Source organism: Malania oleifera, chromosome 11 (genome assembly GCF_029873635.1).
Source record: "Malania oleifera isolate guangnan ecotype guangnan chromosome 11, ASM2987363v1, whole genome shotgun sequence".
Lineage (NCBI taxonomy): Eukaryota > Viridiplantae > Streptophyta > Magnoliopsida > Santalales > Ximeniaceae > Malania > Malania oleifera.
The window spans coordinates 30,108,938-30,181,026 of NC_080427.1; the positions used below are offsets into that span (position 1 = coordinate 30,108,938).

At 34.2% G+C, this 72,089-nt stretch overlaps 1 protein-coding gene across 1 annotated transcript; it reads right to left on the bottom strand.

The window, feature by feature from the left end:
* Positions 1-31,885: 31,885 nt before the first annotated feature.
* LOC131143495 (nudix hydrolase 16, mitochondrial-like) lies at positions 31,886-39,204 on the bottom strand. The gene is made up of 4 exons (XM_058091844.1): positions 38,521-39,204; positions 36,916-37,030; positions 34,093-34,176; positions 31,886-32,504 (listed from the first exon to the last, which is right to left on the bottom strand). Exons 1-4 carry the CDS (start codon positions 38,589-38,591, stop codon positions 32,205-32,207), a joined length of 570 nt encoding a protein of 189 aa, XP_057947827.1. The 5' UTR covers positions 38,592-39,204; the 3' UTR covers positions 31,886-32,204.
* Between the last annotated feature and the right edge of the window lie 32,885 nt (positions 39,205-72,089).

The window sequence follows — 72,089 nt, forward strand, 5'->3', positions numbered from 1 at the left end:
CTACTCCGTTAGACTTGTAGAGAAACACTCCTAGATCATCGTGGACGCAAACTATTTCCTGAACATATATTTCTGCCAGTCTGTCCAAGGAATAGTTGACTTTAATAAGGATGAAATAGGTCTTTGTCAGACAATCATTGATCAACCAAATAATATTCAACCCTTGTCGCACTGGTGGTAGCTCAGTAACAAAATCCATAGAGATGTGATCCCATTTCCACTTTGGAATGAAGAGTGGTTGCAACTGCCCCACGGGTCTCTGGTGCTCAGCCTTTATCTGCTGGCATGTCAAACATTACTTTACAAATTCAGCAATATCCTTCTTCATATTGCTCCACCAAAAGGATTCCCGTAGATCCCGATACATTTTAATACTACTTGGATGTATGGTGTATAGGGATCTGTGAGTCTCCTCCAATATAGTTTTCTTGATCTCGACATCTACAGGAACACATAATCTACTACGGAACCGTAGGGCTCTATCATATGATATGCTAAAATCCTCCTTCTGTCCATCTTGTACTTTCTCTATCAACTTCGCTAACCCTAGGTCAAAATTTTGGCCGGCTTTAATCATTTCTTGCAACGTAGGTTGAATCACCAAGTTAGCAATGAATGACTGGTGATCATCCTCTATCAGCTCCATGCCTAATCTCTCCAAATCCATCAAAATAGAGTGCTGAATCTCTACTACTAATAATACTGCTCCCTCTGACTTTGGGCTCAATGCATCAGCCATCACATTTTCTTTCCCTCGATGGTAGCCAATAGTGCAGTTATAATCTTTAATAAGTTCCAGCCATCTTCTTTGCCTCATATTTAGCTCTTTTTGAGTGAAGAAATATTTTAAACTTTTGTAGTCCGTTAAGATTTCACATTTCCCTCCATACAGATAATGCCTCCAAATCTTGAGAGCGTACACCACTGCAGCTAGCTCCAAATCATGCACAGGATAGTTTTTCTCATATTCTTTAAGCTTCCTAGAAGCATATGCGATAACCCTGTCGTGTTGCATCAATACGCACCCAAGTCCCTTCAAGGACGCATCACTGTATATCACGAACCCGTCCTCTCCTGAAGGAATAGCTAACACTGGGGCAGTAACTAACATATGTTTCAATTCTTGAAAGCTCTGTTCACAGTCATCGGTCCATTCAAACCTCACATTTTCCTCGTGAGTCATGTCAGCAAACTTGATAATCTAGAGAAACTGTCAACAAAGTGTCGGTAGTAATATGCCAAACCTAGAAAACTTCTAAACTCTTGGACATTCACTAGCCTCACCAAACTCACCACTGCCTCTATCTTACTCGGGTCAACTGATATGCCAGTCCCAAAGATCACATGACCAAGAAAAGAACCCTACCTCAGCCAGAATTCACATTTCTTGAATTTTGCGTACAACTTTCTTTCTGTCAATGTATGCAACACCAGCCTCAAATAATGCTCGTGCTCCTTAAAACTTTTCAAGTAGACCAGTATATCATCTATAAAAATTACAACAAATTGGTCCAAGTACTGATAAAACACCTAATTCATTAAATCCATAAATACTGCTGGTGCGTTAGTCAACCCAAATGACATCACCAGAAACTCGTAATGCCCATATCTACTTCAGAATGCTGTCTTCGAAATGTCTTCTACCCTAACTTTCATCTGATGGTAACCTGACTGATGGTCAATTTTAGAATAGACTTGGGTCCCCTAGAGCTGATCAGACAAATCTTCAATCCTGGGAAAAGGATATTTATTCTTGACTGTTAGTTTATTTATTTCTCTATAATCTATACACATCCTCATGGTCTCATATTTCTTCTTCACAAATAGAACTGGTGCTCCCCAAGGCGACACACTGGGTCTGATAAATCTCTTATCTAGCAATTCTTGCAATTGATCTTTTAGTTCCCTCAACTCAACTGGAGCCATTCAGTAAGGTGCTTTAGATACCAGTGCTGACCTTGGTAGAAGATCCACGATAAATTCAACTTCACTATCTAGTGGTAAACCAGGTAATTCTTTTGGAAAAACATCAGAAAAATCTTTGACACAAAGAATATCTACTTGTTTCAGTTCTTCTTTTGGCAATTCTTGTATGTCGGAAAAAAAATCCCTGGCAACCATCTTGAATCAGTTTTCTCACCTGAATAGCTGACACAAGTTGTGGTGAAGCACGCACATGTGAACCAAGAAATCTGTATTCTTGCTCACCAGGGGGTCTGAAAATCACTTCTTTCAAATGACAATCAATATGATTAGCTGCCAACCAATCCATACCCAAAATATAACGACCTGCTTATCTTATCATATAATAAAATATAATAAATAAAATAGTCAACCCGAAACCCGTGGGTAACAGGGACACTTGTCATACACAGCAGAATCTGGGCAGCAGTAAATGTAAATCATCATTCTCATAACCACAAAATATATAATACCAGAATTAACTATAAACCATCACGTTCTGTATTTATATACAATCTCCAAAGTATCCAAAAATACCAAAAAGTATTTCCTAGGATCCTACAACAAAAACTGTTGATCCTAGTTCAACATTTACCCTCATAGCGGGGTAACACAAACCTAACTCAATGGTAGCCATGGTCCGCCGGTCTTCTGGGTTTCCTAAAAATCATTTATGTTCGAGGGTGAGACACTTCTCAGTAAGGAAAAATAAACTAAATAAAATCGTGTGGCAACATGAATATTTGATGTAATTATACATATACAGTACATTTCATAAACCTAAAAACATTCATCATAACATACTGAATAATCATATACTTTCATATTTTCTAATAACTCATACAGTTCATAAAATGTCTGATATCGCTGATAATACTGAAAATTCACCCAGGATATATAGCTAGTTGATGTCATATATTACCTCCCATGACGGGCTGTGCAGCCCAAAGGCGGGACACGACAATGGTTGGCCAATTTCTTTCATATCTGCGGCCTTGCGTCGAGCATTTCATATACACTAACTTGTGCCAAAATCATACGTATACATGATCTTGCCCCGGCTATCAATCACGACCTTGCGCCGAACATTTCATACATATCATTTTAAATAAATAATTCATTTATCATATACTTTAAAATCATAATGTACTGCATTCTTTCATAATCTCTAAAAAACATGCTTTATTCATAAAATTACCATATCATAATACTTTCCACGTAAAGTAATATTCATGCCACACATTGCTGTATAAAACCATATATTATATTCTAAAATCATAATTTCTGATATCTCATACACACACACACACACACATATATATATATATATATATATATATATGTGCATTTCAACATAATAGCAGTATTTTCCCAAATATGCATTTCCTCCATAATATATAAATATAATACATGCTTTTCTGAAAATTAATTTGCTGATAAATAATAATAATTTGTATGAAAAATAACTGTTTTAGTTTATTCCCTTACCTGATATTGAAAAGAACCCCCTAATTTCACTGGTCCTGCACCCGCAAGGTTCCCCATTCAACACTCTGAAAACGAAAACTTTCATAACTAAATTTCAGTATTTTTTTGTGAATATCATTTCCTATAACTATGGAAAGATCAAATTTGGCATAAAAAACTTTACCTTAACCTAGGGATGAATTTCAACTCTACCCCACCAATGATTTGCTCCAGCAGACTTGGAGAGAACTTTCCCATGAGCAACGTGGTGGCCTCAGATGGTCAATTCGGCAAATGTTGGAGGCAAAATTGAAGAGAGAGGAGAGAGAAACAGTAGGGAGGAGAGCGAGAGAGAGAGAGAGAGAGAGAGAGAGAGAGAGAGAGAGAGAGAGAGAGAGAGAGAGATTTCTCCTAATTTTTCTGCGTAAAATCCGAGGTTCACACTATTTATACCATGGGCTTCGTTGACAAGCCACGTCATTTCATCGATGAGGACAAGAGACAATTCGTCAACGAACTCTCCCCTTCGTCGATGAAATTCAGAGTCGCCCAAAACATCCTCTCGGTATCTTCTTATTGACGAGGCACAACTTTGTTGACGAGCCTATACTGCCTCCTTCTGTTCTATTTCCATTTTCCTCTCTCTTTAATATTTAAATTCCATTATTCTTCAGGTCATTACATTCTCCCCTCCTTATAAAATTTCATCCTCGAAATTTACTATTCATGTAACTTATCATCCCTTCAAGGTAAATCGGTCTACTTATTTTATTACTTACCCTCACTAATGGCGGAGGAATACCGTGGTTACATTTCAAGTCCTGGGAGATCACATATACAAAATAAAATTTCCCCAAAAACTAAAATACCACTTACTAATTAAATTATTATATATACCTGCAAAAGAAATATTATACATTCATTTACATTTTCTTGATCGAGACTGAACTTCTTGGAACAGCTGCGGGTATTTCTGTTTGATCTATTCCTTGAGCTCCCAAGAAACCTCTTCTATTGCATGATTCCTCCATAGAACCTTTACCAAAAGAATCTTCTTACTACGTAGTTCCTGTTCCTTTCTGTCCAGAATCTGCATTGGTACCTCCTCATAGACTAGCAAATCACTGAGCTCTAATTCACTATAACTAATTATATAAGAAGGGTTTGGGATGTATTTCCTCAGCATGGAAACATGGAATACGTCGTACATCCTGGATAATGTAGGTGGTAAAGCTAACCTATAGGCAACCAGTCCCACTTTCTCTAGAATCTTAAACGGACCGATAAACCTAGGGTTAAGTTTACCCTTTCTTCCAAATCTCATAACCCCTTTTAACGGAGCTATCTTCAGGAATACATGATCCCCAATGTCAAATTCTAACTTCATGTGGTGATTATCGGCATAACTCTAATGTTGGTTCTAAGCTGCACTGATTCTATCTCTGATGAGCTGAACCTTATCGTATGCCTGCTGCACTAGCTCTGGTCCCACAACTCGCCGCTCACACATCTTATCCCAATATAAAGGAGATCAACATTTCCTACTGTATAAAGCCTCAAATGGTGCCATACCAATGCTGGCCTGATAACTGTTATTATATACGAACTTCACCAGCGGCATAAACTGAGTCCAACTACCCCCAAAATCTAATACACATGCCTAAAGCATATCTTTTAGTATCTATATCGTCCTCTCAGTCTCACCATTTGAATGAGGATAGAATGTCGTGCTAAATGATAGCTGAGACCCTAAAGCTTCTTGCAAGCTTCTCCAAAATCGTGATGTGAACTGCGGGTCTCGGTCTGACACAATAGATACTAGCACTCCATGAGAACGAACAATCTCCTGAACATAAATCTCGGCCAAACGGTTAAGGGAACATGTGATCTTGATAGGGAGAAAATGGGCGGTCTTAGTCAACTGATCTACAATCACCCAAATTGCATTCTGGACATGCGATGTCGACGACAGCCCCGAAACAAAATCCATGGATATATGATCCCACTTCCACTCTGGGATAAATAGCGGCTGCAACTGACCTGCCGACCTCTGGTGCTTAGCTTTTACCTGCTGGCATGTCAGACATTGGGCTACATACTCGGCGATCTCTCTCTCCACCAATAAAACTCTCGCAGATCCTTGTACATTTTCGTACTATCGGGATGAACTGTATATAAAGATCTATGAGCCTCCTCTAAAATAGTCTTCCTGATGTCAGCATCAGTAGGAACACACAATCTGGAATCGAAAAGCCGTCATCTGAAATGCAGAATTCCTCTCCCTGACCAGTCTGCACTCTATCTATCACCCTTGCTAACTTTGGGTCTTCCTTTTGAGCAGTTTTAATTCTTTCCTGCAGAGTAGGTTGCACTACCAAACTGGCAATACATACCTGAGGGTCACTCTCAACCAATTCTATGATGAGTCTCTCCAAATCTATCATGATGGGATATTGGATCTCCATAGCTACCATCACTAGTCTCAAAAACTTACTGCTCAATGCATCAGCTACCACATTTGCTTTCTCTGGGTGATAACTGATAGTACAATTAAAATCCTTAACAAGCTCCAACCACCTTCTCTATCTTATATTTAGTTCCTTCTGAGTGAAGAAATACTTTAAACTCTTATGGTCGGAGAAAATTTCACACCGCTCGCCATACTAGTAATGCCTCCAAATCTTCAATGCATGTACCACTGCAGCCAATTCAAGGTCATGGGTAGGGTAGTTATTTTCATACACTTTCAATTGTCTAGATGCATATACCACCATCTTGCTATATTGCATCAATACACAACCAAGTCTTTTCAAGGACGCATCACTGTAAATAGTATAACCCTCACCCCCTGACAGGATGATCAGTACTAGTGCTGTGACTAGCCTTTACTTTAATTCCTAAAAACTTTACTCACAACTATCGTCTTATTTAAATCTAGCATTCTTCTTAGTCAATCGCGTAAGATGCCCTAATAAAGCTGAGAATCCATCGATGAAATGACAGTAATAACTAGCTAACCCCAAGAAACTCCTGATCTCCTGGACGCTCCTTGGCCTAACCCAATTCACTCCCGCCTCAATCTTATTGGGATCCACAGAAATTCCATCTCTTGTGATAACATGCCCCAAAAACACAACTTTATCGAGCCAGAAGTCGCATTTACTGAACTTGGGGTACAACTTCTTCTTCCTGAGCGTCTGCAAAACCTGCCTCAAATGTATCTCGTGCTCCTCATAGCTCTTAGAATAGACCAGTACATCATCAATAAAAACAACAACAAACTGATCTAAATAAGGATGAAAAATCCTATTAATCAAATTCATAAATATCGCAAAAGCATTCGTTAGACCAAATGACATAACAAGGAACTCGTAATACTTATATCTGGTTTTGAACGCCGTCTTCGATACATCTTCCGCTCTCACCTTTACCTGATGGTAGCCTGATCTGAGGTCGATCTTAGATTACACCCGTGTACCTTGGAGCTGGTCAAAAAAATCATCTATACGGGGTAGAGGATACTTGTTCTTGATGGTCACTTTATTAATTTCCCTATAATCTATGTACATCCTCATAGACCCGTTCTTCTTCTTCACGAACAGTACTGGAGCTCCCCATGGGGATACACTAGGTCGTATGAAACCTTTATCAAGTAAATCCTGCAATTGATCTTTCAATTCTGCCAACTCTATTGGCACCATTCAATACGGTGCTTTAAAGATCGGTGCCGTACCTGGAAGTAGATCAATAGGGAAATCTACCTCACGATTAGGTGGTAAACCTAGTAATTCATCTAGAAACACATCTATAAATTCTTTCACTATAGGCGTGTTAACAAGCTTCAATTCATTCTCTGACATTTCTTTCACAAAAGCTACGAATCCCTGACAACCACTTAGGAGCAGTCTCCTCGCCTAAACAGCTGAGACCATTTGAGGTAGAGATTGTACCCATGACCCTGCAAATATGAATTCTGGTTTCCCTGGAGGTGTGAATATCACTTCTCTCGCGCGGCAATCAATACTAGAAAAATTAGCTGCTAGCCAATCCATGCTGAATATGATATCAAACCCATACATGTCCAGCACCACAAAATTAGCAGATAAAATCCTTCCCTGAATATCAACTGGACAACCCCAGAGCATCCTACTACACCTCACTGCTGACTTAGTCGGTGTAGCCACTAGTAATTCAACATCTAGAAATTGTGTGTCTGCCCCACATAATTTAACACACCTCGAAGATGCGAACGAATGTGTGGGACCTGAATCAAATAGTATAATAACTTTAAATAAAAACATATTAACTGTACCTGTCACCACGTCGCCGACTGCCTCAGCATCACTTGGCGTGAAAGCAAAGACCCTAGTTGGAGCCATATTCCTTTGCTAGCCTCCACGTGGCGCCTGGTAGCCTCCTCGAGTAGGTCTAGGAACAGGAGCAACACTAATCTGAGCTTGACAATCCCTCATCATATGCCCTGGCTCCCTACACCGGTAGCAGATACCTCACTCGGCACGACACTCTCTCGGGTGTTTCTTCCCACACGTCGGGCAACCTAGAAGTGGCTGCATACCCTGGAAACCAAGAGTCCCTGACTTTTGCTTCTGGTATCTGTAGTAGCCACCTCTCTTCCATGAACCACGATTGCCTCCCTGCTGGGAACCAGAAGGTGCGAATTTCTTCTTCTGCCTCTGCTCCTCAGCCTTCAACCGCTCTCGAACCTCCACTATAGTGGCTCTATCAACTAGCTCAACAAAATCCAGCAACTTCAGCTTTAACTCATTTGAAATAATGTACGGGGCGAAGTGAGACAATTTGATGAACCTTGCTGCGTACTGGTGCATGGTCGGTTGTCCCTACTTCAGATTCATGAACTCCTCTATCTTAGCTTCCCTAGACGAGGCTGGAAAATACCTGTCAAAAAATGTCTCCTTAAACCGCTCCCACGTCATCTCCATAGGTACTGCTCTCTTGTAACGACCCGAAGAATAATGATATTTAAATAATAAAGAGGGAGGAAAATGGAAATAGTAACAGAAGGAGGCAGCCAACTTTGTCGATGACATTACATTTTGGAGGTGATAATTTTAAGAAATTTTCCAGGCCTCGTCGATGAACACAAGGGTTTTGTTGACGAGAGTTCTTTAGGATCTCATTGACGAAGTTTCGTATCGTCGATGAGAAGATATCGAGAAGGATTTTTGGAAGTCTAAAATTCATCGACGAGGGTGCTGGTTCATCGACGAACTTTTTACAGGACTCGTTGACGAGGTGACGTGGCTCGTCGACGAATCCTGCAGTATAAATAGTGCTTAAACTCAGTTTTTACGCAGAAATTTCAGCGAAGACTCTCTCTCTCCTCTCTCTATGGTTCCTCTCCCATTTTTCTTCGATTTTGGCTTTGTTATCCACCAGATCGATAATCTGAGGCCACCACGATGCTCCTGGGGAAGTTCTCTTTAAGTCTGCCTGAGCGGATCGTCGGTGGGACGGAGTTGGATTTCATCCCAGATTCAGGGTAAGACTTTTTTTTTTTTTTTAATTTGGCTTTCCAGAAGTTGTAGGAAATGTAGTAGACAGGGTGTTGAGTGGAGAACCTTGCAGGTGTAGGACCCGTCATAGTAGAGGATTTTTAGCAGAAAACAGGTAAAGGAAATATGCTATGCTAGGCAGTTTTAAAATAATTTTCAGCATAAAATGTATATTTTTACCAGATTGATATTCACAATAGAACTTTATACAGTTTATCAATTATGAATAATATGTTTTAAATTACTGTATGGCTTGAGGATATGGATATAGTACAGAAATATGCTTTACAGTATTTTTCAGAGATATGTTTTATCAAATATACAGACAGTGGATATGTTTTATAGCAATTACAAAATACCATGATTATATAGTTTACAGTACCATGACATATAGTTTTACAGTTCATTTCAAAAATACAGTTGATACAGATACAGTTTATCACAGCGTCATGGTTAATACAGTTATTACATAATCATGGTAAAAAAGATAGTTATATACATAAATGTATTATATAGTATCAGACTCTGTTGGACCATTACAGTTTACAGAGCACGGTACCGTTGCTACATACAATATATAGTGCAACCACCTATTGAGATAATACGTGGTATAACAGTCGATCATATAGAGCCCACAAGTGGATAGGCTCCCCATCAGATATGGGTTGAGGAGGGCTGATCAGACTGATGGAGTATAGTGGTTTATCCTGGTCGGCTAGCCAAGGTAAATCCCGCCTACAGGCCGCACAACCCTATCATGAGGGGTTAAATCATGACACACAGTTATCCATAGGGAAGTTTTCAGTTATTATATGTATATATAGTTTTACAGTAGCATTGGGTGTACTTATGTATAGTAGAAGTATTACAAATGGAAAACCTATAAAAGCAAATATGTTAAGCAACATGGGTACAGGTGGTAGCTTTATATGTTATTTGTACTTGTATTCTCATATTCATTTATACATGACTATATATATAGAAACAGATTTTCATGGTATTATAACTCATTTGCCACACACTAGCAATAACATATTTTGTCTTACTAAGCGTCATCTCATCTCGTTACTTTAACATTTTTCAGGTGATCCAGGTAGGCAAGCAGATCAGGCTCGCAGGTAGAGGGGCTTCAGTACTGTCGTGCCAGTAGAGTGAGTATTTTTTAGAGTATTTATGTATAGCCCTAGCCCAGTTGAGGGTATTTTTGGGAAGCAGTCATATATGTATATTTTGAGGAACCTTTAGCATTTTGGTATTGTATATTTTCTTGGTTATGTTTATATGAATTCCGCTTCTTACTGCTTCGGTTGACGGATTGGTTTGATTTAGTAGGTATTAGAGTATAATAAATTTTGCAGTATCTATATAAAACAAAAAAAAAAAACTTAAGTTAAATAGCAGGTCGTTACACCTCTGCTGCTCTAAGAGTTTTACTGTCAACCACCATCTCTCAGCCTCTCCAATCAATCTATAGGTAGCAAACAGTACCCTCTGTTCCTCTAAACACTGTAGCACTACGAATATTTTCTTTATCTCCTGCACCCAGTTTTCAGTGACTACAGGATTAGTTCCTCTTGAGAAAGCCAGAGGATTCATCTTAATAAATTTCTCTATCGAGCTACCATGGCCTGCCAACTGACCACCATGTTCCCTCAAACTCTTGGAAATTTCGGCCGTGACTTGCTGTGCCACGCTGCGTAAGACTACATCTAAATAACCGCCTGCAGTGCCTGAGGGTCCAACACCCTCATTCCCACTGGCATGGGCACTACTGCCACCAGGGTCCATCTTGAAAAACAAATAACTTAACTTAGAACCCCTATCACCATAACGTATCATCCAACTAATACAACATTCCCTAAATTTAATTTAACACTCCTGATCTTAATTCAAGGTTCAATCCTACAACTTAGATACCCAACCCGATGATAGTTTACCATGACTTTCCTGAAATCATCACCCCAAAAAAATCACAAAAACCACCACGGAAGTCCTACATCTAGACTACAAGACCAGACCTCAAATTCCTTTATCCTATACTCTGGTATCATTACTACTGCGTTCTAGAGTCTACAGAACCTAGTATCCTAGGTTCTGTTACCAAACTATAACGACCTGCTTATCTTATTATATAATAAAACATAATAAATAAAATAGTTAACCCGAAACTCGTGGGTAACGGAGACACCTATTATACACAACGGAACCTAGGCAGTAGTAAATATAAATCATCATTCTCATAACCACAAAATATATAATACCAGAATTAACTATAAACCATCACGTTCTATATTTATATACAATCTCCAAAATATCCAAAAATACCAAAAAGTATTTCCAAGGATCCTACAACAAAAACCATTGATCCTAGTTCAACACTTACCCTCCTAGTGGGGTAACACAAACCTAATTCAATGGCGGTTATGGTCCGCTGGTCTTTCTGGGTTTCTTGAAAATCATTTAAGTTTGGGGGTGAGACACTTCTCAGTAAGGGAAAATAAACTAAATACAGTTGTGTGGTAATATGAATATTTGAAGCAATTATACATATATAGTACATTTCATAAACTTGAAAACATTCATCATAACATACTGAATAATCATATACTTTCATATTTTCTAATAAATCATACAGTTCATAAAATGTCTAAAATTGCTGATAATACTGAAAATTCACCCAAGATGTATAGCTAGCTGATGTCATGTATTATCCCCCATAACGGGTTGTGCAGCCCGAAGGCGGGACCCGACAATGGCTGGCCGATCACTGCCAAGTCAAAATTGTCTAAAAGTACGATGGGCCCGCCACACCCTGGTCCGAACGGTCAGGTGGACGTCTACAACTCTACACTGAAAGCCACGTCGACTATCCATCTCGCACCCCCTTGTGGGGTGGTTAGCACAAGTCTGAACATAGATATCTGATCTGTATAGCAACGGTACCGTACTCCTGTAACTAAACTGAACTAACATTCGAGTTTTGATAACATATAATACATGATAATATGCTATTTAACGTAAATAAGATTGATAGCATTTTCTATAATAACATAAATACTTACATACGACCTTGTGCTGATTTCTTTCATATCTGCGGCCTTGTGCCGAACATTTCATATATACGACCTTGCTCCGAAATCATATGTTTACATGACCTTGCGCCGGCTATTAATCACGGCCTTGTGCCAAACATTTCATACATATCATTCTGAATAAATAATTCATTTATCATGTACTTTAAAATCATAATGTACCGCATTCTTTCATAATTTATGAAAAACATGTTTTATTCATAAAATTGTCATATCATAATACTTCCCACGTAAAGTAATATTCATGCGACACATTGCTGTATAAAACCATACATGATATTCCAAAATCATAATTTTTGGTATCTTATACATATATATATGCATTTCAACATAATAGTAGTATTTTCCCAAATATGCATTTCCTCCATAATATACAAATATAATACATGCTTTCCTATTAATTTGCTGATAAATAATAATAATTTGTATGAAAAATAACTACTTTAGTTTATTCCCTTACTTGATACTGAAAAGAAACCCCCTAATTTCACTAATCCTGCACCCGCAGGGTTCCCTATTCAACACCCTGAAAACAACAACTCTCACAACTAAACTTCAGTATTTTTCTGTGAATATCATTTCCTATAACTATGGAAAGATCAAATTTGACATAAAAAACCTTACCTTAACCCACGGATGAATTTCAACTCTTCCCCACCAACGATCCGCTTCGACAGACTTGGAAAGAACTTCCCCAAGAGCGTCATAGTGGCCTCAGATTGTCGATCCAACGAATGGCGGAGCCAAAATAGAAGAGAGAGGAGAGAGAAATGGTGGGGAGGAGAGAGAGAGAGAGAGAGAGAGAGAGAGATTTTTCCTGATTTTTCTCCGAGGTTCACACTATTTATACCATGGGCTTTGTTGATGGGCCACGTCATCTCGTCGATGAGGTCAATAGACAATTCGTCGACGAGCTCTCCCCTTCGTCGACGAAATTCTGAGTCACCCAAAATATCCTCTCCCCTTCTGTTCTATTTCCATTTTCCTCTCTCTTTAATATTTAAATACCTGTATTCTTCAGGTCATTACACAAAATTACACCAAACCCCTGCATATCTAATATCACAAGATCAATTGGCAGTACTTTTTCCTGAATGGCCACAGGAAAATCCTTAAGTACCTTCCTACACCTCACCATTGATCCAGTCGGCGTAGCTACAGCTAACTTGATATCTGACAATTGTGCCTCGTACCCAGTCAATTTAGCACACCCCGACAAAATAAAAGAATGGGTGGCACCCGTGTTAAATAAAATAATAGTTTTATACGAAAAAATAGTAAAAATATCTGTAACTACGTCTCCAGCTGCCTTAGCGTCACCTGGCGTCAATGCATAGACCCTCATTGGTGCAGTGTTCCTCTGCTAGCCTCCACAAGGCGCCTTATAACCACCCCGAAATGGTCTAGGAGCCGGTGCCTGGGGTGACAATCCCTGACATGACCAAGACCAGTGCCCAGGTCTCCCACAATGATAGCAGACGTCATCTCCCATCCTACATTCACTTGGAAGCCTCCGGCCACATTTGGGACAAATAGGAATAGTTCGTCCACCCTGAAGACCACTGCGCCCCATTATCCATCCCTGACTACCTCCATATCAGTCTCCCCTCCATGGCCCCCAGCTAGAACCCGCTTGGAAATCCAGAGGCGTGGATCTCTTCCTCTGACTCTGTGCTGCGGTACCCCTTTGCATGCCACTCTCGATAACAGCAGCTTTATCCACCACCTCTACGAATGTTTGAGCCCGAAAATCATTGCACTGCTTAAATAAATTCTGCTTTAGTCATTCCTCAAATTTCCTTGCTTTCTTCCCCTCGTCTGGTGCCAAATGTGGGACAAATTAAGACAACTCAATAAATCGTACTGCATACTGTGATATTGTCATATGCCCCTGAATTAAATACAGGAATTCTGTTGCCTTTGCACTCTAAAAGATAGCAGGGAAATATCGCTCGAAGAACAGCTCCTTGAACCGACTCCACATCACTGGCACAAGATCAGGCCTCTATTCCTAAATCAATCGCGCTTATCTCCACTAGCATTTTGCCTCTCCTGTCAGTTTAAATGTTGCAAATGACACCTTCTGTTCATCTGTACATGAAAGCACTGCCAATGTCTCTTCAACGTCCTGAAACCAATTTTCAGCCATAATCGGGTCAGCTCCTCTAGAAAAAGTTGGAGACTTCATCTACGTAAACTGCTTGATCATGCAGCCACGCTCCCTCATGCTCCTAGCCATCTTAACCATCTCCTGCTGGGTGACGCTGTGCAACACTGCATCTATATCCCCACCTCCCATACTGGAGGGTCTTGCTCTATCACCTCCAGCATTCGTACCACTGCTCCTTGGATCCATCCTGAAAATATAAAGAACACTATTTAAGGATCCTATCTTATGTACAGATCTAATTTATTTCATTCAACTAAAACCTCAAATTTACTATTAACTATTCCCCCCTGTTCCTAACTCCAAATCCAATCCTGCATCCTGGATACACGACTCGTCAATAGTTTACTATGGCTTTCCTGAAATCGTCACCCTATGAAAGACACAGAAACCACCACGAAAATCCTGTACCCAGACCACATAACAAAATCTCAAATCCTTTTCCTATATTCTGGTATTGTTTCCGCTGCATTCTAGGGTCTATAGAATCTAACAACTTAGGCTCTGATACCAAACTATAACGACCTGCTTTTTCATGCCATATATTTTTTTCCCTTAATATATATAAAATATATAGAAAATCTTTCTATATTATCTACTGAAAACATTTCAGGCCCCAAGGGAGCACTATGGAAACTCTGTTCACATTACATATTTAATATACTGATATAATACTGAAACTGTAAAATTGATAGTCTAGCATACTGTACAAATTACATTTATTATATTTTAAAATACAATTGTATATCTGACTTTTATAGTTACACATAATTTTAATAATATAATAAAACTGCTGCTGTACTAAAAATCTGTATATATATAGGAACAACTATGATAATACCCTGGGAACTGAATGTCATGACTTAACTCCTCATGACATGGTTATGCGGCCCGTAGGAGAGACTTAATCCTGGTTGCCCTACCAAGTAAGTCAATCTGAATCTCTACCAATCAACAATCTGGCCCACTGCAGTCTCTGGGCACGCTACTACTCTACCTCATCAAACCGGCCACCTCAACCCAACTTTCTAGGGAGACTGCAACCTTTCTTGCCCAGAAGTTCTTGATCCATTCTGAATTTTTTTTCATTTTAGTTTTTCAACCTACAAAAACATAAACTAGCTAATTTTGCATTTTTATAACATTTATGAGATAAATAAATAACAATAAATAATTTTCACACTATATGCTTATGGAAGTAATTTTATTTTTTAGTTGTTGAAAATAGTTTTTATTTCAAAATTTTCAAATTAATATATAAAATTTAGAAAGTATTTTTTAATTATTTTATAGATTTCTAACTGTTACATTGTGAATGGGATGAAGAAGTTTAGATTTTGGATTTCAATTATATTGATCATATGTAAAGTTTTTTCAAATACATAAATTCAAATCCAAATTCCAAAATAAATGATTTCAAAATTTTATTTTATATAATTTTTAAAAAATTGAAAACAAGTTATCTTTTTTGTAATTACATTGAAATCTATAAATAAAAAATTTTAAAAAAATATTCTACACGTTTAACCAAACTATTGATTTTCTAAATTTTTAATAAGAATATTTAAAAAAAATATTAAAAAACATTATTAGTGACGGTTTTCATAAACCATCACTAATAACAAAGCATTAGTGATGGTTTTTCTGAACTATTAATAATATAGTTAAATAAATTCCTTTTATATTTTTTTAAAATTAAAAACACTATTAGTGACAGTTTTCGTAAACCATCGCTAATAATAGACTATTAGTGAAGGTTTTCATAAACCGTCACTAATATAGTTGAATAAATTATTTTTATATTTTTTAAATAAAAAACACTATTAGTGACGGTTTAGAAAATTCATCACTAAGAATAGACTATTAGTGACGGTTTAAAAGAACTGTTACTAATAATGTATTATTAGTGACGGTTTCTATGAACTGCCACTAATATTGTTGACTTTGTCTACTAATACAATACTTATTAGTGACGGTTAACTAGCTGTTACTAATAAGTGTCTTTTAGTGACGACTTGAAATCATCACTAATATCCCAAAAAACGTCGCTGATATTTTTCCAGGATAGTTTTTGCCCGAAAAGTGATTCCCGCGATAGTTTGAGCAGGAAAACTAGTTTTTAGTGGCGAATGTATTAGTGATGATTTTAAATCGTCACTAATAGTGCTATATTAGTGACGGTTGTCAAAACCGTCACTAATACTTGCACCAGTAATTACAGTTTTTAAAAACCATCACTAATACAGCACTGTTAGTAATGATTTTAGAACTGTCACTAATACTTTCGTTACTAAAAACCAGTTTTTTTGTAGTATACCATATAACAACTAAGACTTTTAGTGACCAATCATTTTCATTACTAATAACAGAAAAATCATGACTAATATATTGGGATCATGGTTAGGGCAGGAAAACGTATGTTTAGTAACGAACTTATTAGTGACGCACCCGAAACCATCACTAATAATGTATTATTAGTGATGGATGTAAATTTATTCACTAATAGTTTGTGTATCAGTGACGAATTATTAGTGACGGTTTCTGGTGCGTCAATAATACTTTCGTCACTAAAAAGGACATTTTTTTGTAGTGTCCCTTGATGACTCATACACTAATTGATTTCTACCTAGTTATTTAGTTATACGATTTGCCATTTATCTAACTTCACATGATCTAAAACACTATCCTGTCATTGAGTAATTACTTTAATCGTCATGTGTTGGGCATGTATGCCTATTTTCTTATTTTTCATTCTTTGCATGGCTTGACAACCGAAGATTCATATGAGTAAACATAGATGGTAAAGTCTCATCCATAAAAGGATATTGGGCACAATGAAATTTCTTTCCCGATGAGGTCTTGTTCCTACCACCTCAAGAGCAATAAATTTAGATTTATAATGGAATAACTGAGTTATAACAATTTGAATGATAGATTTCTATAGAACCCAACATCCTTCTTAATTATGGTAATCACATTTAAATAAGAGATCTAGTGCACATCATCATAGCCTTCTAGCACAATGGAAAATTTATTATAAATGATACCATAATACGTGATGCCTCTAAAATGTCAAGCTTAGTAATCTTTTATTAAAGCATTCCAACTATCCTAATCGATTTTTGATTATATCTACTCAATCTACTAATAGCATTTGCTATATAAAGATAAGTGCATATAGTTTATTAAATACATTCAGCTGCTAATTTTAGCATACCAAATTGAGGTATATAGATATATATATATATATATATATAATTACTGTTAATTAAGGTGTAATCTCAAAAGGGGGGTGAATTGGGTATTTAAAAATATTTTAGTATTTCAACCCTTAATTGAAAACCCAACCATACATCCACATATTTGGATATACACTGATTTCGGTATTAAACAACTAAATTGATTTAATCAGTGGATATCTCAATTAATTCAGTATTACCCAATCATTCTCTCGTATTTTAGTTATTCTTATATAACAATATTTAAAACATGCACAGCAAATATAATATGAATATAAGTGCGGAAATATAAAAGAGATAGAGAGAGAGCGCAGACACTGGATTTTTAATGAGGTTCGGCCAAACTCGGCCTACGTCCTCGCCTTTGACTAAACCCCCAAGGATTTTACTAATCTACTCCTTAAACCTGGGCAGAGCTTCCTGTTACAAACTCGCTGCTTACAAGAGGAATAACTTCCTCCTATTCCACTGCTTATAAGAAGCATAACTTCCTCCTTCCCCGGTTCACAACTAAACCGTCAATATAATAGATTGATAAAATTTCTGAAAATTCAGATGCTTCTTATCAAGCTAACGAGTACAATAAAATTCCTAAAACACATTCATAGGATATAATTTGAAACTCAATGAGTGTATGTGATGTTTTTAATAATGTTTTTGCAATAATCAAATATATGATCTTTGTATATAAAAATACGCATGATGAGTGTTCTCAAAGATCTACACCCAATACAATATATCTCCAAAAATTTATTTTTCAAATAATATGTGTTGGAGATCTAGGGTTTTCTCAAATAACTTTTGGCACGAATTAAAAAATATTAAATCTTTGAATAAAAATAATATCAAGAATGCTTCAAAGATTTAAAATCTTAGAAAGAACTTCTCCCACAAGATTTTTCAAACAAAAATATGAAACTTAGGGTTCTTGCTCTCTTAATAAAATATTAAATAAAAATATGAGAGAAGAAAAACTTTTACAATGAAGATTAAATGCCCAAATATAAAACCTTGTATACCAAACCTCAATATCACAACATGCTTGTAAGATGTGTGCGTGAATGCTCTTCAACAACTGAGAGAATGCCCAAAAGATGTTTGAACTTGATAAAGTGTAGGCAAAGTTTGCAAAGATTTAGCAATCTTTTCAAAACTCTTAAGAGGTAGGCAAAAACTAATGCCCTAGGGTTTAGAGGTCATATTTTAAGGTGTTCTTGACCTTAGGTTAAGTTTTGGCCATTAGATCAATTTAATCAAGAATTTTATGTGCGTATCCGCGTTGAATCGCCGTCTGCGCTGCGACATTCATCAACAAGAGCACACCTTCGTCGATGAGTGTACAACACTCATTCGTTGACGCAAACGTGAGTTCGTCGACGAGAGACCTATCTAAAATTTTTGGGCTCTTAGTATTTTATCGTCGACGAGAATAGAACGTTCGTCGCCGAGTGGCCTTCATGCATTCATCGACAAGGCCTCTAAAATTTTCCTCTAAAAAATTAATTCAACCTATAACTAATGTAAATGAGTTTTTCATGAAATGCATGAGTCATAAGGTCAATCTAGGGTATATTTGAGCTTCCATGTATATCTTATGAAATATGTAAATACAAGTGAGACTAAAACACACATTAAAATTGAAAATCTGAGGTGTCCTCATCCTTTTGCTCTTTTAATTTCATGGAATATGCCAATTCGTATGCGCTTCAAGTTCCTCATGGCTTCCATAGCATTCGTATCATCCGTGTGTTCTAAATACTGATCGTGCTAAAAGGCTCAATGTACAAATGAGATAATTGTGTTTTGTCATTATCAAAATGAGATCGGACTCAAAAAGTCAACAATCTCTCCATTTTTTATGATGAAAGACACAAGAGTAAAATGCATAAATTTCAAAATAGACATTGTAATTCAAATATATCCAGATAGAAGACACTGAGATATTTCATGTTATGCATCTAGATATAGCAATAAAGCATATGCACATGAATCCTCTCTCCTTAAAAATCCCCTCTCCCTAAACACAAGGAGTATATCATTTTGCTCATTAATCCTCTCCCCCTTTTGGCATCAGCAAAAGGGTTAAGTTAAGTGTAAGAACAAAAATTCTTAGCTTTAAAAAGGATGACTTCCCCTTTTTGAAACAATTTTTATATTAACTTAGAAAAAAAAAATAACTCTCCCTTTTTTAAAAAAACTTTACTTTGTTTTTCATTTAAGCTCATACACATTGTAGATTATGCAAGTTTATAAAAAAATATTTCTCCCCCTTTTGATCTAAAAAAAATTTCTCTCCCCCTTTTTATCTAAATTTTTTTTTTCTTTTACATCAAAAAAAAAAAATTGCTCTAATACATTATGAAAAGAAATATAACCAGAAAGACTAACCATACAGATCTTAATTATATCAATGCATTTTAAAATAAGATCATATGGTTAACTTAAGGAACTTGTGGCAAAGTAATATATATATTTCATTTAGAGTATTTAATAAGATCATCATAATTAAGTACATGCCACAAAAAGTTCAATGCACATTTAAGAAAAAAATATTAATGAGCATAATAAGATAAGAAATAATTTCCAGATGCTCCCCCTATGAATTTGAATACTTGCGTAGATGGAATGAAATGTTATACTTATCAAAGATTAATTTCACTACTAGTTCAAAGTCATATAAGCAATCATTGTAAAATACGTTAGACCAACTATAGCGATACTACGATGCACATGAGTTCTTTATGTTTTTTCTCTAAGAATGGAGTTAAGCTCACCTAAATATTTTCAAGCATGCAAGAAATTTAGTTCAGTATAGTTTAAAAAAAATTCATGTGGTTAACAAGTTGCATCAAATATGCACAAAAGAATGTATACATACCATTCATGATTTGACACCAGATGTAAATACGAAATATGATACCAAATGTGATTATGCTTATTTTTCCAAGCCATAGTTTTTTCAAGTTAATGTGCTCCCCCTCAGTTATGCACTTATCATCGTCTTATGTCTTTTTCTTTTAATCATTCTTCACCAATTTAGCCGAGTGATCTAAGATTTTCAATTATTTATACTTGACTTTACCTGCTTTGGTTCAAAGGGCCAAAAAGTCATAAACAATTCTTCTTCAGGGTCATCAGCCTATATTACTTCTTTTCTTATGGATCTCAACGTATAGGTTTCCTAGTCATTTGCATTTTCATATAGATTGAACCTATTGCAAATAACTTAGTCATTTGACATATTCAAAAGCTTCTAATATATTTGATTTGAGATTTGAGAGCTTGTGAGGTGAGATTGGATAAGTACTCTTAACAATTAAATTATCATTAAGTTCAGAAGAATATTCATTATAAGTGGACAATATTCAAAATATTTCCTGGAAGCGAATATGTCCAACTACTTAGGCAAAAAGCAATTTGGGAGAATATTAATTTTTGAATACTGCTATTTGAGTATTTCTAATTATCCAATAATTGGGCGGTACCTTATAAGTATGTCTTCAATTTTAATCAAGGGTACGAGCCAAGAATAGATGATTCTTTACCGTATATGATCGTGGTATGGTAAAGATTTCTTGTGGAGAAAATGACTTAATCACAAATCAAAATTAGGGATTTTTACATTTTAAGCACAAAGGGAATATTTATTAAAATGTTTTGATAAACCATTTGGATCCCTTAGAGAATTCCACTGATTTGATTATAACAGGATATCTTTTAATGAGCACTTGATAGATATAGAATTTATGATTTATCAGTGTTTAATCCTAGAGTGATGACTTATTTTTTATTAAGGCTTTTTATAATCAGAGAATAGTTTAGGGATAAATGAAATATAACAAGATGAATATCCTAAAACTCGAATTTGTGCAATGGACAACTACGCTTAGGATTTTAATTATGGATTAAGCATTAAAAATTATTTACCAGACACAGTCACCTTGTCCATTTGAAAGTGAATTTCATAGAGCATGCTTCTGGGATTTTCTTGAAGATGTGATTTATGTTTTTCATTTTATAGAGTAAGGTTTCTGATATTTTAGATAGTTAATCTCTCAACCTTCACTTTGAATAAATCAAGGTTTGCATGCTATCTAATATTTTAACATTTTACCCAATCATTATGATATAAAAACATTAGGTAGTCAGATTGGATATATTGCTTAAAGGAATTCTTTTGACTTAACTTTATTGTAGGATTCTTAGTATAATACATATACTAAGATTTTACATTTTAAGCATATACTATTCCCCAAGGCTATTAGTCATCATGACCCCTTTTTGTTTATGTGGCTGACTCCACTAAATTCTCAATCCTAAAGTCTAAAGAGGAGTTAGCTTGGTACCCATTTTTATTTTACTCTCCAAACCTATTTGGGCTTCACACCTTTCCTTTTAAATGGACAATTAAATTTAATGTGCCCTTTATTTTTATATAGTACGCTGGTGGTGTGAGCATATGGACCAGAGGAAGTACTAGCATAGAATTTTGATGCTTTAACAAAGTACCTCATATATATGTTGTTTCTTCTCCTATTTTCAATTCCATTGTAACCTATACCTTCCTTATCTAAGGTCATCTTTTGAGAACCTAGAAGCTTGTATAAGTTTTCTTTGCCTTTGGTAAGTGTATGGATGATCTTAGCTTGGTCCTCAATTTTTCCTTTTAGGCCTTGAGTCTTTGAATCTTTTAAGCCCTTGCAAGCACCTTGTAGTTTTGTGAATTTTTTGGACATTGTGTTTGCTTTACACTCAAGTTCTGAAATAAGAAGATTCTTTTTATCATCACTCAAAATCTTGGATCTTAACTCTTTTAGCTCTTTTGCCATCATATCATTATGTTTTTCTAATTTCATGATTTTCAAATCCTTTTCTTTTTCTACACTAATTTTTTATTCTAATTCTTTCAGTGATGCCTCATTTTTGTTTAATAATCTTTTAATTTCTAATTCCTTTTCAACCTTTTCTTTTTCCCAAGAAGTAAGAGACTCTCTAATATCTTCTAACTATTTTGCTAAGTCTTTATTTTCATTTTCCAACATTGTTTTCTTTTTAGACATCTTTGTTAGAGACTTATGGGCCTTAAAAAATCTTTTTTGTAATTCCTTATAAGATGACATGTTATCATTATCTGATTCATTATAAGATTCACTATCAGAATTATCACAATATATATCACAAGATTTATCATAATCATTGCATAAATCATTTTGAGAATCATTACGAGAAGTAGAAGGAGTTGAGTATACCTCTTCGTTGATTAATGCAACTAGGCTACAATTTTTTATTACCTGATCATTTGAGCATGAATCTTCCCAAGTGGAGGACTTCTCTCTTTGGTCTCTCCAAATGTCTTATCAAGTTTGTCCCACATCTCCTTAACACTTTGACACGACTTAATTTCATGAAAAACATTAGCATCTAAAGCAAGAAATAGAATATTCATGACACTGAAATTTACTTGTATTAATTTCATGTCATTTTTATTAAACTCATTTTCCAATTTTGGAATTTCAACATTATTGACAATTTTCATAGGCACAAAATTTCCTTGAGCAATTACTCTCAAAGGCCTCCAATCCATTGATTTGATAAATACAATCATTCTTAGTTTTCAATCGACGAAATTTTCACCATAAAACATTGGAAGGCTTGTAGAGAATTTTCCCTCACAAAACAGGAATACGCCAAAATAAGCCATTGTAATCCTTTTACAAAAACATTTAAGTCTATGTAACGAGACTCTAATACCAATTGTTAATTAAGGTGTAATCCCAAGAGGGGAGTGAATTGGGTATTTAAAAATATTTTAGTATTTCAATCCTTAATTGAAAACCCAACCATACATCCACAAATTTGGATATACATTGATTTTCGTATTCTACAACTAAATTGATTTAATCAGTGGATATCTCAATTAATTCAATATTACCCAATAATTCTCACGTATTTTAGATATTCTTATATACCAATATTTAAAACATGCACAACAAATATAATATGAATATAAGTGCGGAAATACAAAAGAGATAGAGAAAGAGCGCAGACACTAGATTTTTAATGAGGTTCGGCCAAACCCGGCCTACGTCCTCGCCTTGGGCAAAACCCCTAAGGATTTTACTAATATGCTCCTTAAACCCAGGTAGAGTTTCCTATTACAAACCTACTACTTACAAGAGGCACAACTTCCTCCTACTCCGCTGCTTACAAGAGGCGTAGCTTCCTCCTTCCCCGGTTCACAACCAAATCGTCAATACAATAGATTGATAAAATTCCTGGACACTCAAATGCTTTTGATCAAGCTAATGAGTACAATAAAATTCCTAAAACACATTCATAGGATATAACTTGAAACTCAATAAGTGTATGTGATGTTTTCAATAATGCTTTTGCAATAATCAAATATATGATCTTTGTATATAAAAATATGTATGATGACTTCTCTCAAAGATCTACACCCAATCCAATATATCTCCAAAAATTTATTTTTAAAATAATATGTGTTGGAGATCTAGGGTTTTCTCAAATAACTTTTGACACGAATAAAAGAATATTAAATCTTTGAATAAAAATAATATCAAGAATGCTTCAAAGATTTAAAATCCTAGAAAGAACTTCTCCCACAAGATTTTTCAAACAAAAATATGAAACTTAGGGTTCTTGCTCTCTTAATAAAATTATTAAATAAAAATATGAGAGAAGAAAAACTTTTACAATGAAGATTAAATGCCCAAATATAAAACCTTTTATACCAAACCTCAATATCACAATGTGCTTGAAAAATGTGTGCGTGAATGCTTTTCAACAGTTGAGAGAATGCTCAAAAGATGTTTGAACTTGATGGAGTGTAGGCAAAGTATACAAAGGTTTAGCAATCTTTTCAAAACTCTCAAGAGGTAGGCAAAAACTAATGCCCTAGGGGTTTAGAGGTCATATTAAAAGGTGTTCTCGACCTTAGGTTAAGTTTGACCATTGAATCAATTTAATCGAAATTTTTATGGTGTATCCACGCTGAACCGTTGTCTGTGTCGGGACATTCGTCGACGAGAGCATGCCTTCATTGACGAGTGTACAACCCATTCATCGATGGGAGCGTGAGTTCGTTGATGAGAGACCTGTCTGAAATTTTTGGACTCTTGGTATTTTATTGTCGACGAGAATATAACATTCGTCACCAAGCGGCCTTCATGCATTCATCGACGAGACCATGGGGTTCGTCGACGAGGCCTCTAAAAAATTCATTTAACCTAAAACTAATGTAAATGAGTTTTTCATGAAATGCATGAGTCCTAAGGTCAGTTTAGGGTATATTTGAGCTTCTAGTTATATCTTATGAAATATGTAAATACAAGTGAGACTAAAACACACATTACAACTGAAAATTTAAGGTGTCCTCATCCTTTTACTCTTTTAATTTCATGGAATATGTTAGTTCATATGCGCCTTAAGTTCCTCATGGCTTCCATAGCATTCGTATCATCAGTGCGTGCTAAATATTGATCCTGCTAAAAGGCTCAATGCACAAATGACATAATTATGTTTTGTCATTATCAAAACAAGATCGGACTCAAAAAGTCAATAGTTACTTTTATTTTATTTTTAATTGAGTGTTGGCATCATGAGGTATGGAAACAATTCTCAAGTCAAAGCAACCAATTTTGTTTAGAACTCTTTTTATGCAATGTTTTAGTGATAACATCATCCCATGATTTGTTTTGGTCATTTTTATTACAATTATGTTAGCCTCTTTTAGTTCATATCAAACTTTGAAATTAGAAAAAAAAAACATATATACTTTTTTCTGCTATGTTTTCATGTTAGTCCCAAAAATTAAAATATCATCTACATATAGGTCAATAATAATAAGATTTTCATTTTCACTCTTAATGTACATAATTGCATTTTGCACACATCAATAGTAGAAAAGTCATTACAAGCCAACACTGCAAATGTTCCGTTGACACTAACATGTTTCCAAATTAAACTCCCTTATTTGAAAAAGATGAGTGGTGCCTCGATCACTTTATCTGTATAAGGGTCTCTTGGTTCTTGTGTATTGACAAGGCCCTTATAGTGTTCATATAAAAAATCCAAGCTATTGACGCTAAATGATTTGAAAAGCAACAAGCCAATAGGCAAGATTAAAGGTTGAAAACCAAGGATGGCAACAATGGTTACACTTTCATATGCTTTTGAAATATGGATTTAACACCAAAAACGTAAAACCTTATTTTATATTAATGTCTATCAAAAAGAATCTATGGTTATATATATATTTCACTCATGGCCTTACTAAATGAGTTGGCTATGAGGAAATCAATAGTTGCATATTATTCTCTCTCAATTGATTAGACTCAATCAGTTAGCAATAAGGTGATCAAATTTAAATATCTTTATATGTTGGCCTTACAAGGTTTAAAATCTTGTTATCTTGTTTTGATGCTAACAAACAAGTGGAATTTAACATATTTGTGTGAGTAATGTTATTTCAGGGTTCACATATGAGAAAGTAAGGTCAAAATGCTCACAAGGATCAAATGAAGCTTAAATGAGTCAAAGCATGGATTTAAAAATGATATATTAAACTTTGAAGATTATGAGGTCATGCATGATTTGTTGAAAGCCAAGGAATTGAAAATAAAAAGAAAAAGAATTCTTACATGGGATATTTCTCGAAAGAATCTAAAGACTATACTTGCACATCTTCTAATGCCTACACAAACACCCTATGCTATCAATGCAAGAAAAATGGGCATATAAAGTTTGAATGTCCATTTAAGAGGAAAGGTGTTAAAACCAAACAAGTATAGAAAATATAAGAAATTTTCCTTAAAAAATCCTCTGGACCCAAGAAAATATGGGTACCAAAAATGAAATAATGACTTCACACATATATAAAATAGAAAATGACATTGTTGGCCAAAATCATAGGATGACTTTTTACAAGGCTTAACTTAAGAAAATATAAAGAAAATATCAAATCGGAGCTTATTATATAGGCGCCTTGATGTTATATGCTACATGCTTACTTGCCTACATGTGATGTATTGATATGCTATATGCTACATATGCATTTATTAACTTGACTTGATTTATATTGAAAAGTATGACTCACTATGTTGAAAATTGAGAATGAGATTATTGAGCTTAAGCATAAATTTTTGATATAAGGATAATTCTTGAATATGTATGATTTTAAATGAATCACATGGATAAACATACTGCTCTTTATCTATGAGCTATAAAAGATATAGTAGTTTTATTGGTATCCATGAACTATACATTATGTGATATTAAGCTTTGGTATCTATAAAGTATTTTTGGTATCACATGTTAAAAAATTCAATAGATATCAAATCTAAAAGCTCACTTGGTATCACAAAGTCAAATTATTTATGAGCATGATTATGTCTATGAGCATGATGTGACATTGATGATTTTAGCATGATATTGATATTTGATACATGATATGATTCAATATTTTATATGGAATGATAAAAGTAAAATTAATAACAAAACTGAATGTATTAAATTCAGGGGGAGTGTCATGAATCATTAATCATTTGATATCATGAATTAAATTTTAAATTTTAAATTGGTATCATAAAAACCATCAAATTAATATCAGCTGGTATCTTGAATAAATGCTGTGAGCTACACACTATCCATGCTATCTTGAAAAACAATAACTTGAGTGTGTACATATGTTTGGAATACATGGTTATTGATATGCTTAAAATGAATTGTATTTTAATTTAAATCATTTTTTTTTTCTTTTTGATTGATGTCAAAAGGGGGAGAAGTTGTGAATCAAAAATTGAGCATGAACATAATATCTATTCAAAAGAAGTATTTAAGTATTTAATATTGATTGAAAAAGTTTGTAAAACCAAAAGAAAGTGATGAGCATGATTGATGAAATTAATATTGATCTTATTAAGATGACGCTTATTGAAAGGGGGAGTCTTTTTAAGGCTTACTCAAATTTTTACTCATTGTTTGTCATCATAAAAAAGGAGGAGATTGTTGGCCTTACAAGATTTAAAATCTTGTTATCTTATTTTGATGCTAACAAACAAGTGAAATTTAATGTATTTGTGTAAGTAATGTTATTTCAGGGCTCACATATGAGAAAGTAAGGTCAAAGTGCTCACAAGAATCAAACGAAGCTTAAATGAGTCAAAGAATGGATTTTTTAGATGATATATTAAACCTTAAAGAATATGAGGTCATGCATGATTTGTTGAAAGCTAATGAATATTTAAAGATAAAAGAGCCAAAGAAAAGCAAAGTGAGAGAACTCAAAGAATATCTAAGCTTGAAGACCAAGAAAGAGCCAAAGCAAGCATGAAGACTTGAGCGTTTTGAATGTTAATGTCTTAGAAGTCTCATGTAAGTGCTTTAATATTTAAAATATCGTTTGAAATATTATGAAACTCTTAGGTTAACTTCTTGGACCTAGATACCCTTTTAAAATACTTGGAAAATATTTTTATAAAGTCAAAAATTATTTTAAAAAGGTTAGAATCATTTTTGGAATGAAAAACATCAAAAAGAGTTTTTCCAAATGCTGTCAGTTTTTATATATCCGCATTGAGGTGCATTTTCAGTTTTAAAAACTAATTATTTTAAAATGTGTTCAACATGAAAGTTTTAGGATTTTCTCTTATATTTCTTTTGACACCAAGAACACTTAATTTGGAGTTATACATAAAAAGTCATGGCTAAAATACTGAAGCGGGGTCACAACTATCAGCCAACCGAACACTATTCATGGGAGGCACTTCAGTTGACTAAACGGCACACAGAACCACTTCAGATGACCGAAGTGTAACTTCAGACGTCTGAAGAATAACTTCAGATGACCGAAGATTAAGTTCAGTCATCTGAAGATTTTTTACTGAATTTTTTTTTTAGGTAGAACCACCTCTGACGACTGAACCCGAAAGTTGAGTCCTCTGAACACTGTTAACGAGCTAAACTTTTCAAAATTTATTTTTTAAACATTAGTTTCTTGTGCTCCAAACTTTATAAAAACTTAGGAAATTATCTAAGGAAACTTTAGCAACAAGGAAACTTTTGAAAGCCTATAAATACATGGTTTTGCAAATCAAAAACACACCAAGAATTGAAAAATATGTTTTGAGAAGCTGAAAGCACTCTTGTTCTTTCAAAGTTCTCTTATTCACTCATTGCAAATCTCTTTTGCTGAGATATTTTGAAGTGCTAATCCTTCCTTCTTTGAATTCCCACTGCTAATCCTCATCTAAGAAGGATATTGGTGAATTCTACACTTAAGTTTCATTATATTTCATATTGATATTTTACATTGAAGTATATAGTGCTGAGCTTGTACTAACTTGCTCTTTGTGAGAGTATATTTGTACGCATATTTTATCTTGTTTCTTCTAGTTCTTTGACGTTTCAAGGATTGTTTGGAGAGGCGGGCTCTAGCCTAAAGGAGTGACCAAACGAGGAGACATCATTTGGAGAGACAAGCTCTAGCCTCGTGAAGGAGTGTTTGAGCATGGGGTATCACTTGTAAAGGTTTTGTTCCACCCGTCAACGAAACAGGTTTAGTGAATCCTTTGGTGGTTTGCCAAAGGCGAGGACGTAGGCTGGGTATAAGTCGAACCTCGTAAAAATCTCCGTCTCACTCTCTCTTTCCCTGTTCTTTATTTTTAGTACATATTTAAATTGCGTGGATAGTTTAAATTTGAAAATTATATAAACTACGTATATTTGGAAATCAAGTAAACCTTAAAGTTTGATTTTGATTTGGGTTGCGGAAACCGAAAGGGAGTACGTTGGTTGAGCCATTCTTTGCGGAAACCATACGGGAGTACGTTACTTGACTAAACATCCCAAAGATAAATTAACTTAAGAGTTTATTTGAATTCTGAAGTTTGGAAAGAGTAATTGGATTTTATATTAAACATCATATTGAAAAAGAAATTTCAAATATACAGGGCTTTGTTCAAACTCATATTTACCACAGGGCTGAACACAACATAAAACCTGAAAGTTAGATATACTAATTTTGAATGCTTCCATCAATCTAATAGTGCTTAAGTGAATTTATATTTGACAATCAAATTAGTTGTTGGTTTGAGCATTGTGGTTGATTGACTTGATTAGTTTAATTATTTGTGTGGTTGAAGATTGAATGTTTTATTAGTTGTATTGTTGATTGTTTAAAAGAAACAAAGTTCTTGTTTGATTGACAAAATAGATAAACAAGTTAAAGAATTGGTTAAATATTAAAAGAAGTTAAGGATTTTAAAAAGAAATTTTTAAAAGCCAATTCACCCCCCCTCTTGGGAAGTTATTCCTAATTTCACTATATTTTGCATATTGTTCAAGTAAAGTTGAACTCTACTTCATTGTAATGAAAAATATAGGGGGAGGATTCCTTAACTATGGTTTTTAGTACCCTTTTCCCCCCTTAAAATACCCCTATCTAAATATTGATTGAATGGTAATATTAACGACAATATATATCTCATGACTAAACTCATAAGTCATAACCCTTAGCCCATCTACAAGTATCATTATTTCTTTAGTGTCTACTATTTATCGTCTTAAAATATTCCTATGCAAATTCTAAACTTCTACTAAAACATTTATAATTGACTATAAGTTTGACAACAAATTAAAATAATTCGTACTGGGTTAGAGAAAAATATATGAGATGTGGGAAAAAAGAATTAAATTAAGATATACTAAATAATCTTATAAAAAAATTATATAAAGGCATGTTACACATAGATTTGCATGTGTGTAATGGCTTTTGAAGATCTTTTAATTTACTATTCCAATCACGTACTTTAACTAAATATTTTAGAAAAAAATACTCCTACTTTTTTATGTTGCTAAAATTATTTGATTTTTCCATTAAAATTGCCACAAGGATATTTACCATTTTAGATTATGTTCAATTTTAGCACTTAGTAGTTAGCGAGTAACATCTTAGTTAATTATCATATGATTCTCGTTTAAGTTCTTATTCAAGTCTTAAGGGTCCATCTGAAACAAGAATTTCTTTGGGAAAAGAAAGGGAACAAAATATGAAATTCATTTTTCATTATATTTTCTCTCTATATTAAATATTATAAAAAAATAAATATGCATTCTAGTATAAATGATTACAATTAAGAAAAATAAATCTTAATGATGTTTAAATCAAGTTTTCATTTATTTAGTTTATATATATAGATATATTGGTTTTCTTGATAATTACACATAGAAAAGTAGATTCTTTCATATGTTTTTTTTCTTTGTTAGGTATTTTTTAAATTCCAAATAGAACCTATATGTTGAATCAAGAATTAGTTGATAAACTACATTCTTACTCTTTTTACTCATAGATTAATTGGGAATTTCTTTTCTCACGAGTCTATATAAAATATTTATTCCATGATAATATTATATAATCATACATGGAGAAATAAGCTCTTTCATATATATATTCTTCAAGAAGCATTTTTAAAGTTGCAAATGAGACCTAAGTATTTAATTAAAAATTAATTGCTCAATGTTTTCTTGCTCATCTTAATTGATTAACCTCTTTTCTCCCAAGTCAATATTAAATACTTGTTCTATGAAAATATTATTAAATACTTCTTCTATGAAAATATTATACATAGATTGATGTGCAGGAATATTTACTTCATTTCATTAGACATACAAAAACTTCATTATCATTTATTTATTAAATTTTCTTGTCATTTTTTTTTTCAATGGAGAAGACAAACAATAATATTATAGTGGCCAAAGTCGAAGTCCCGAGAACAAAGAAAGAGTTAACCCAAATAAAATATTTGGTTTGATTTTCATAAACAGTGACTATTGACTGGTTGGATTTCAAAAATATTTATTTTCCCTATCAAAAACAAAAGTTATATTAATTCTAAGAAAGTGTTTTAAAAGGTGAAAAAACAATCTCTTTGACGCCTAAATAATTTTAAAGTAAACGTTATAGTCTAACCCATATTCTATACATAATTGGAAATTTGGAATGGACTACTAGAGTTCAACTGGGGAATCATATTATTCATATAGCTACAGTTGGAGCATACTAAGAAACACCAACAGGATCATATGAGAACATCGTGCAAATAGATTTTTGGATCAATAAAATATGATAATTTTTTAGATTAAGATTTGTGTAAGAATGTGATTATGTTGTAGATTTGGATTGCGTAGACTGTCTTCTGTTTCGCCCAAATCTACGTACTCAAATTAGCTAATAGGTTTGTACAAATTCACAAAAACTTAAATATAAGATTCGAAATTTATAAGCCCGATTTTTATACTTTCTTTAATATTTATTTAGTTTTAGGATAAAAGATATTAATCTAACAAAAAAAACTTATGCCTCCCTCGCTTATTAACTATGGATGCATGTCTACTAGAAATCAAGAGTTTAGGGTCCATAAAACTTTTCCAAATGATACCTTTATCTAAGTATGTCTTTCTCTTCTTTCAGCCAGAAGGTGGATGTCCTCAACAAGAGGAACACAGTAAATTGGAGAAACATTTCGGTATAAAAATCCCAGAACTCCCAACAAAAAAAGGCAATGTCACTCAAAACCTGAAAGAGCAGGTATAATTGGATCATCTTCTACCATCAGCTTATCACCTCCTAAACCCCAGGAAAAGAAAAGGGTACTAAAAAAAAAAGGAAATAGGGAAAAGACACCGGATTGAAATCAGACAGGTGCCTTTCGAGAAGTGCCGGGAACTATTCGATGCTGTCCGGGGAGCTAGCAGGAGAAAAAGTTCTGTGGTCTTCTTCCTCCTTAATATAATTGGCATGCCACTTGGAGAAACCATCCTGAAGGGCCTCTTGCATCCATGGATATCGGCAACAGTCGACAGCTTCAGAAATGCTTAGCCAAGTTCTCTGCCGAGTGCTCTGCTCTGGCCAAGACTGGAGTTCTTCCTTCACAAGCAAGGCAAAGACAGCAGCTTTACACAAACCTCCAGGATTAAACTCATCTTGGAGACTTTTGCTTTTAAATTGGTAATCACCCAAGTGTTGCTGGAACAAAAAAAAAAAATGACAACCCCAAAAGCAAATGAAATTCAGAGAAGGAAAGCAGCCAACCGCGCAACTATACACTACAGAAATCATTTTCAAACTGAGAAAATATCAATGCAAAGACCCATCAGCAAAGGTGAAAATTCACCCAAAACTTTAAAAATTAAAAACAAAAAAATCTTGCAACAAACTTACATCCTAGCACTAAGAATCATCATCCTTGCCCAATTTCATTGTGCCTTCACCCAGAGTTTTAGAACTTCGAGTTGGGCATGTCATTTTCCGTTTTGAAAATAATTATCAAAACAGAGCTAGTAATCATAATATTTTTCATAATGAGAAAAGAATTTGGTGCATTTTTCTCTTTCACCTTGCCCTTTCATTAAAGCAGGAATGGATCCTAGCCTCAAATATTGCTCCTGTTGACAATGGAAATTTAAAAAAAAAAAACACACACACACACACGCACACAATTGGTAGGATCCTCTACTCTGTGATCTCATATAGCTGAAGAACCCTAATCAAGATGGAAGGTGTCATGCAAAAAACAATACATAGAATCATGATATAAAATGCTACACATTGCACAATTTATTCCTATTTATAAGGGATGTCAGCAGAATGTACAACCAAGAACTATAGAACAGCCAAATATCTAAAAAAGGCTAAAAGAATGTTCACTTTTCATGGCATTGGTATGTCCCTGGATTATATTTTCCAAGTCTACTTCCCTTACTCAAGCTTCTTTTCTGGTGCCCCACAGAACCATAAAAATATTTCCTTTGCATGCATGACCCTAACACAATGGTTGGCTACACAATACAATTGCCCTCATGATTCCTGTGTACAGCACCTATCCAGAGTCCCCAATTAATCTATCATAAGATTTAATACTGTGCGACTGCCACTCATTTAATGAAGAGAATAGAAATAACAGCTCAATGCAAAGAAAGAATGGTACAAGTCCTTACTATATCAGAAATTTGGTCTTACCAAAAAACATATATCAGATATAGTTAAGCCTGTAAAAACCCAGCTATATGGACACAAAGGATGAGAATCACAGGTATCATATCAATTACGTCCAAAATCCAACATTTGTTATACGCCTCCAACTGTCTCACCCTCAACAGTGCACATATCAAGATCACACAAACTAAAGGAACCTGACTTTCTGAGCAGGCAACCTCATAACCACGATAAATAACATCCCAGGAAACATTTCCAGGCAAAGGAAAAAAATGCCCCTGAGCACTGATCAAGCAAAGCAAGGCACCAATTTTTAATGAGGAGAAAAAGAGAGAAGAAAAGAGCCACAATAAAACAGGAAGAACACAGTTATTGTAAAAGTGACATGGCAATTTTAAAAATAAAAAACAGAGGAGAAGCCATTTGTCTATATAGCCAATGTACACCCCCAAAAATGTGGCATATCTGTGCATGCCCCTGCACATGCATGTGCACAAGCATGTGAGCATCTAAGTGTACTTTGAAAGAAAGATAACAAAATAACCATGATTTTTAAAGAAAATTGTCAACCAAAAATTTAGAAGCATGCACAAAACAAACGAAGACATCGTTTTCTCACCATTAGTTCCCCTCGAACTCCAGCTTCTTCTAAAGCTTCACGCACGGCGGCCTCCTCAACAGTTTCGTCATTCTCCCATCCACCCTAAAATATTTAGAAAAAAGAAGGCTAAGTGATGGAAGTTTTTTCTAGAAGGAACAACATACAATGAACAAAAAACAGAAACAAAAACTTTTAAGGCCTTTCTTGACTTATGGTAGAAACAAAATGAAGCATGTATGAATAGGGATCCATACATGACCAACCACTTTGATGGTACACTGTACATCACATTTCAATGACTGAGAATACAATTTTTATTCAGCTAGAAAGTTAATTATCAAAACTCTTCTCACAGATGCATAAATGCAAAATTCAATTAGTATTGGCTGAGGTATAACTATGTTGTAGAAGCCATATAAAATCTGACATGTCTTTTGATTGTCAAAAGTCTTTTCACAGATGCAAAAATGCCAAATCCAATTAGTATTGGCTGAGAGATATGACTATGTTGTAGAACCCACATAAATTCTAACATGTCTTTAGTATCTTGCATACCTTAGAGCTAATAAGAATTTTTTTAAATTGATGCAATCAGCAAAAAGAAACAAAAAGAGGAAAATTTATCAAACACAAGCGTTGATTTGGTGGGATGAAAGTGAAGGAGGTTTGCCTTGGAGTTGAATTGAGCTCTGAGATTTGGTTACCATTCAAAGCAATATAGCAGTTCTGTTCACAGTACCTAGCACACAGCGTAGCAGAGCAACTGCCCAAGCACTGTACATGGTGCTATTCATAGGGCTATTTTGGGGTAATTTTTATTTTTCTGCGGGTATTTATTTCAATTTATTTTGATTCTTTCATTTATTTTACTAGATGGGCTATCTAGATTAGTTTAGATGTTTGAGATTAATTGTTATTTGGGGTAAAAAAAAGCAAGAGTGCCGTATAAGCTTTGTATTGTCTTTCTTTTGCATTGGAAAAAAATATTACAATCAAGGTTGCAAGATTGCTGCAAATTGATTCCTTAAAACCCTTAAAAGTGTGAGGCTTTTTTTCTAGGAATAATCCCTAGAACAATTTTTCAGTTGATGGGGAAACTACACGCACAGTCATGTAAACCCTTGGGATAATGGGCTCAACCTCCTACCCTTCTCCACTTAAATGTTACAGGGTCTAAAAACTAGAATTTATTGGTGTGATGTTGATAGGCATATGACTCCTTATCTTAGTTATTTAGTTGACTGCCTCTAAACCAGATTTGAATTCCTGATTTTCTAGCCTAGTCTCACCCATTCCTTAGTTCCCTTTAGAAACCATAATCTCAATAAACTTCGTGATTTCTCCTCGTCATCCTGCATTATTTATTCGATGCAATTAATCTGAACTTCCAAATCTTTCAAACCCAAACATTGAGTATATTTGGACATTGTGATAAGGTTGTCATATTACAATTATTTAGGGTCTGTTTGGTGTCGTCGTTGTTCTCTATTTTCTGTTTCTGTTTCTACATAGTGAAGAAATAGATTATAAAAACACGTTTGTTTATGCTACCAGTTTTCTGTTTCTATTGTCGATTTTCATCTGTTTGCAAAATAATTAAAAACCAAATTTTATGGTTTTCAATTGTTTTGACAACCTGTTGCTATAAATTTTAATATCTAGAAATAGTTCTTCATTTTATACACTTAATTAAAATTAAAATAAAATGACCATATGAATTCAAATATAATTAAAATAAAAATACACATAAATTTCAAAAATAATAATAAATCCAATTACAATATAATTTTACTATTTTTCAATTTTCATGTCCAATAAAATTTTTACTATATAGTTAATTTTGAAAGTAAAAAATTTTAATAAGATAATTATAATTTTTTTATTTTTATAAGAGTATTTTTTAAATGTGTATTCGTTTGAAATTTTATTATTTTAATCATATTCTTGTAATATTATTTGATTTAAAGATAAAAATAAGCATTTTTAATTAATTTTTTAAGTTATTTTAATTTTATAAATATTAACCAAATAAGTTGCTAGTTTTTTATTTTTAGTTTCTATTTCTAGTTTTTGATTTTTTTTTTTCTTCAATTTTTGACAATGATACCAAATTGACTCTTTTAAGTTATTGCAGCCACCAAGTTCTAATTCCAATAAGAGGAAATTAAACTTTGTTTGGAGACCTAAACAATGCAACATTTTTTCCTATCCTCGTTACAAGACAGAATCTATTCTATTCATGTACATGAACACCTAACTATGACGATTATTGACATTTAGAAAAAGAAATTCATCAATAGAAAAGAGAGAAAATTGCAGAGATGAGCATAAATAATCCTCATAATGCTTAATTGACATTATACAAACAACTGACATGGTATGATATTTCATTCCACAAGTTAGCCTCCAACCCCAATCCAGTTTGAACAGCAAGTCATTCCTTGTGGAAATTATCTTAAGTTCCCTTCAAATATTTAATAGCAATTACTCACATCCCATAAAAGGCAGAAATGCCAGAAATTTTTTATCTGCCTCGTGCATTCCAAACTTTACAGGACAACCATAAACAATATGTGCAAAGAAATTCGATGCACCAAAAAGTTACAGCAAAGGCCTAGACAGACTGCAAAAATAAATAAATTATTTAATCAATTTACAAGATAGAGATAATAACCACTACACACCAGTAAAATTAGCACTACAAATCCACAAGGAAAAATGAGAATAACAGAATAAGATTCATAGTTTTCTTCCAGCAACCATTACTTGATGCCTGAACTATGATCAAAGTAAGAATTGATAAATAAACAAGTTTATATTTAAATATATCAAAATTTGTACCTTTGGAAACAGAAGACCCGGCCCGCTAGCTGAATTGATCATAAGTACCTCAACAATCTTCTCAGATGTTACACCATTGCGTTCAACAGAATTTCTATACTTAAAAGGTATACACCTGTAAACAATTCTGCTTTTTAGAAACAAGTTCTGGATAGAAAAAAAAAAAAAGGGACAGTCATTCAACTCAAAAAAGAATACACCTGCATAAAGAAAATGCTTTCTGTTACTATTTCCAGTTCTCTATCACATACTATTTGACATGCTACAGCACTTGAACTTTTAAGTAGTCTAAACATAGCTTAGCTATTTCAAATATTTACACAATGGAAACTAGAAACCTATTACTAAATAATTATAAATTCTATACACTTATAACTGAGAATTAAAATCATAGACTCAATTTAAGATTGGCAGATAAACCAAATGTGTCTCCATCTGTGCTCACCAAGTCAATAATTCAATGAGATGATAAGTTGGGCTGATCTTCATTTGATTAATACAGTAGTTGCTCCATCTATATTAAGTGATGTTAGTGATAATGAAGATTCTGATCAAATGAGTCAAGGGAGCATTTTACTAAAATTTTCTTGTGATTCAGATTCAACCATGTAGTCCAGTGATGATAACACTAGTGAGATTTTGAATCATCTGAATCAATGAGAAGACTGGTCCATTAGGACATCCTTCAATGCATTTGATAATTATCTTTATTTAAAACAGAAAATAAAATAAAATTAGGACCTCAGATCCATTCTCAGGAACAACATCCTGCCAAATTACATGAACAATCAACTCTAAAACTACTTTATTTATTTTTTTCTTTATTTATTAATATTATTATTATCAATTTTGAAAGTCAGGTAAACCAGTTATCAGACTCTTTCTCGCCAATATTTCAAAAAAATAAAGAAAATTCCAATAACCACTCCATTAACATTAATCATAATATGCACATCCATGTCACTGCAACAACTAACAATAATTCATAATCCATAATCATTAAAAAAAAAAAGTAAATTGCACAAAAAATCCTTGAAGTCTTATGTTCAATTTTTTTGACATCCTTGAAGGGGGTTGGATAAACCTGAATATGAAACTTCAAGGATCCATTTTTCAGACTAAAAATATCAAGAAGTTCAGTGCAATTGAATCAAACTTGGGGAGCTTACTATATAATTTAACAAAAAAATATGATCAGTCGAAAAAATGTTAGTCTTGCACCTAATCAAGAACAAATTAAGGCACTATTCAATTGGAAATTGGCTAAATCAAAGCAATGTTAGCTTCTCAAAAATATAACTACTTCCAAAATGCTAGCAAATGACGTCCCATGTGCATTTGGTGACCCCATCTACATTGCACAATTTTATCATATCGAACAAAGATCAAATTCCACAATATTTGAATCAAAGAAACACATCCCAACAGCTTATGCGAATGAAAACCAATCAGAGATTTGGTATAGTTTTGCCCTGCCACTTATTAAATCTCTGTGAAGCACGAACTCAAACAAGAAACCAGCAAAATGAAGGGAAGAAAGGAAGAGTTTCATGAAATAAAAAACTAGAGAGAGAAAATTTGGGAAGGGAAGAAAGAGAATCTTACCCGGCGACAAGGCGGTAACCATTCTCATAGCGCTGCTGAAGGCGACCAGTGCGAGCGACCAATTCAGACATTGATGTGAACGTTTTTTTTATATATACAAAACAATTGTCGCGTATGCGTGCAGCGTATATATGTATATCACAACCAACCTTCAATTGAAGGAGTTGCAAAGCATATCATATCTCCTTCGCATCCAAAACACAAACCAATCAGCACCTAACCCCTCTCTGCCCCTCGCAAGCTCTGCCACAGGCTCTTCTCTTACCGCCGCTACTAAAGACCATCAACAGCGCAATGCAGGCATTCATCACCGCCGTTGCAATGTCAGCACCGCCTTCCGCCGACGAAACCGGTGGCCGCCGACCAGAGAAGAAGGAGCATTGAAGGTTCAGGTCCACCGCCTCAGAGTTGTACACAGGTGGTAGTTTCCTCCGCACATAGAGAGAGAGAGAGAGAGAGAGAGAGAGAGAGAGAGAGAGAGAGAGAAGCTATAGAGGAGAGCGTAGAGATCGGAGCGAGGAAAAAGGCGAAAAGAGGACGAAGTCAAGAGGCGGTGGCCGGTGGTGAAGAAAGGTCGGCTGCATACTTGGGGGAAGAGAGAGAAGGGACAGTGCCCCAGATTGGAGACTAGCCCTCTTCAGAGGCTTCCCTTCCCACCTCTCTCTCTCTCTCTCTCTCTCTCTCTCTCTCTATATATATATATATATATATATCTTTTTTTCTCTTTTTTGGATTTTCATTTAATGGATAAAGTATTTTAAATTCTTAAAAATTTTAAAAAATATTTATACTATTAATTAGGAAAATGAGATATTTATAATTTTTTTTCTAAAATATGATCAATTTGAAAAAAATTATATAGTGCATTAAGAATGAAAGTGAATCAAGTCGATTCATGCTCGTTATCTACTCAATTTTAACTTATTTTATAATTTGATTCGTTTCAATTTTAGTCATGTTTAAGTCAAGATTAAACTAATCAAATAGTTTAACAAGTTCGAGTTTTCTAATACTACTCATAAACCTAACTGAGTATTATTATTATTATTATTATTATTATTATTATTATATAAGTGGCATGATGTGTATTTTATGCATATAATTGACATATACTATATATTTTATACATGTATTTTGTGTCATCTCTGTATACTTCTTGGATTGTGATAATTGCCTGAACACATGAGAAATAAAAACAAATCACTGACCTCAATGTTTCTATAAGAACTATAATTATAGGTCATTTAAGTAATGCATATAATGAGTGTCGCTTGAAGATGAGGTAATCGCCCATGCGAAGGGAATTACTAATCGCCAAACCATCTAGGAAATCGAAGGAAGATCGTCCATCTATTTGAAGGTCATCAACTCACCTAGGTAATGCTAACAATTAATTGCCAACTTGAATATAATAGAGGTTGCTTATTAATTGGCAATAGGGCAAGATACTATTAGACATGAGAGCCAACTATAATAATTAGACTATTAATATTTATAAACAATTTAAATTTATTCATATGTCTTTAAATGATTTGAATTTATAACTTGTAACTATAGTTACGTTTTCAACACATATAAATATGTGAGTAGTTTCAGTTGTGATTGATCTTTAACATATTCAATTCAATTCTCACAATGTGACAAGCAACTATCACTTTCATCTTCGTGCCACTTTATTCCTTTTATTTCTATCATTTTTAACCTCTACTTCCCTTACTCTACCTTTTTCTGTCTCCCTCTCCATATCTATTCTAATCTAGCTTTGATCACATTCCTCACTTTCTTTCCCCTTTCTATGATTTTTATGATTTCTATAACTCTCTAATTTTTCTATGATTTCTACTTCTACAACTCTTTAATTATCTCTATTTTTACACCTTTGACGGGAACTAACATAATGAGTTCATTCAAGACTAATCTACCATTTCCGCATATCAATCACATCATCACTCAAATTATACTTAATTTTGTTTTATCAAACAACATGAATTTAATATTATATTATAATCAAATTGAACTTAATCAAGTCGAGCTTGAATTTTAAGATTTGCAAGTTCAAGATGAGTTTTAAGTTTAAAATTAAACCAAGTTCATGTTGGGCTTTTTGTGGAGTCTAATGTGTTCAATCTGGATGATTACCCGACTTTTTTTTAATAAGAGATTTCTATCCTAAGGCTTAGTCCATGGAGCGAAGGATTGGGCCATCTAGGGGCAATGCTTCTGGGAAAATTTTTTGGGCCCGTTTTGCAGCCCATTCGGAATTCTATGCACAGCATATAAAATGATTGTTTTTGGGTGATTAGGGTAAATGGTCACACTTTGCAAGAGAGAGAGAGAGAGAGAGAGAGAGAGAGAGAGAGAGAGAGAGAGAGAGAGAGAGAGAGAGAGAGAGAGAGCATTGTACCGCCGCACTCTCTGTATTTTTCTTCCTGATAATAGTGAAATTCCTGCAACTCCGTGAGCGTAGGCAAAATTGTCGAACCACATAAATGCTGTCTTGTGTGTGTGATTGATTTTTATTTGGCGTGTATTCTTTCTCTAGTTTGTTTCTTATAGGTTTCGAGAATTTGTTGTTAATTCCCAACAACTGGTATCATAGCCAAGTTAGGTTCAAGTGGGAGCAATGATAGAGGAAGCAGGAAAGGCGTTTAGAATAGAAAAGTTTGATGACACAGACTTTAGATTTTGGAGGATGTAGATCGAGGATTATCTCTATGGGAAGAAGTTACATCTGCCACTTCTAGGAGAAAAACATGCTACTATGAAGGACGAGGAATGGAATCTCCTTGACAGACAGGTACTAGGAGTTATAAGATTAACTCTACCTAAGTCCGTTGCACACAATGTTGTAAAAGAGAAGACTATAGAAGATCTGATGAAGGCTTTTGTCTGGTATGTATGAAAAACCGTCAGCAAATAACAAGGTACATCGAATAAAGAAATTGTTTAATTTGAAGATGGCAGATAATGCATCAATAGCACAATATCTGAATGAGTTTAATACTATCACAAATCAATTATCGTCTGTAGAAATTGATTTTGATGATGAGATTCGTGCACTGATCATTTTGGCTTCATTGCCAAACAGTTGGGAGGCAATGAGGATGGCAGTAAGCAACTCTACTGGAAAAGAAAAACTGAAGTATAATGATATACGAGATTTAATTCTGGCTGAAGAGAACCGCAGAAGAGATGTGGGTGAAACCTCAGGATCTAGTTCTGCCCTAAACCTTGAGACAAGAGGCAGAGGTAATGACCAAAATTAAGATCGGAGTAGATCAAAATTCAGAAATTATTAAATCTAGATCTGGCCAAAAGGGACAATGTTGGAACTATGGGAAAATGGGTCACTTTAGGAGACAATGCAAAAGTCTTAAGAAGAAGAATGAGGATGATTTTGCTAATGTTATAATAGAATAGGTATAGGATGCATTACTTCTTGCAGTAGGCAATCCACTTGATGATTGGGTTTTGGACTCGGGAGCTTCATTTCATACCACTTCACACCATGAAATCATGCAGAACTATGTAGCAGGATATTTTGGTAAGGTGTATTTGGCTTATGGTACAACCTTGGATGTTGTGGGTATGGGAAACGTCTGGATTTCGTTGCCCTATGGGCATGTTTGGTTACTAGAGAAGGTACGACATATTCCTGACTTGAGAAGGAATTTGATTTTTGTTGGATAGAATGATGATGAAGGGCATGCAATGTTGTTTTCTGGTGGCACTTGGAAGGTTGCAAAGGGAGCCAAAGTATTGGCTTGTGGAAAGAAATCTGGTACTCTATACATGACCTCAAGTCCAAGAGACACAATTGTAGTTGCTGAAGAAAGTACTAACACAAGTTTATGGCACTACGGACCTTGTCACATAAGTGAGAAAGGGATGAAGATGTTACTGTCAAAAGGGAGACTACCAAAATTGAAGTCCGTTGATTTTGACTTGTGTGAAAGTTTCATCTTAGGAAAGCAAAAAAGGGTGTGTTTCTGGAAAAGTGGTAGAACACTTAAGGCTGAAAAATTGGAGTTAGTGCACACATATTTTTGGGGCCTTCTCCCGTTGCGTTCCTTGTAGGTTCAAGGTACTACGTTACTTTCATTGATGACTCAACCAGAACGGTATAGGTTTATTTTCTGAAAAATAAATATGATGTATTTGAAAGTTTTAAGAAGTGGAAGGCTATGGTTTAGATAGAGACAAGTTTGAAAGTAAAGTGTTTGAGGTCGGACAATGAAGCAAAGTACATAGATGAAGCGTTTAGAGAGTATTGTGCTGCACATGGAATCAAAATGGAAAAGACCATTCCTATAACACCACAACAAAATGGTGTGTCTGAGCGCATGAACATAACTCTCAATTAGCGTACTAGGAGTATGAGGTTGCATGCTGGACTACCAAAAACTTTATGGGCTGATGCTGTTAGTACTACAACTTATCTGATAAACCGAGGACCTTCAGTTCCCATGGAGTTCAGACTTCCTGAAGAGGTTTGGAGCAATGAAGAGGTAAAGTTTTCTCACTTAGAAGTTTTTGGTTGTGTTTCTTATGTTTATATTGATTTTGATACTCGTAGTAAACTTGATGCAAAGTCCAAAATATGTTATTTCATTGGCTATGGTGATGAGAAATTTGGCTATCGATTTTGGGATGAACGAAATAGGAAAATCATCAAAAGTAGAAATGTGATATTTAATAAATAGGTTATGTACAAGGACAGGTCAACTGTAGTGTCAGATGTCATAGAGATAGATCAGAAGAAATCTGAGTTTGTTAACTTAGATGAGTTGACTAAAAGTATTGTCTAGGAAAGGGGTGAAGATGATAAGGAGAATGTAGAATCACAGGTAAATCAGAATACACCTATAGCTGTGGTCCGTAGATCTTCTAGGACCATTAGACCTCCACAACATTATTCACCTGCTCTAAATTATCTCTTACTAACTAATGGTGGTGAGCTAGAGTGTTATGATGAAGCCTTGTACGATGAAAGTTCAAGCAAGTGGGAGTTAGCCATGAAGAATAAGATGGATTCCTTGTTGGGGAATCAGACATGGTAACTGACTGAATTTTCAGTAGGGAAAAAGGCTTTGCACAACAAGTGGGTATACAGAATAAAGAATAAACATAATGGTAGCAAGCGCTACAAAAGATTAGTTGTCAAAGGGTTCTAGCAAAATGAGGGCATTGACTTCACAGAAATATTTTCTCCAATTGTGAAGATGTCGGCAATTAGACTGGTACTGGGAATGGTGGCTGCAAAAAATCTACATCTTGAGCAGTTAGATGTGAAAATGACATTCCTTTATAGTGACTTGGAGGAAGACATCTACATGATTCAATCAGAAAGGTTCATTGTCTAGGGACAAGAGAATTTAGTATACAAATTGAGAAAGAGCTTGTATGGTCTAAAACAAGCTCCAAAACAGTGGTATAAGAAATTTAATAATTTTATGCATAAAATTGAGTTCAAGAGATGTGAAGCTGATCACTATTGTTATGTTAAGTTCTCTGACAATTCTTACATCATTTTACTGTTATATATAGATGATATGCGCATTGCAGGGTCTAGTATTGAGGAGATTAATAATCTAAAGAAACAATTGTCAAAATAGTTTGCAATAAAGGATTTGGGAGTTGCAAAGAAAATCCTTGGAATGAGAATCATTAGAGACAAGGCTAATGGTACATTGAAACTTTCACAATCAGAGTATGTGAAGAAAATTCTCAGTAGGTTCAACATAAATGAAGCTAAACCAGTGAGCACACCCTTGGGTAGTCATTTCAAACAAAGTAAAGAACAGTCACCGAAGACAGAAGAAGAAAGGGACCATGTGAGCAAGGTGCCCTATGCCTCAGTTATTGGCAGCTTGATGTATGCTATGGTGTGTACAAGGACAGACATTGCATATGTAGTGAGACTTGTGAGCAGATTCACGAGTAGGCCAGGAAAACAGCATTGGGAGGCAGTCAAGTGGATTCTGAGATATTTGAAGGGTTCATCATATACATGTCTTTGCTTCATAGGTGCAAGTTTGAAACTATAGGGTTATGTAGATGCTGATTTTGCTGGTGATAATGATAGTAGAAAGAGTACTACTGGGTTTATATTTACTCTAGGTGGTACAATTATATCTTGGGCTTCAAATCTGCAAAAGATTGTTACTTTGTCTACTATAGAAGCTAAGTATGTTGCAATAACTGAAGCTGGAAATGAGATGATTTGGCTACATGGTTTCTTAGATAAATTAGGTAAGAAGCAGAAGATGAGCATTCTACATAGTGACAGTCAGAGTGCAATTTTTCTTGCCAAAAATTCAGCTTTTCATTCAAAGTTGAAACATATACGGACAAAATACCACTTTATCCGTTACCTTGTTGAAGATAAGCTTGTAATATTTGAGAAGATCTGTGGATCTAAGAACCCGGCAGACATGTTCACTAAGGGTGTCACTATTAAAAAGCTGAAGTTGTGTGCAACTTCAGTTGGTCTTCTAACTTGAGGACAAGAGGATGAGTTGCAGGGAAGAGGGATTGTTCATTTGGAGGATTCCAGTTGATATTGGTGATTGAACTAATCTCCAAGTGGGAGATTTTTTGGGCCTTTGTGGAGCCTAGTTGCGTTCAATCTGGATGATGACCCGACTTTTCTTTAATGAAAGATTTCTATCCTAAGGCATAGTCTATGGAGCGAAGGATTGGGCCATCAGGGAAAATTTTTTGTGCCCGTTTTGTAGCCCATTCAGAACCTTGTGCACAACATATAAAATGATTGTTTTTAGGTAATTAGGGTAAGTGGTCACACTTCGTGAAAAAGAGAGAGAGAAAGAGAGAGAGCATTGTACCGCTGTACTCTCTTTATTTTTCTTCCTGATAATATTGAAATCCCTGCAACTCTGTCACGCCCCAAATCCTGAAATGGGACCCAAAGGTGAATTAAGTAACCTAACCTATCTCTGTATCAATATAAAACATACGTGATACCATATACAAGAGGGTCCGACCCCATGGGTTAACGGATGCCCTATATACCTACATACAATGCATGTCTATACTCATCAATATACGCAGTGGAATACGGTCTTTCTTTACATCCAATTGTACCATACCAGAGTCCATACCATACAAGGTTAAACATACCTACAAATACTATACATACCATGGTTGTCTATAAAATCCATCAGGACAACCCGGTTACAAAATTTGTACCTATCAGGTACTAATAGTAGCTAAACACACCCCTCGCTTCTGGATGCTAGGATGCTAGTTTCGGCTACCCGAAGGACCTGAAAAAAATATTTTTATATATATTCGAGGTGAGACACCTCTTAGTAAGGTAGAAAACAGGTTATATCAGTGTGTGGCATATCAGTGTCATTTTCATACTTTATAACACATTCATATTATATAGTTTGAAACACATATGTACAGTTTCAAAACAAGTTCCATACTTTCCCATACAATTCCATACAGTTCCAATATTTCCACAAAAACCATTCCAATTCATACGATACTCAAATACATACATACATACATACATATGGTTAGTGTCGTCACACTACTCACAACTGCACAAGTCACCTAGTCTCACGGCGGTTACATTCCAACACATTAAACTACGAAGGTTTCTGACTCATGCCCACTATGAATCCATTGCTACACATGCAACTACACCAGGTCACCTGGTATAACCCCGATTACGTTACCATGTGCAAACTATGTTGTGTCAACCTAGGCCCACTGTGGTCCGTTGCTATATTCGATGACCAGCAGAATCATACTGGTGATATTTCGCACCCCGGATATAGAGCCGGCCACTCTTGCCCATGGTAGTTAGCCGTTACAAGGCACAGCGTACGGTAGTTAGCTACCCCTAGCCGTTACGGTGTACAGTAGTTAGCCGCCCCTAGCCGTTACGGTGTACAGTAGTTAGCCATTTCACAAAACCTAGAATCACTTTGGAACTCACGTCCCTATACATTTCAGCGTACGATAATAAGCCACCGCATAGCTGTTTTTCACAAATACCTGGAACATTTACATACATACACACATACCACACTTATTTGGTTTACGGAAAATCATAACGTTTACAATTTCAAGTATACAGTTTATGCAAATATGGATTACGGTCACCTCAATAATACAGTTTAAACAACATAAACGGTTTTCTAATCAAATAAGAGATGATACCCGAAATCCCCAATTTTCCTGAAAACTATAACCCAAAAATTCTGTGTTTTCACCCAATAGATTTCCCTAAATAAGTAGTCAAAACATACATACGATTGTAGCATACAGGCTTACCGATCCTAATTTTGAAAATGAACTGATATAAACAAAATCCCCTTACCTCAACCCGAAACCAAACCACGAACTCTACGGCCCTCAAAACTACGAACCGAGACTCCGAAATCTACAATTCACAGTACTAAACATGCTTATAATCCATACTACTACACATATACTGAGTCAGAAATGAAAACCGAGCCTTACCTCGATTTTGGCCTGAAACCCGAAAACGCTCGAACTGAGATTCCGATCCACAGAAATTGTAGAGAATCCCTCCACGATCCTCATGGTAACCTCATATTTCTGATTCTATTAACGACCGGTGAGGAAATCTAGAGAGAGAGGGTAGAGAAAGTTTAAAAAGAGAGAGAGAGAGAGAGAGAGAGAAATTTAGTGAAGAAGAAAATATCCCTTTTCATAAGCCTTTGACCCACCCGATTTTCGTAGCGGATGTCGGCAGCCTCGTCGACGAAGTCTGATATTTAAACTTTTCTAGACCTCTCGGCTTCTCTTCGTCGACGAACCTCTGAATTTTGTCGATGAAAAGTCTACTGCCTTTATCGACGAAATCTGGCTTCGTCGACGAAATCTGCAGAAATCCATTTTATATTTTCCGAGTTCTTACAAACTCCGTGAATGTAGGAAAAATTACCAAACCACATAAATACTGTCTTATGTGTGTGATTGATTTTTCTTTGGCGTGTATTCTTTCTCTATTTTATTTCTCATAAGTTTCGAGAATTTGTTGTTAATTCCCAACAATTCAAGCATATTCCTCTCAAATACACTTCTAGGTGTCATAAGCTGAATATTTCACACATTTGTGAAAGTACCATATGATGCTAGCTAAAGCCTTTTGTTTAACTAGTCAACTTAGCATTTACTACAATTCACCAACAAAACATTTTCATTATCATTCAAGCAAATATAAGAGGAAGTAATAAACAACTTATGAAAGCAATGACACTTAAGTAGTAAATATTAAAACAACGTAATTCATTATGAACATGTGAGAATCCAGATAATTATTGGAATTAAAAAATAAAATAAGAAGGGAAGGAAATTTTCAAAAAGGGCTTAAAGGGTCTCGTTGAAGAATGCAAGACTTCGTCGATGAGTATTCTACTGGGGATCGTCGACATAGACACGTGTCTCGTCGACGAGAAGTTATCGAGAGGGTGTTTGGCAGTCTGAAATTCGTCGACGAGGGGTTCATGTTCTGCAACGAACTTCCTTCATGGACTCGTTGACGAGATGACATGTCTCGTTGACGAATTCGGGTCTATAAGTAAGCCAAAAATCATATTTTCACAAAAAATCGCACAGGAACTCTCTCTCTCTCTCTCTCTAAAAACCGACCCTCTCCCCTTATCTCTTTGATTTTGGCTCTGTTTCTCGCCGGTTCAGCGATCCGAGGCCACCATGACACTCTTGGGAAAGTTCTATTTAAGTTTGCTGGAGTGGATCGTTGGTGGGGCTGACTTGAACTCCATCCAAATTCAGGGTAAGGCTTTTTATTTAGTATTTGCCTTTCCTATAGTTGTAGAAAATGTTGTAGTTAAAGAAATACTGAAATTTAATTCAGGGAGATGCTGTTTTTAGGATATTGAACGTGGAACCCTACGAATGCAAAACTAGACTTTGTAGGGGTTTTTTAGAAACTAAGTAAGGGAAATATGCTATGCTAGGAATTTTAAAAAATTTATCATGAAATTTTACATGTATCGGCATTATTAATCAGTTTTCTAAAATTTTATTATTATTATATTAGGAGAAGTAAATTTTAAAGCATGAGATTTAATTACTCTATTGTGTGGCATGAGTTTATTATAGTTTAGTATCTATGCAGTTTTGCAAATATCATGTTTTATAGCTTATTAGCAAGAAAATATTGATATCTGTTTTTAAAAAATATGATTTAAAGTAATATTCAGAATACCGTGTTTCCTAAAACCATAACACTCAGATTTTACAGATTATACAGTCAAACATACAGTTATAACAATCAGATACTACAGTTATGTTATTAAGATATTACAGTATTTCTAGTTCAGATTTATAGTATTATGGTTATTTTGGAAACATGATGAAAACAATATGGTAATTATAGTAATAGTATATACAGTATCAGATCTCTGATGAAATATTTTAGATAGATTCAATCAGTCGAGCACGGTACCGTTGCTATTTTCATATCAGAGTGCAACCACATATCTTAAATAGTATATGGATTCCATCAACCGCGCCCGGAGTGTTTGCAGTCTCCCCAGAACTCTGGATTGAGGGGGTCCGGTTTGACAAGGTAGTTTTCCAGTTCCGTGCTTAGGAGAGGACGCAGTTTGGTCGGACTGAGGATGGGTAGAGTATAGTTGACTTACCTAGTAGGCCAACCAGAGTTAAATCCAGCTTATGTGCCGCACAAACCTGTCATGAGGGGTTAAATCATGGCATACAGTTTTCTAGGGAAAAATATCAGTTATGTATATGTATATAGTTTTACATAATTTTCGTCAAATATAGTATGATATTAGAATATGATAAGTAGAAAAATTCAGATGTTACAACTATATTTTAAACTATGATAGATGTAAGTTATATTCTATATTGATTTGCCAGCTTATACAGTTTCAAATATTATCATTATAGTATTTATGCAACTCGGTTGCCACACACTAGTAATAGCATATTTCTACTTACTGAGCGTCAACTTATCCCAATAATCTAACATTTTTCAGGTGAACCAGTTAGGCGAGCAGATCAGGCTCGCAGATAGAGAGACCTTTTGTTTTTCCCTGCCTATAGGGTAAGTGTATTCAGAGGTTTATGTTTTTGAGTAAATGGTACTAGGGAGATGTGTAAATATGTATATATGGTTTGGAAACACTAAATTCTGGTATTGTATATATATATATATATGGGTGTATGACTTTATGTTTTCCGCTGCATAGGTGTATCAATTTGTGTATAGGGTTACTTCAGTGCCCATATGAGGCCTGAAATGCTATAGTAGGTATAACAGGGTTATCAGAGTAATATATATATATATATATATATATATATATATATATATATATTACTCTGATACCTATATATATATATATATATATAATGGTGTAATTTTTGGGTCGTTACACAACACCTCTGTTAACAATGTGTGTTTAGCAAAGGAAGCATGTAGGCTAAACACGTTAACAATAGTTAGTGAGTTTTACAAGTTAATAAACACTCACCCTCCCCTAAAAAGCTTTCTATGCTATTCTCACTCTGGCACTAGGAAACAACAATATGACCGAGGAGTCATACTCTCCTTTTTAGCCTAGGGAAAACTATCTTTGAAAAATTACCCTACACTAGTATTTACATGATGGAGACTCATCCCAAAATGAGACAAGCGGTCATAGGCAAGTATAATGCCATGAACAAAGTATGCACTTTCATCCAAGCCAGAGGGTCGATTTTGTAAGAAGGCTTCCCGACTTTGGCCAAGATGGGGACTGGTCCTTCATATTTGTGAAGTACTCTCCTATCTCATCCTCATAGTGACTTGATTTCTTCGGGCCGGATTGAGCTTAATAAGCACTAAGTCACCTACATTGAAGTGTTGCGGTCTTCTTCTCTAATCTGCCCACTTTTTCATCCACTTAGAATCTTTCTCCATGTAGGCTCGAGCAATATCTGCATTCTATCTCCATTATTTGAGGAAGATGTATGCTCTGGGACTCTTTCCTCTATACGAATCATCTACTGTGTGAGATAACAAAAAACATTGGCCTATAACAAGCTCAAAAGGAATCTTGTTGGTTATTGAGTTCATTTGGGCATTAAAACATAACTAAGCCACATCAAGTAGTTGCACCCAAGGCACAAGTACTCTTCTAGTAGCCTGTTGAATCTCTCTATCTATCCACCTGTCTATGGATGATAACTCGAAGAGATGTCAAGCTGTGAACTAAAGATTCTGAAAAGTTCTATCTAGAAGTTGTCAATGAATCTTGAGTCTTGATCACTGACAATATCTTGGGGAACACCCCAATATTTTACAATATTCTTATAATTGTGTCGTCCTCTCTGCCGAGTAGTACTTTTGTGCAAGTATAAACGTACCATACTTCGAAAACCTAACAAGTATTGACCCTGCATCTCTCACTTTGGGTAGGTTTGTGATGAAATCCAATGAGACACTTTCCCACGATTTGGAATGTATTTGTAATCTTCTTTTACTCCACCTTGTCTTGTTGGCAAGTGAGACAAAAAAAAAAAAAAAAAAAAAAGATATCAAATCTTGTGATTTTCAGTTGTTGTACATAGCAATATGTTTCTCGTACTTTAATTGTTAGAATTGACTTTTGTGTACTTAAATAATTCATTCTACATAAAATTTTAATTAAAATTAAAATTAAATAATTATATGAATTTATAATGTAGTCAAAATAAAAATATCCATGGGATTTCTAAAAGACTAACTAATAGAAATATTTAGCATTTTTCAATTGAGCTTACAATTATAATAACCAAATAAAATAGTTATAATTGTTTTTTAGTATAATATTTTAAATTTATTTTATATTTTTATTATTTTAATCGTATTTGTAAGTGTTATTTGATTTAAGTACCAAATTGAACATGAGGCCAAACAAATTTATTTTATTTTATTTAAATTTGAAAAGATATTAACTAATTTTTAAATTTTTTTCTTATTTTAATTATTTTCACTTTTAATTTTTATAGTTTTTGTTAGTAATACGAAAACCCTTGAAGAAATTTCTTTTGTTATCCTCTAATTAATGACTTTCAATAGACGGAGATGGTGACTTCATCTTAACTAAGGACCTAACGCCCTAAGAGTAAGAGGATAGGGGTCATTATGATTTTGGGCACAGGGCCTAATCCCTATAACCTATTAATGTATTTAAATATTTAATTTATTTTTCAATTGAGAAAAAGAATAGGAATTTAAAAGGTGAATATACTTCCTTATTTTTATGAGAATATTTGTCATCAAAATTATTTAATTATTACTTGAGAATTTTTTAATTATTAAATATAATTTTACTAATTATTTTTTGAAAAAAAATAGTAATCTATTATAAAAGATGTAGGAAAATAAATAAAGATGAGATATAAATTTACCTAGTTTGGTTATGCCTACTCCACGGGCGGATGAGATAAAAAACTTCACTATCTCGAGAGAAATTACAAGATGATTTCAAACCGACTTTGTACAAAAAAATCCCTCTTCTCTTTATCCTTTGTATAAAATATCTTTCTCCTCTTTATCTCTTATTTTCTCTTATCCTTACTATATATCTACTTCCTTCAAGCATACAATGTATCTTCAAACATGCAATGTGTGTCTTCAAATGAGAGGGAGAGGGTGCCATTTTATAGGGTAATAGGGATAGCAAAATATTTATTGGGGTAAAAAAATGAAGGGGTGACAGCCATTAAACCCTTATGGTTTTTATGACACTCCCCATTGGATGTCACCTATATATCAACTCCTTCTGCTAAGATCTTTAAGATGTCTCATTTCTGATGAGATGAATCAATTTCTTGAATGTTTTATTAAGTAAAGCTTTGGTGAAAATATTTGTTAGATTATTAGTTGATCAGATTTGTTAAACATCTATATCATCATTCTTCTGGAGTTCATGTGTATAGAAGAATTTTGGAGAGATATGCTTTGTTCTGTCACCTTTTACGTATCCTCCTCTTAGTTGAGCTATACATGCAGCGTTGTCTTCATATAAAACTGTTGGAATATTCTTGATTGATTGAAGACCACAATTTTCTTGAATATGAGAAATCATTTATCTGAACCATACGCATTCTATACTAGATTCATGCGTAGCTAGTATTTCAAAATGATCGGAGAATGTTGTTGTAATCGTCTATTTTACTGATTTCCAAGATATAGCAATTTTTACGTAAAGAAATACATATCTAGTTTGATATTTAGCATTATGAGGATCAGATAGATATCCAGCATCTACATATCCTACTAGTTGAGATTTGGAATCAAACGAGTAGAATAGACCCAAATCAAATGTATCTCTCAAATAACATAGAATGTGTTTAATTCCATTCTAGTATCGCCGAGTAGAAGCAGAGCTATATCTTGCTAGTAGATTTACGAATAATGCAATGTCGGGTCTTGTACAATTGGTCAGATACATCAAAGAGCCAATAGCACTTAAATATGGTACTTCAGGACCAAGTAATTCCCCCCCTCATCATGAGGTCGAAATGGATCTTTCTTAACATCAAGTGATCGCACCATCATTTGGAGATCCCAAAGAATAAACTTTGTCCATATAGAATTGTCTTAATACTTTTTTGGTATATTTAGATTGATGAATAAAAATTTCGTCATTTACATGTTTAATTCTTTAGGCCAAGACAATATTTTGTCTTTCTTAAATCTTTCATCTCAAATTTCGCTATTAAATAATTAGCAACTTTAGTAAGCTCTTCAAGAGTCCCAACTAAATTCAAATGATCAACATAAACAACAATTATAGAAAATCTGATCTTTTAATAAAAATCCATGGACAAATTGGATCATTTATGAATTCTTCTTTCACAAGGTACTCACTTAGTCAATTGTACCACATACGTCTAAATTGCTTTAATCCATATAAAGAACATTGGAGTTTAAATGAATATAAATTTCTGGGTTTTACTTCAGACAATTTAAATCCTTCAAGGATTTTCATAAAAAATTCATTATCCAACGATGCATATAGGTATGATGTTACTATGTCCACAAGACGCATGTTTAGTCATTCAGCGACTACTAGCCCAATTAAGAATTTGAAAGTAATTCCATCCATTATGGAGAATATGTCTCCTCATAATCAATTCTGGGTATCTTTGAGAAACCTTATGCGACAAGCCTTGCTTTATATCGAGTAATTTCATTATTTTCATTTTGGTTGTGCACAAATACCCATTTGTATCCAACGAGTTGGACATCTTCTAGTGTCTGGACTACAGGTTCAAAAAATTCTCTTTTTGATAGAGAATTTAATTTTGATGTCATAGTCTCTTTCCATTTTGACCAATCACTTCTATATCGACATTCATTAACAGATCTAGGTTCAAGATCCTCATTACTTCTAGTAATATCAGGAGCTACTGCATATGCAAATGTGTTGTTGACAACAACTTTATTTCTATCTCATATTTCTCCTGTGTAATGAATTGAGATTTTATTATTATTTTCAAGTACCTATCCCTTTTCAAGGGATGTCACTTCATGAGTTTTCTTTTCAAGAGAATCCTCTTCAGGAGGTTTCTCTTCAAGAGGTTCTATAATAGGGATTTCATTTTAAAGAGAAATTGGTTTGTAAATGTCGAATGTATTATCCACATTTGTAACCTCTTCTAGAGTATTTTCAAATTTCAATTTTCTCCTTCTGGGAGTTTTATCTTTTGCACCATAGACCTTCCACACTTAACTTGTGGTTTAGGTTCATTAGTTAGCTGTTGTCTTTCAAAGACATCAATACGTGCTGGAATATTTGCAGCATGTATATGAGATTTTAATATGGTCTTGGTATATGCAAAATAATCTGGCAACCCATTTGCAATCCCTTGCAAATGTATAATCTTTTGAACTTCAAGTCCACTTTGATTTATGTGAGAATCTAAATGAGATAAACTCATGACATTCCATATGATTGCATGTTGTGCTTCTGGCACTGATTTTGCTCCCCCTGATGTAGGGAATATTCCTGCATCAAAATGACAATCTTGAAACTGTACTTTAAACAAATCATTTGTTAAAGGTTTAAGATATCTAATAATAGAAGAGGAATCAAAACCAACATAGATACCAAGTTTATTTTGAGGACCCATTTTAATTCTTTGAGGAAGGGAAATAGGAACATTGAAAAGTAAGGTGTACTCTTGAGAGGGGGGTGAATTGGGTTTCAAAATTTTCTTTGTAAACTTTTAGTTAAGTATAACCCTTCTTCAATTTTAGTTTTGATTCAACAAATATATATTCAGCAATCACACTCTTCTCTCAATTCTTATCAACAAGAGATAATATTGCTAATTTAATTTTTAGAATTTCAATAGATGAATATTCCGATCAGATTTTCTTTTCAGTATACTTCAAAGACAATATTGATATCTAAAAAGTTATCTTGTGTATCTTATAATTTTGTTTCAATAGAATAATTTATTTCACAAGATTCATATCAGCTGTGCATTTAACAATTTCAGCTTTCAAGGCTTTATCTGCAAATTCAATCCAATCAATCTTTTATGTTAAAGACTGGCTTGAGCAAAAACTCAGATTTTCTTTAATTAATGAATGAAGATGATGTCAAATTGAGTTTATAAATATCAAATAAATAAGTCTCAACTTTAAACTTTCAAAACTTCAATATATCAATTTCAAGTTCAAAACTTGATGTGAATACACAATCAATATCAGATTTTATTTTTGCTTTTGAATATGTCAATCCAATAAACAAATTAGTATGCTGATAAAGAATCAACCTTAGTAATTCAGCAGCCTTTCAAAATTCAAACTTTGATATCAAATAAGTATCTTGACTTTAAGTATGAAACAAATCAGTAAGTTAATGGGCGTTGATTCTTAATAATCAACACACTTGGTTAAATCAAGGTTTTCACAAAAGATTAATCAATGTACTCCCTTTGAGGTTTCTAAAAAATATTAATCAACGTACTCACGTTACAATTCCCAATCACAAGTTAATTTTCGCAAATTAAACATTTATCCATGCAATTTATATATGTGTAGGAAATTAAAGAGATTTAGGGAAAGAGAGAGCGACACCAATATTTTACGAGGTTCAGCTATCCCCGCCTATGTCCTCGCCTTAAGCAACACACCTAAGGATTCCACTATACCACTTATTTATGGGCGGAGCAAACCTTTACAACACTTCTTCAATAGGATAAAGCACTCCTCTCCAAGCGATACCCCACACTCAGTACACTCCTTCAACTAGGGTGGAGCCCCCTCTCCAAGCAATACCCCACGCTCGGTACAACGATTCAAACAACTTGAATCGTAAAAAAAAAAAAAAAAAAACAACAACAACAGAATTCGGTGTACAAAGACACTCTCAACAAGAGTAGATTAGTACAATTGAAAACAATATACTTCAATTTAGAAAGATGAAGCTCAAGATAAATATCACCGAGTTCTTTCTTAGATTGAAAGATTAAGAATTTGTGTACAAAGATTGGTGAGAAAATATTAGCAAGACTTAGTAGAAAACTTTAGCAAGTATGTGAGCAAGAGAGCTTTTGAAGATTGTAAGCAATAAGGCTTGATTGCTAATTTTAATTCTTGGTGTCTTGAATCCTTTGTATTGGAGGGTATTTATAAAGTTTAAAAAAGTGTATTTCATGTTCCCTAAGTGACTTGGGGTGTTTACCAAGTTTTTATAATGTTTAGAATTCAAATTTTCAATTTTGGAAACTTCCCGTTACTTTAAAAAATCTTAATTTCAAAGAGTCAGTCGACTGGGTACAAAAAGTCAGTCACCTGGGTCATCAAAAACATGAAAAATTCAAAGGCAGTAAGGTGTCAGTCAACTAGGTCATCAAGAGTTAGTCGCCTGAACAGATATGGTCAGTTGCTTGATAGTTCAACTACCCTTTAGTATCATACCTTTTTCTATACAACTCCAAATTAGACATTCTTAGTATCAACATAAAGTTAAGAGAAAATACCACAACTTTCATGTTAAACACTTTTTAAGATAAGGAGTGTTTGATAGAGAAAAATGTTCATTAATGTGAATATGAAAAAAAAGAACAAAATTTGAAAAATTCTGTTTTGGTGCTTTTCATTCCAAAAATAATTTTAACCTTTTTGAAATATCTTCTGACCTTATAAAAAATATTTTTCAAGTATTTTAAAAGGTATCTAAGTCCAAGTAATTAACCTAAGAGTTTCATGTATCCATATTGAAATCGCTTGAAGTACTTACATGAGACTTCTTAAGACTTATACATTCTAAGCACTTAAGTCTTCATGCTTTTCCATCTCTTGAGTCTATCTTGACTTCCAACTTCAATTCACTTAAGTTTCATCAAATCATCTTTGAATCCATGCCTTAATAGTATAAGTTTTATGAGATCTTCTTTCTTTGTAGAATAAGCTTTCAATAATCTTTGTGTGCACTTGACCTTGTATTCACATACTTGAGTCCTGAAATATCATCACTTTCACCAAAATATGTTAAATTACCTTTGATTTGTTATCATTAAAATAAGATTAGTAAGCCATGTTAGGCCAACAAACATATACTGCACAACCAAAAGTTCTTAGATAAGAAATATTAGGTTGTTGTCTAGAAACTAATTGCATGAGTGAAAGTTTAGTGTAAGTTGTTGGCCTTATACGAACTCAACATGCAGCATGAAGAATAGCATGTCCCCAAACAGATAAAGGTAATTTGGTTCTCATAAGCATAGGTCTAGTAATGAGTCGAAGACTCTTAATAAAAGATTCAGCTAAACCATTTTGTGTATGTGTATGAGCAACGAGATGTTCACCATCTATTTCAAGTGACATGCAATAGTTATCAAATGTTTGAGATGTAAATTCACTAGCAATATCCAAACAAATTGATTTAATTGGATAATCGGGAAAATGAACTCGTAATCTAATCAATTGAGAAAGAAGTCTTGAAAATGCAATATTACGAGTAGAAAACAGAGAAACATGTAACCATCTAGTAGATGCATCAATTAAGACCATGAAGTATCTATATGGTCCAGATGGTGGATGCATTGGTCCACATATATCACCATAAATTCTCCATAAGAAACTGGGAGATTCAAGCCTTACTTTTGAAATAGATGATTTGACAATTAGTTTCCCTTGAGAGCAAGCAATACTCATAAAATCATTTGATAAAAGAATCTTCTGGTTCTTTAGTGGAAACCATATGAATTCCAATGATTCTTCGCATCATTACATCTTCAGGATGTCCAAGATGATCATGCCAAAGTATAAATAACTTTGGGTCATTACACTTCTGGTGCAACACATTATATGATTCAATTGCTTTAATCTTTATATAATACAATCGAGAAGATAAAGTTGACAATTTTTCTAAAATTTGTTTCTTCCTAGAAGCAATATAAGTAATATAAAGGAATTCTTTACTACTTCATTTGCAGTTTCAATGTGATATCCACTAAGTCTTAAATGTTTAAAGTTTAGATCTGCTGGAATATAAAGTTTCATCAATTTATAATAAAGTACCATTTGATAGCTTTATATTAGCTCTTCCGAAGCCTTCAATCAAATTTGTAGAACCAAATATTATATTAACATTTTTTGAAGATATAATCAAGTAATGAAGATATTTCCTATTTCAAAGAATTGTGTGTGTTGTAGCACTGTCAACTAAACAAACTTCTTCTAAAGACATCTTAGAATCGATCAAAACTTTAAGACAGTTCACACTACAACACATATTTTAAAAACCCATTATTATAATTGATCATAGCAATAATAAATACGATAATTTATTTATTAAAATAAAATATAATATTGCTTACTTTATATCTTAAAATATTACACATTATTTTGATCTTGATTTATAAGGAAATCAGCAACATCAAGATAAACAGAGTTGGATGATCCAGCATCAAGGTCTATTAGAACAATATTATCAGAAAAATTTGTTTCTATTTCTCTACTATTTTCCTTTTCTCTTATTGAGGCTTGGTATAGATCTACCAAGTGTATGAGTGTACGATAGATACGCGACCAATGACCTTTTCCTCTGCATCTATAGCATTCATTTTCATGATGTTTTGATCGCTAATTTTGACCATTATCCCGCTTCTAGATACCATCCCTCTTCTAAGGGATTGTAACCTCATGTCGATGTTAGTGATTATTTCAACCACAACCATACCCATGACAATACCCGCGGCCTCATCCTAGGCCACAAGATGTGTTCATATTCACTTCAAGGAATAGGGTCGAACCAATTGGACGAGTGTGGTGATTTTTCATCAAAAGTTCGTTATTTTGCTTAGTGACAAGAAGACATGATATAAGCTTAAAAAATTTAGTAAATTTCCCCTCTCTCTCTCTCTCTCTCTCTCTCTATATATATATATATATATTGCTGCAGTATAAGCACATTAGTGGGATAGAAAATAGTAAAAGTTACTTTTCTAGCATGTCTTCATCCGTGATATTTTCACCACATTATTTTAGCTTTGAGTTAATCTTATGCAGAGCTGAACTATATTCATTGACTGTTTTAGAAGTCTTGCAACCTTAGGTGCAACCATTCATATCGAGTTTTTGGTAAAATCACAGTCTTTTGGTGGTTAAATTTATCCTTTAAATTTTTCCATAGGATAAGTGTGTCTTTAACAGTGAGGTATTCAATCTTTAATTCTTCATCTAAATATGATAGAGGAAGATCATAACTTTTACACGATCCTACAAGGATGCGGTATTTTCATCTAAAGTAGTGTTTCCCATGTTCATTGCATTTAGATGGATATCAACATCAAGAATTCATGATAAATAATTATTGCCTTTGATGTCAAGGGGAACAAAATACAACTTTACTTAGGTTTGACATCTCAATAAATTAACAATAATAAGACAATTTAAAAAAATAAAATGTAAAAACTTAAATAAAATTGAGATAAAATATAATATTATTTCGACCATTATGGAGTACTAAAATATGTTTCTTCAGGAACATTATATTATTTTTCTCAATTTGTACTCTTCAAAAGTATGATTACAATTTACAATATTAAATTGGGTACTAATTTACCACCTCTTTCGAAGGTTAAATATACTACATCATCTAGAGGATAAACGTTTCACCTCTTTAGGAAGTCAAATTTAACATCTCTTTGGGAGGTTAAAAATATACTCTTTTCAAGAGGTAATATTTACCATCTCCTATGGAGATTAGATATATAGCTTCTTCAGGAGGTCTATCTCTTCAGGAGATTAAATATATAGAAGAAATATTCAAATATATAGCCTTTTCAGGAGGACTATCTTACCATCTCTTTTGGAGATTGGTACTCTTTAAACTTTAAAAGACATTTTTTTTAACGAAAAACCCAAATTTATTGATATTCGTCACTTATGGCGGAGGAAAACTGTGGTTTCAAATAAGCCACAAGGGATTTAAAAAATAAATTAGAAAAAGCATCCCAAGTAAGAAGACCAAAACAAACCCAATAGAACACGACCCAAAAAACAAACTAAACAAAACCATATTCATCAAAACAAAACAAACACAATCAAAAACCAAAAAACCTGCAAACTGATGACAAAACTTGCAAAACAAGAAACTTGCAGAAAACATAGGAGGACCAAATGATGTCAATTAAAAACGAAAGTTTGTAATACTCATCTTATCCATACAAATTAAACCTCTCATTTTACTTGGCAACACATCACCTACAAAACATCTCCGCCTATTGCCTTTCTCGCCTTGATGAGCCAACACAAGAATATTATGTTCTTGTAGAGTAAAAGTTACAAGAAATAAATTAAATAGGATTTAACGAAATAATTTAGATAGTTAGAGTCTCGTGCTGATAACATGTTATAAAATATGTAGGAAAATAAATAGAGATGATACAGAAATTTATGTGGTTCGACTATGCCTACTCCATGGGTGGATGGGATAAAAAAAATTTCACTATCTTAGGATGAATTACAAGATGATTTGGAACTGATTTTGTACAAAATATCTCTATTCTCTTTTATCTCTCCTCTTCTCTTATCCTTACTATATATCTACTTCCTTCAAGCATGCAATGTATCTTCAAGCATGCAATGTGTGTCTTCAAATAAGAGGGAGAGGGTGCCCTTTTATAGGGCAATAGGGATAGAAAAATATTTATTGGGGGTGGGAAAACGAAGGGATGACAATCATTAAACCCTTATGGTTTTCGTAACATGATCGTTATAGAATAATTTTATAGAAGAAAATCAAAGTTTAGACAATTAATTAATTTTATAAAAAAATATCAATTCAACTTTTTATGAAAGTTATGTTGTGTTTGGGAGCACGAATTTCGGACTTTAGATTTGCATTTGAGTGAAACTCGACAACTTTCAATACAAATTTATGTTACATCTAATTCAAATTCAATGCAAATGTAAATCCAAGATCTAGGGTTATATCTTTTTAATTTTTTTTAAATGGTTATACTATTTGTTATTGCACTAATATAATAAAAAGATTGTTTATATAAATATAAATATTTAATTTATTAATATTTTTAATAATTTATTACTTATATTCAATTATAAATTTAATTCTTATATAACAATTATTATAATAATAATTTACATGTATGTATGTATGTATGTATGTATATGTATATTGCTCGTACGATGTTTATTGAATTTAAGCTATATATTAGGAGGTAAATCCTTTTCGATCTTTAAGGATTTGAATCCAAATCCTCACAAATTCTAAACTCAATTATAGGGAGTTCCACAAGAGATGATTAGCTAATAGAATTATTGGCTAGATAAATATCATTTGTCTCTGTTGAAGTCCAAAATAATTTGCATATAATTTATAATTACATGTGAGAACGTAAATTTAAAATTTAACATTTGAATTTCAAATAAACGTTTTTCAAGTTTTTGAACCTAATACACATATTTATGAACTTATTGCTAATGTAATATTCAAAGACTAAGGGGATTCTTTTATTTTAGTTTTCACCTTTTAATTTTTGAAAATGCCCTTGTGTAAATATTGGTCGAATAATAAGTAATTAAAATTATTAGGTATCCTATAATTAACTAACTCCTAACTACTGTTGACCTTATAGGTCATACCTAGTTTTTGATAATGACAAATACTCTTGGTATTTAATATTTTCCATACCTACTCTTGTGTGTAGGCGAAATTAGTTGATGGCACATTAAAACTTGAAGAAAACAAAGACCCTGAAGCTTTCTCTTTATTATAGTTTGTATTATTGCCTTATTCGGGCCTGTAATAGTAATATAAGGCAAAGGTCTGTAATAATCTGCATTGCATGCATATAGGAACTTATAAGCTCAAGACTTTAGAGAGACCTTAGAGATCACCAGTCGACCGACACCAGGTTTTTTGGCATACTTAAAAAAGCCTTAGAAAGACCCTAGGTCCCAACACGTGCACGTAAGAAAGTCCCTAACATAACTTAAAATATATGGGGAATTAATTGAAGAAAAAATTGGACTTAATTGAAAATATGTGAGAGGTCGGACGACCGAACCCCAGGTATTCAAAACCTCAGGTGCCCGAATCGTTGGAATGTCAACGGTTCGACCAAGCTTTGGGTGGCCGAACCCAAAATGACCTTATCTCCCTCGAGCGATCGAACCCTTTAAAGGGAATTTTTCACCAACTCGGGCGACTGAACCTTATGGTTCAAATCAGACCTCGGGCGATCGAACTTGTCAGTTCAGTTAACCAAGCTTAACGCCAGGCACCCGAACCGCGCGCCAAATGTTTCTGACTTTTGTTCAGCCAACCGAACCTAGACTCAGGTGACCAAACCCTTTAAAAGATGATTTTTTGACTGAGTCTATTCAGGCACTCGAATCTCTGGGGTTAAATTAATTTTTACCGGGGTTGAACTTAAGTAAATAGGGTTAATTTTCTTAATTGCTTTTAAAACAAATTTAATAATATCCTTGGTGTCCCCAACGGTCATAATTTTGCCTTTGCCTATATGTATCTCTTCATTTTCAAAATTAAAAAAAGATTAACAAATAGGATTAAGTCAAACTTCTCTGAAAAATTCCAAATCCTATTTTCTACTACTAAGTCTATAACACTCAAAGACCTTCATTCTTTTGAGAAATCCTACTTTGTGAGTGTTTTATTAATCGTTTTTAAATTGCTAAGAAACTCTCACTTTTTTTGCTTGTGATTTTCATATTGAGGGTTTAGCTTGATTTTTTCCCCGATTTTATTTTATAAATCTTTGTGTGGCAAAAATCTTATTGTTAAGTGGGTCTTTGCATTGTCATTGCAAGACTCATTAGGGCTTATAAATTTTTTTTTTGTGTGCAAAAATATTTTACAAGGTCAGATTTGAATATCTCATTGTGCATTGTTATTAAGAAAATTATTTTGGAGAGATTCTAGATTTCTATTAGTTTGAATCTTTGAGGCCCTAAACTAAGATTGAGAGTTCATCATTGCATAGTGTCAAAGATTAGCTTGTATAAACACTTGTGTGCTTGACTTGAGATAATCACTAAACTAAGTGTTGATTGCACACATAGAGCACCGAGCTTATAGTTCATACATCATTAAGGTGCTTTGATTATATTGTGCGTATTGTAGTACATACCTGATTAGTTGAGAAGCACATTTCGATGTACGTAAATTCATATTGATTGTATTCTAGGGATGAGCCTAAAGAGGGAGGTTAGCCCTGTTGAATAGTCCTGAACTGGCTTAGACCCGGTTAGTAAAGTTAGGTGAACCATCCTGATTAGGCGTGTTGGTTGAGGTCAGTCCCGTTAATAAATCTAGTTGTAACCGGTACCGCCCCACTCGTTTAAGTGAGTCGTAGTGGAATCCTTGTGCTGGTGTAGCCAAGGTGGGTACATAGGCATAGTTGGCCAAACCCCGATAACATATCTGGTGTTGATTTTATTTTCCGCAATTTACTTTCTGCACCTGTATGTTTATGTTTATTGTTAAATATTTGATTGGGATTGTGAATACTATTTTTTTTTGTCCCACATTGGTAGAATAATTCCACATTAGTATAAAAAGTTGTTTTGAATTTTTATTATTATTTGTCCCACATTGGAGAGAAGTGTTTTTTGGACTTGTGGTTGAAACTATATAAAGAGCTCAACTCTTCATTTTTAAAACACACCTCAAAGTTGTACTTTGTCAAGAAGTAGTGGATTGATCGTTGGCACCCGAGGATGTGGGTAATTCTATACCAAACCTCGTTAATTTCTTGTCTTGTTCTTTTTGCTGTTTTATTATTAGTTTCTACATTGCTAGCTTTAGTTTCTTATATATTCAATAGAAATAGTTGTAGTATTGGTGTTTGACACAAGTGGGGTGCCCGACACAACAATTAGTATCAGAGCTAGGTTGAATAGTGTCGATACGGAGGTGTTCCTTTATTGGGATCCTTGATTCCACGTTTGATGCCTAAGAAAGACCTTGTCTAAGTGAGTGCTCAGATGCCATCGCGGCTCAGTCGCTCCTTGGAGGTCGGCCTGGTCAAAGTAGAATTTCATAGGATAAAACAGAGTAGACACAGTTAGTATGTACTATTCATCCTAGGCCTTTTGTTTTATTGGTTGTTATTGAATATATAAAAGATGGCAAACACTAGTGCACGAGTAGAAGAAACTCTGTCCACACGAACTCCAACCCCTTCGGCTTCGACATCATCATCGAAGACGATAGCTAATGATCGGTTTGAGGTGGAGAAATTTGATGGTACCAATAATTTTGGTATGTGGCAATGTGAGGTGATGGGCATCCTGTATCAGCAAGAACTAGATATTGCTTTAGATGATAAACTAGTAGATATAGGTGACAGAGATTGCGAAAAGATCAATCGTCAGGCATGTGGTATGATTCGTCTGTGTCTTGCTAAAAATCAGAAATATTGTGTTATGAGGGAGACATCTGTAAAGAAATTGTGGAAGACATTGGAAGATACATTTATGACCAAGAGTTTGGAAAATCGGCTCTATTTGAAAAAGAAATTGTTTCACTTCCAATATCAACCAGGTATTTCGATTAATGACCACATAAATGCTTTCAATAAAATTTTGGCCAATTTGTTAAATTTGGATGAAAAGGTGAAAAATGATGATAAAGCCATATTTTTACTGAATTCTCTCTGTAATGAGTATGAACATTTGACGACTACTTTATTATATGGGAAAGATAAAGTTACTTATGATACTGTTTGTACTGCATTGATTAGTATTGAATGCAGAAAGAAGGATCAGAGGGTCCATAAGGAAACAACAGAAGCACTAACAATAAGAGGACGTTCTCAAAGTCGTATTCATGGAAGGAAGAGTAAATCTCATAGGAGGAGTAAATCTCGTGGGAGACCTGCTAAAGATGAATGCGGCTTTTGTCATGAGAGAGGGCATTGGAAGAAAGATTGCCCTAAATTATAGAAAAAAAATAAGGGCAAAACACATTCTAATGCCAATATAGCCAATGATGATGGAAGTGAGTCAGATTTTTCTCTTGTTGGAACATCTTCGTCACATTATTTTTGGTGAGTGGATTTTGGATTCTGGTTGTTCCTATTACATGTGTCCCAATAGGGAATGATTTTCTAATTTTGAAGAATTAGATGGTGGGATTGTTTTTATGAGAAATGATAATACTTATAAAACAACTGGAATAGGATCAATACAATTGAAATGTCAAGATGGAACTATTAAGACCTTGACTAATGTTAGTTATGTTCTAAGTCTAAATGTTAGCTTTACCGTGATCCCAAGAGGGGGGTGAATTGGTATTTTTAAAATTTAAACCCTAGGTTAATCTCCTAATACCAGTATATTCACAACCCTATGGATAATCTAGTGCAAGTAATGTAAATGTTTACCAGAAAGTAAATAAATCAATTTAATCAATCACACATGCACTAGAAGATAGTAAAGTAAGAGTGACACGCAGGAATGTTATCAAGGTTCGGCTAATTGCCTATGTCCCCGCCTTGGCTAACAAGTACAAGGATTACCACTATAACTTGCTCACTTAAACGAGTGGAGCGACGCCTATACAAACCAGGTCAATTAGCACAAGGCTAACCTCAACCTACAACAATCCTTAGCAGGCTGGATTGCCGCCCCCTCAAGCCACGCTTGGAAACACTCAGATTTTATAATCAAATGGTACAGATAAAAGTGCTTTCACGTAAAGAAGATATGTACCCAAATGTGCTCAATCATATACACCACAAGATGATTTAATATGTAAGCTCGGTGTGGTCTAATAGTTCAACTCTCAAATGTATTTTCTATCCGTGTAATGAGTGCATAAGAGTGTCAACAAGCAATCTTTGTATCTCAATATATTCAATCAATAGATTCACACAAAGATGTCAAGCAAGTTTCAAATGTATCAGTACGAAGGATATATCAATCACGTAAATAGTAGATGGCTTATACGCTCGGTTTGCAAAAGATATGTAGTCTTTGTATTCAGCAAATGATATGTACTTGAATAAATATTGCAACAAAGATTAATATCACAAACACAAATATCTTTTCACAAATGTATCAATGTAAATCCCACAAGCTATTTGAGTAAGTTTGAAAAAAATTTTGCAACCCAAAAACAAATACAAGCTTCCTAAGATATTGCAATATGAGTGCAACACTTAGAAGCTTAGACAAGTCTTCCTAGGATAGGCTTATGAGCAAAGCCCCCTAAGAACACTTAGGTTTAGCTCTCAATGAAAATCAATTCAATCATAAGCAATGAGAGAACAAACCTAATTACAAAAACACTCAAGACACTTACAGAAGATTTAAGAGCTTGAGAAGGTAAGTTTTAGTGATTTTGAGAAAGAGTATGAGTGGTAGAGAATATTTGGCTTGAGAGAAAATTTTGGATTTTGTTAGCTAATCAAGTTATTAATTTTCCCAAATGAGGGGGTATTTATAGACACCCCAAGAATTATAACTATTGGGGACAAGGTTGGATTATTAGAAAAGATTAATGATGTTTTTATTATTTTAACCCTGTTTTAAAGAATTAACCACGATAAAAAAATTCAGGGTAACCTGAGAGACCCGGGACCAGAAACCTTTCGGTCGACTGAAGTTAATATGGCTCAGTCGACCGGCCTATTTTTGAACTTGGGACTCTGTCGATAGGACATACATGTCCGAGGTGATTTTTCAGTTTTGTCAAGGTTCGGTTGACCAGGCTGATTTGAACTGGGTGATTTGATCGATCAGACCGTTGGGATTTCTCTCCAGGACCCTCGATCGACCAGACAGTTGGAATACAATTTGGGCTCGGTCGACCAGGTAGTCAAATGTTTGACTCCTAGGAGGTTCGGTCGATCGGGGGTCAATTGAACTATACAATTCAGTCGATCGGGACGAGGTTAATTTGTTGACCCAGACCAAATTTGGTCAACCGAGGCAAAATGAACTGCATGGGCCGGTCGACCGAAAGTGCACAAAGTATGCATTTTGGTCCTGTTTTGATTCATAAGCACCCTATTTAATGTGCCTAACATATGTGACTGCAAGGGTGAGTGTCTTAGGTCTTTTCTAGGTCCAGTTTTAGTTATGATTTATTTTTGGCCTGAGCTTACCTATTAGACCATGTATGTGATGTGTGTGATGATTATTACAGGTAAAGTCCTAATTACTATTACAAACCAATTACACAATTGAATATGTATTTCAATTATAAACATGAATTGGTCTTCAAGTTTCATTTGCTTTACGTGCATCTTGATCTTGACAATTTTAGGTTCCTGCACAAAGTCTCAAACACTCATTAGATACAATAAGTATTTGTCATAATTAAAATCGGGTGTGACCTATAAGGTCAACATTCTCCCCCTTTTTGATGATGACAAATACGATCAACAAAAATATAGGTTTAAGCCTAAAAGGGCTCCCTTTATCAATATGCATCTACCTTATTTTTAACCAAGTGTTTTACCCCCATTATTTTTGCCCCTTTTCATCCCCCCCTTTTGGCAACAGCAAAAAGGGTCATTTGAGTTAAGACTCTAGGCAATGAGTAAGAACTACATTTATACATAATGAATTTTGGAAAGATTTTAAAAAGTTTCGGCTGAGTGCCGTTGTAAATCGGACTTTCCAAAATAAATCTTGTATAAGTGTAACATGTTTGAGTTTATGTATCCTAACAATTTATCCACAACTACTCAAATAGTTTAGTATGGTCCAACAAGTAAATAAAAGAAGTGGACAAAAAAGTTGTGCATTACAAGTAATAATCAATATTCATAACATTCAATATTATCATGCTATAGATACAATGCATGTGCACACTATCAATGATCAACTTTCACAAAGTCTAAAGCAAGAGGACAAGTCACCAATAAAAATAGTTGCTAAGGTTTAGAAAGTTCTCATTGAGTACTTCCCCTAAATTTATGCAATTTATGAAGCATCTAAGAAGCTTTCATACTGTGCATTAAGCCTAACTCATGTCTAATTTGTATGAACCTATGCTCGGGAAGTGGTTTAGTCAAAATATCCGCCCATTGTTCATTGGTGCATACAAACTCAAGTGCAACATCTCCTTTCTGCACATGATCACGAAGAAAATGATGTCTAATCTCAATGTGTTTAGTTCGTGAATGTGAGATAAGATTTTTAGAGATGTTGATTGCACTAGTATTATCACATTTAATCGGTATCGTATCATAGTGCAATCCATAATCCATGATTTGTTGTTTCATATAAAGATTTTGGGCACAACAACTTCCAGCTACAATATATTCAGCTTCGGCAATGGATAAGGCAACTGAGTTTTGTTTCTTGGAGAACCAAGAAATAAGAGATTGTCCTAAGTAATGACAAATGTCGCTAGTGCTTTTTCTATTAACCTTACTACCGTCAAAGTCAGCATCGGTATAACTAACAATCTCAAAGGAAGTATACTTAGGGTACCACAAGCCTAACTCTATAGTCCCAACTAGATACCTAAGGATTTGTTTGATAGCTTTTCAGTGAGATTCCTTAGGGACAGCCTAAAACCTGGCACACATACACACACTAAACATAATATCAGGCCTACTAGCATTGAGATATAGGAGACTCCCAATCATGCCACGATACAATTTTACGTCAACAGGGATTTCTTGCTCATCTTTATCAAGCTTAATGGAAGAGTTCATAGGTGTACCAACAATTTTGCAATCTTCCATATTAAATTTCTTTAGTAAGTCCCTGATATATTTAGATTGGCATATGAAAGTTTCATGATTAGCTTGTTTAATTTGTAGTCCTAAGAAGAAACTAAGTTCACCCATCATGCTCATTTCAAATTCACTTTGCATACATTTGGCAAATTCATTACACAACTCATCATTAGTTGCTCCAAAAATGATATCGTCCACATAAATTTGAATAAGGAGCATATTATCATTTTTGGATTTGATGAAGAGTATAGTGTCAATCTTGCCACGGGTAAACCCATTTTCTAGTAGAAAACCACTAAGTCTCTCATACCAAGCTCTAGGAGCTTGTTTCAATCCATATAAAGCTTTAGACAATTGGTAAACATGATCGGGATATTTATGATTTTCAAAACCTGGTGGTTGTTCTATGTATACCTCTTCATTAATGAAATCATTTAGAAAAGCGCTTTTAACATCCATTTGAAACAATTTAAAATTTTTAAAGGCAACAAAGGCAAGTAGCATACGAATGACTTCTAACCTAGCAACATGAGCATATGTTTCATCAAAGTCAATCCCTTCCTATTGGTTATACCCTTGGGCAGCTAGTCTAGCTTTATTCCTAGTTACTATCTCATTCTCATCTTTTTTATTTCTATATACCCATTTAGTTCCAATGATGGTGTGCTCATTAGGCCTAGGAACTAAGTTCCACACTTTGCTTCTTTCAAATTGGTTATGTTCTTCTTGCATGGACATCACCTAAGACTCGTCCTCTATGGCTTCTTTGATATTTTTAGGTTCTTCTTGGGATAATAAAGCGGAGTGATTCACTATATTTCTCAAGGAGGATCTTGTGGCTACTCCACGGGATGGTTCACCTATGATTTGATCTATAAGATGACTTCTAATGAATTTCCAATCTCTAGGCAACTCCGGATGTTCATTATCTTACGATGATTTTTCATTTTCTTCTAGGCTTTCACTTGCATTTTTTTCAAAAGATAGTTTGTCTAAGAATTTTCTAATATCAATATCGTCTTCATCATCTTTCTTAGAAAATGGATTAGCTTCATCAAATACAACATTAATAGATTCAATCACAATCAATGTTCTTTTGTTGAACACCCTATATGCTTTGCTATTTAATGCATATCCTAGGAAAATACCTTCATCAGATTTAGAGTCAAATTTTCCTAGATGCTCATTATCTCTAAGCACAAAACATTTACAACCAAACACATGAAAGTAGGAAATATTAGGCTTATGGTTGTTCCACAATTCGTAAGGAGTTTTATTAATTGAAGGTCTAATTAACACCCTATTCATAACATAGCATGCGGTATTGATGGCCTCGGCCCAAAAATATTTAGGTAAGTTATACTCATTCAACATAGTTTTACCCATTTCTTGCAGTGACTTATTCTTTCTTTCTATTACACCATTTTGTTGAGGTGTCCTAGGTGCAGAGAAGTTATGTGATATGCCCTTTAAGTCACAATATTTTTCTGTACTTTCATTTTTGAATTTCGTGCCTCTATCACTTATTATGTGAGTTATTTTATATCCTTTTTCATTCTACATTCTCCTACAAATTTTCGTGAACTGTTCACATGATTCATTTTTATGTGCAAGAAACAACACCCATGTGAATCTAGAAAAGTCATCCACAATTACAAAGGCATAAGATTTACCACCAAGACTTTGCACAGAATTAGGTCCAAACAAATCTAGATGAAGCATCTCTAAAGGTCTAGTAGTAGATATAAATTTCTTTTTCTTAAAACTAGATTTTGTTTGCTTACCCATTTGACATGCATCACAGATTTTATCCTTTACAAAAGACATCTAAGGCAAGCCTTTAACTAATTCTTTTCTAACAAGTTTAGACAATAAATCCATGCTAGCATGTCCTAGAAGCCTATGCCATAACCAACTAGCTTCATTTATAGAAGAAAAACATGTTACTTGTTGTGAAACTAAATTATCAAAAGAGGTAGTATAAACAATTTCATGTTTATCAGTAGTAAAGAGCACTTTGTGATTTGTTTTATTCTCTACTATGCATTTGTCATTTTCAAAAGATACTTTATATCATATGTTATACAACTGACTTATGCTAAGTAGATTATGCTTCAGTCCATCAACCGGGGGCCAATTGAACTATATAGTTCAGTCGACCGACACGAGGTCATCGTGTCAATTTGTTGACCCAAACCAGATTCGGTCGACTGGGGCAGAATGAATTGCATGGGCCGGTCGACAGAAAGTGCACAAAGTGTGCATTTCGATCATGTTTTGATTCACAAGCACCCTATTCAATGTGTCTAACATATGTGACTACAAGGGTGAGTGTCTTAGGTCTTTTCTACGTCCAGTTTTAGTTATGATTCATTTTTGGCCTAAGCTTACCTATTAGATCATGCATGTGATGTGTGTGATGATTATTACAGGTAAAGTCCTATTTACTATTACAAACCAATTACACAATTGAATATGTTTACAATTATAAGCATGAATTGGTCTTCAAGTTTCATTTGCTTTACATGCATCTTGATCTTGACAATTTTAGGTTTCTGCACAAAGTCTCAAACACTCATTAGATACAATGAGTATTTGTCATAATTAAAACCGGGCATGACCTATAAGGTCAACACTAAAGAAGAATCTGATTTCATTGGGTGCCTTAGAATCTAAAGGGTTCACTATCACTTTGAAAGATGGAACCTTAAAGATTAAATCTGGTATGCTGGTGGTAATGAAAGGAATAAGGAAAAATAACTTGTATTATTTACAAGGTAGTACAGTTATTGGCTCAGCAGCTGTTGTTTCTTAGAAAGATGCAGGTTCAGATACAACCAAGTTTTGGCATATGCAATTAGCACATGCAGGAGAAAAATCTTTACAACAATTAGCTAAGCGAGGTTTTTTAAAGGGTGCAAAGGTGTGCAAACTTGAGTTTTGTGAGCATTGCATTCTAGGAAAACAGACTAGAGTGAGATTTGGCACTGCAACCCACTATACTGAAGGTATTTTAGACTACATCCATACAGATGTATAAGGGCCCACAAAAACAGCTTCGTTGGATGGTATGCATAATTTTGTCACTTTTGTTGATGATTTTTCTAGAAGAGTTTGGGTGTATTATATGAAGCATAAAAATAAAGTGTGTGGTATTTTCCTTAAGTGGAAAAAATTAGTTGACACTCAAACTGGCAAAAAGATTAAACGACTTATATCAGATAATGGTGGTGAATACACGAGTGACCCGTTTATGAAGGTATGTCAGGATGAAAGTATTGCTTGACACTTCACAGTTCGAGATACACCACAGTAGAATGGGGTGGCAGAGTGTATGAATCAAACTT

What these genes read in the sequence shown, in the direction of transcription:
- LOC131143495 (XM_058091844.1), bottom strand. Translation starts at nt 38,591, where the DNA reads ATGTCTGAATTGGTCGCTCGCACTGGTCGCCTTCAGCAGCGCTATGAG. An exon ending in GGTTACCGCCTTGTCGCCGG is followed by an intron (nt 37,031 to 38,520) that starts GTAAGATTCTCT and finishes AATTGTTTACAG; the next exon opens with GTGTATACCTTTTAAGTATA. An exon ending in GAGTTCGAGGGGAACTAATG is followed by an intron (nt 32,505 to 34,092) that starts GTGAGAAAACGA and finishes TTTTTGTTCCAG; the next exon opens with CAACACTTGGGTGATTACCA.